General features: G+C 40.1%; 2 protein-coding genes across 2 annotated transcripts; both read right to left on the minus strand.

Annotated features, from left to right (window-relative positions):
- Window positions 1-9600: 9600 nt before the first annotated feature.
- LOC121862891 (ubiquinone biosynthesis O-methyltransferase, mitochondrial-like) lies at window positions 9601-30774 on the minus strand. Its single transcript, XM_042361286.1, has 9 exons — window positions 30756-30774; window positions 28102-28201; window positions 26951-27064; window positions 26115-26441; window positions 25327-25453; window positions 21238-21347; window positions 17411-17543; window positions 15563-15722; window positions 9601-9787 (listed from the first exon to the last, which is right to left on the minus strand). Exons 3-9 carry the CDS (start codon window positions 27043-27045, stop codon window positions 9660-9662), a joined length of 1080 nt encoding a protein of 359 aa, XP_042217220.1. The 5' UTR covers window positions 27046-27064; window positions 28102-28201; window positions 30756-30774; the 3' UTR covers window positions 9601-9659.
- Window positions 30775-37173: 6399 nt separating this feature from the next.
- On the minus strand, window positions 37174-59464 carry LOC121862892. The gene is made up of 8 exons (XM_042361287.1): window positions 59239-59464; window positions 54178-54295; window positions 50045-50265; window positions 48811-48958; window positions 47288-47548; window positions 46614-46709; window positions 43479-43579; window positions 37174-39115 (listed from the first exon to the last, which is right to left on the minus strand). Exons 1-8 carry the CDS (start codon window positions 59319-59321, stop codon window positions 38044-38046), a joined length of 2100 nt encoding a protein of 699 aa, XP_042217221.1. The 5' UTR covers window positions 59322-59464; the 3' UTR covers window positions 37174-38043.
- Window positions 59465-72089: the final 12625 nt, after the last annotated feature.

Here is a 72089-nt window from a genome sequence, read left to right on the forward strand (position 1 = left end):
ATTGGATGTACAATGCAGCTTGGTGCTGGGAAGGCAGCATGGTTACAAGCGTGATGTAGAGAGAGCTGGTTGGTGAGGGTGCTCAGAGGAGGACCAGCTTGTGGGTCGCCATGCTCGCCGGCGGGAGCGAGGGCCGCCAGGCAGGCGGGGGAGGAGGTGTTGCTGGCTGGTTGGTGAAGGTAGAAAGAGACAGGTCACCACGAGGTCAGGTCTTAAATAGCGGGGGGTAGGCGTGGCTCAGTTGACCCCCGCTCCGTGATGTATGGCGGCGCTGGTTGACCTAGACCACGAGGCACACTGTGGAATTCGTGGGGTCGGCTACGCAGCGACAAACAGCATTTGTAGGGGAGAAATCCACTACAATACTCCCCCTTCCCTCCAGGCGGTGTAGGAGACTTGTCTGCAGGGTTGCATAGCACATGTGAGGCAGAACGGCGGTGCATGCCTCATGTGAGACAACGGCGATGGCGTGGATGAGCCGATCGCTGGAGACAACTGTCTAGATACACAATATCTGTGGGAGTAAAGTGGGAGAAAAAGGGTGTGTGGTGGCGATGAATGTTGTGCTTCCCTCACGGCAGGTACAGAGACGTCAGATGCGCCTGCTGGGGTGTGTGGGCCTAGGTCAGGAGCAGGGGCTGCATCAGCAGAAGCGGATGAGGGCTCGTGACAGCAGCTGGGTCCACGACAGCAGCAGGGTGCAGGACATTAGCAGGGAGCACCTGAGGGAGAAAAGAGGGGTGTGTGGGTCTGTACTCAGGAACAGGGGCCGCGACAGGGGGTACTGCTGGGCCGGGGTCGGCGTCTGAGGCAGGACGGGTGTGTTGGTCCTCGTCAGGAACAGGGGCCGCATCAGGGGCGGCAGGGGTTACTGCTGGGCTGGGGACGGCGTCTGAGGCAGGACGGGTGTGTTGGGCTCGGTAGGACATGGTGCTTGGGGCAGGAAGAGGAGCTGGTGTCTGCTTTGAGAAGCAGTGCTGCTCTAGGGTGTCTAACCTGCGGTGTAGAGACAGTAGCTGTAGAGCCGATGAGAGCTGCTTCTGTGTGGATAAGCAGGTCTTCCATGTTGCTTGAAGACTGGGAGCGTGATCAGTTTCTCCTCCATCCTGTGTGAGTGCGAATCTCCGGGGGTCACCATTTGTGGGGATGAGTTGTTTGTTCACTCACACTCAGGATAGGATGGAGGAAGGAAACTCACAATGTGCTCTCTATATACATGTTGTATTGGATGTACAATGCAGCTTGGTGCTGGGAAGGCAGCATGGTTACAAGCGTGATGTAGAGACAGCTGGTTGGTGAGGGTGCTCAGAGGAGGACCAGCTTGTGGGTCGCCATGCTCTCCGGCGGGAGCGAGGACCGTCAGGCAGGTGGAGGTGTTGCTGGCTGGTTGGTGTAGGTAGAAAAGAGACAGGTCACCACGAGGTCAGGTCTTAAATAACGGGGGGTAGGCGTGGCTTAGTAGTTGACCCCCGCTCTGTGATGTATGGCGGCGCTGGTTGATCTAGACCACGAGGCATCTACTCGAGAATTCGTGGGGTCGGCTACTCAGCGACAAACAGCGTTTGTAGGGGAGAAATCCACTACAACCTCCAGGTCAACCAGCGCCGCCTTACATGACGGAGGTCAACTAATAAGCCACGCCTACCTCCGCTATAAAAGACATGACCTCGTGGTGACCACTCTCTTTTCTACCTACACCAACCAACAAACAACACCTCCTCCGCCTGCCTGGCGGTCCTCGCTCCCGCCGGCGAGCATGGCGACCCACAAGCTGTCCTCCTCTGAGCACCCTCACCAACCAGCTCTCTCTACATCATGCTTGTCACCACGCTGCCACTTCCCAGCACCAAGCTGCATTGTACATCCAATACAACATGTATACAGAGAGCACATTGTGAGTTTCCTTTCTCCATCCCATCCTGTGTGAACCCAAACATAACGTACTCCACACTATATTTTTCTTATTTACCAATGTTGAATCTTTTTCTTATTAAACAATTAATATTCATGTATAGTAATGAGACAATAATTCATTTGTCCTGTATTTTGTTTATTTACCAATGTTTTAATCGTTTTCTTTATTAAATAATTAATATCCATGTATAATTGTAGCGTACTGTATGTGGCCAGTTGTCAATTCTCTTTGGTTGTCTATTATCTCTTTGTATGGGCTCACAAACGTACGTACATGTAAGATATCTCACACTCAGGATTGAGGTAGAATAGAAACTCACAATGCATTTTATGTATATATATATACAGTATATATATATTGTTGTACAGTGCAGTGCTAAGGAGTTACTAGGTGATGAGTAGTTTGCTCAGAGGTTCTGTTGGGCGAGGAGCTTTCTGGGGGAGCTGATTGGTGAGGTGCTGTGGAGAGGTCTTGCTGGTCCAGTAGGTCAGAGTAGAATGGTCTCCCTGGCCAGCCACGCCCGTATTTATACGATTCTGCCAGATCAGGAATCGAGGCAAGCGTAGTGCGGGTGTGGGGTTATAAGATATTGGTTCACACTCAGGATGGTATGGAGAAAAGAAACTCACAATGTGCTCACTGTATACATATTGTATTGGATGTACAATGCAGCTTGTTGCTGGGTAGGTAGCATGGTAATAAGCGTTGAGTAGAGAGAGTTGGGTGGTGAGGGTGCCCAGAGGAGGGACGCCAAGGTCGCTGGCGGGAGCAGGAGCCGCCAGGCTGGCGCGGAGGTGGTGGTGTTGCTTGCTGGTGGCACTGGGTAGAAAGAGAGCGGTCACAGCGGTGTCAGGCTTTATAAGGAGGGGGTAGGCATGGGTAGATAGTTGACCCCTGCTCCATGGGCGGCGCTGGAGGCATAGGCTGGGGAATTCGAAAAGGTTCGGTGCTTGTAGGGGAGGAATCCACTACACGGGAGCCAATCACGGAGGAGAACGCGAAAGGTGCCAGACTCCATGATCCTGGCATGTAATGGGAAGCTATGGCCTCTCCTGGAGTTGCTGCGTGTGCGTCCGCACTTGGGAGTAGGTCTATCGGCATCGCTGATTGGCTGGTAAGCGGGCGGCAGCTCAGTCGGCAGTTGTAGGGGAGAGGATCCACTACATAATAATAACACACTACTTCTTGAGTCGTCTGTATACATGTGTAATTTCTATTCGTGTAAAATATTAACTTAAAATTTGTCACTAATACCAGCAACTGTTATTGGTGACGAAACGTATTTGATATTGGTGACGAACCTGGTTGGCGACGTAACGGATTAGTGAAATGGGGTGTACCCATTTAATGTATTAGTCATTACACCTGGGGAGGCAAATGAGGTGAATAATTAGTAGTTGCCACCACCTAATTGATTTTTGAAAATGGGTTTTTATAGCGTAAATCATCGTGGACTCAGCCATCCACATGCACGGGCCTCTCACCGCCTCCTCACACAACGTGTCGTCTCGTCCGGCATCAAAGCTGACACTTGGAAATGGGCTGCCCAGTGCCTGGCCTACCAGTAATCTAAGATACATCGACACATACGGGCCCTCTTAGAAACCTTTCCTGTGCCCAAAGGACGCTTCCAGGTAGGGTACCTCGACATCTTGGGACCTCTTCCATCATCCTATGGGAACACCTACATCTTCACCTGCATTGACAGTTACACCAGGTGGATGGAAGTCATTTCCATGCCTGATGCTGCAGCAGTCAGCTGTCGTGCTTTCCTGTCTGGTTGGGTCTCCCATTTTGGTTCCCCCACGACTGTCATCACTGACCAAGGAGCCCAGTTTGAGTCACAACTCTGGCATAGCCTCCTACAATTCCTCGGCACTTCCAGGCACCGCACTACTGCTTAACCCCCTCAATCCAACGGCATGGTAGAGCGGATTCATTGGCAACTGAAGGACGCCATCAAGGCACAGCACGACCCTTACAGCTGGACGGATGCTCTACCCTTAGTACTCCTCGGCATCCGTGCATCACACAAGCACATGGACTGCAGCCCAGCAGATCTCACCCTAGGCGAGCCCCTTCGCCTACCCGGGGACTTCTCACTTACTCCTGACCTTGACCACTTCACTCCTGCTGCCCGTCACAACCTACTGAAAGCACTACGACCAGCAGTTTCTGCATTCAAAGCTACTGCCCCACGCCACCCTTCGCTTCGCCCTGAACACATCCCTCCTGCACTACTCAACGCCAAGTATGTCTTTGTCAGGCGCGATGCTCACCGCAACCCACTTCAACGCCCCTACAACAGACACTTCCAGGTTTTTCCACGGTCAACGAAGTTCCTCACGATCATCCGCAATGGCAGACACGACACCGTCAGCATAGATCGAGTGAAGCCGGCCACCTTACCCGTTGGGCCCCCAGCCCAGCATTTCCCCCAACAAACCAAACCCTACACCAGTCTGCCCACAGTTACCACTTGGAGCAACACCTTGTCCACAACATTTCTGGGCACCCTCTTTTCATCCTCAGGTACCTACTGCTCCTGACGTGGACCCTGCTCCTGACATGTCCCCTGCTCCTGACGTGGACCCTGCTCCTGACGTGGACCCTGCTCCTGGCGTGGACCCTGCTCCTGGCGTGGATCCTGCTCCTGGCGTGGATCCTGCTCCTGGTGTGGATCCCACATCCGGCCATATGGATCCAGACACCCCACCCAGCAACCCTAAGGACTTTGCACCTGCCGCAAGAGAAGCACCACATCCCCCGCCTGTTCAACCTTCTCTCATCTACAACCCTCCTTTTCCCACAGGTTTTGTGTCACTAGACGGTGTCGTCACCCGTAGCGGCCGAGTGGTCCACACCCCCGCCCGTTATGTCTCACATGTGGGATGCAACCCTGCCGACAAGTTTCCTGCAGCGCTCGGAGGGGAGGGGGAGTATTGTAGTGGATACTCTCCCCTACAACTGCTGACTGATCACTTGCCGTTCGCTTTCCAGCCAATCAGCGGCGAGTTCCACAGACCAGGCCTCACTCGCGGATGGACGTGTACAACTGCTGACCGATCACTTGCTGTCCGATACCAGCCAATCAGCAGCGAGTTCCACAGACCAGGCCTCACTCGCAAACTGCTCTGTGATTGGCGCCGCTCATTTCGCACCTTGTTTTCTGATCCTGGAGAATAGTATAAATACACCTCTGCCTGGCCGTGGACATTATTCTACTCTACTCTCCAGAACCAACATGACCTCTCAACAAGCTCTTCAACCAACAAGACCTCTCAGCAAGCTCCTCACCACACAGCAACTCCCTAGCACTGCACTGTACTTACAATATATTTCTATAGAGAATGCTATTGTGAGTTTCACTTCTTACCTCCATCCTGAGTGCGAGACCTCTTACATGTACGTATGTATGTGAGCCTATCAAAGATAATAGACAAACATAGAGAAATTTGACAACTGGCCACATACAGTACGCTACAATAGACTGTTTTTTTCTTTTATCCTCTTCACCACTGATCGGCTCATTAGCCGCTTGGGCAATTGGTCACGTCTCTGTTACGTACTGTTGGAAGTTCGGTGGTGGCAATTGCTAAATATTAACCGCAAATAATAGTATTACCTGTAAACCATACGGTCAAGTACAACTGGATGCAAGACAATTTTGTTTAGCTATCACTAAGGTGTAGTTGACTGTTGATGTATTGTACAGTACCCAAATTACAGCTACATGGGTAGGTCTGTAGCAGGGGGTATAAGGACAAAACCCCAGCCCATTATATGAAAAGTGGACAAAACCCGTCTCGTATATAAAATATAAAATATAGCACTTTTATGTTTGCAAACACACATTATATATACATTTTATTTTTCACACTCCACAATCCACAAAACCCTTTTACATTTGTAGGGAATTGACACTCACAATAAACAATATATGCTCCACTTATGAAAATGGTGAACGGAATAAAGTCACATGACTTGTACACATTGACAACACATTATATATATGATGGCATTGCACGTAGGTTAAGTTAGGTTAGGTTAGGTTTTTCCGTGCCTTTTTTTCTGTGTTGACAAATCTGAAATAATAAAAAATTAAATATTATAATGTATTATTTTATACGTGACTGGGGGTTTGTCCACTTTTCATATAATGGGTTGGGGTTTTGTCCGTTGGGGTTTTGTCATTGATTCGGAGCAGGGATGTGATTTGGTCTTGAAAAAAAAAAATTGAAATTTTTTTTGAGCTGGGAGTCCGGAGAAACATACATCCAGGAAGTTTTTACCATATTTAACTTAATTTCTCACATTGTTACTCATTTCGTGAGTGCCTAATAGTTAAAATACATATACAGTATTACCCCGCCTAACGCGGTTTCACTTAACGCGTTTTATCATATACGCGGTGCCTCGCCAGAGCTGAACTTTCACTTAACACGGATTTTTTCCACATATACACGGTGAGTGTCCGGCTCGAGACGCTATTTTTAGATTTGCCCACCCTGCCTGACTGCCTGTTTTAGCTCATAAAATTCATACAAATTACCCGGCCAGAATATAATTTACATTGCTGGAATTCTTATAATTTGGTGATCATTTTGAATATAAACATCATATTTTTGCATTAGACATACAAATTTTAGATAAAAAAATTTCTCAAATTAACTATGTTATCTTTTGTGCAAAATATATGACATTTATATTCAAAATATTCCTGGTCTTACAAGGAATCCAGCAATGTCAATTATATTATCCTAACTTTAGTTTGAGGTATTATGTATTAAAATTTAGTGGTTATCCCACACATCTCCTTGGGACGGTTGGTGGGGGGTGGGGGGAGGGAGGGACCGACCGACCATCTGTTACCCTGTGAAGAATTATTTTTTTTTTTATTAACTGAAGATATTTGTTTTAGCTCATAAAATTCATACAAATTATCCGGTCTGAATATAATTTACATTGCTGGAATTCTTATAATTTGATGATCATTTTGAATATAAACATCATATTTTTGCATTAGACATACAAATTTTAGATAAAAAAATTTCTCAAATTAACTATGTTATCTTTTGTGCAAAATATATGACATTTATATTCAAAATATTCCTGGTCTTACAAGGAATCCAGCAATGTCAATTATATTATCCTAACTTTAGTTTGAGGTATTATGTATTAAAATTTAGTGGTTATCCCACACATCTCCTTGGGACGGTTGGTGGGGGGTGGGGGGGAGGTAGGGACCGACCGACCATCTGTTACCCTGTGAAGAATTATTTTTTTTTTTATTAACTGAAGATATTTGTTTTAGCTCATAAAATTCATACAAATTATCCGGTCTGAATATAATTTACATTGCTGGAATTCTTATAATTTGATGATCATTTTGAATATAAACATCATATTTTTGCATTAGACATACAAATTTTAGATAAAAATTTTTCTCAAATTAACTATGTTATCTTTTGTGCAAAATATATGACATTTATATTCAAAATATTCCTGGTCTTACAAGGAATCCAGCAATGTCAATTATATTATCCTAACTTTAATCTGAGGTATTATTTAATACTAAATGTTAAAAACCCTGGAAGGGAGGATTGGTGGGGGGTGGGGGGGAGGGTTGGGACTGACCGCGCGGTTGGAAGAGGGGGGGAGGCAAGGTGGGGTACTTTGATTGACAGATAGTGTTGTGAAGATTATTTTTTTTTTTATTAACTGAAGATATTTGTTTTAGCTCATAAAATTCATACAAATTACCCGGTCAGAATATAATTTACATTGCTGGAATTCTTATAATTTGGTGATCATTTTGAATATAAACATCATATATTTTTCATTAAACATACAAATTTTAGATAAAAATTTTTCTCTAGGTAACTATGTTATCTTTTGTGCAAAATATATGACATTTATATTCAAAATATTCCTGGTCTTACAAGGAATCCAGCAATGTCAATTGTATTATCCTAACTTTAGTTTGAGGTATTATTTATTAAAATTTAGTGGTTTTCCCCCAAAAATTTCTCTGAGAGGGAAGAGCCAGGGAGTGTAGTGTGAGAGAGGGAGGGAGTTGAGTCCATTATTTGAATGGACATTAACTTGGCGACTGTATTTCTCTTAAGTATTAATTGAGTGCATGTACCATCATAAAATTAAGATGTTATTTTTACTACAACATAGGTATGTGCCTTCAAAAAGTGGAGTTTGGGGGTCAGGCCGGTTTCTATTGGAATTAATCCCATATGTTCTGTTGTTCACTTAACGCGGATTTCACTTAACGCGGGACCCTCTGGGTTCAATTGACCGCGTTAAGTGGGGTACAACTGTAGTACCAAAAATCAAACATATATGTTTATTGGAACAATATTTTTTATGCATATAGCCATAATAATTAGTTTACAAATTTTAGCTGTTACTAAACTTGAATTTGTTTAATATTTTTAATTGTGCACCATTATTGAGAGAATATAAACTAACAGGTAAGCTTTTTTTGCTCTGTACTGTGTGAGAATTCAAAATTTAATACTTACCAAAGGGATTTATCTCTAATGCACCAGCAACCATGTTTTCAATAGCATATGTAGCACAAAAATAAGAAAAGTCAACATGTTTCATGATATACTGTATACTGTAGACAAACAAAATATTTAGTTTTCTTACCCATGCCAGGAATACGACATACACACCTCAAAGTAAGTTAAAATACAGTATTCTATTGTTTTTTATTTATTATTGTACAGTATAATAATATATAATGGTTGCCCCTCGTGAACAAGGATGGCCGGTCCAAGGGCCATCTAGGCGTGAATTTATTTAAGGTGTAGGAGCTGTCGCCAACACAACAACCACACCCTGAGTTAACAAAGTGCATGACCCAGTGCCAAGGAAGAGTCCGAGAAGACCGGACAACTCGCCAACTGCATTGGCTAACCATTACCCCGAATATGATCCGCAAATCATTAACATCCAGGTTCCCAATTACTGCTGGGTAGACAGAGGCAAATGGTGTAAAGAAACTTGCCCTTAGTTTCACCCTGCCCGGGGATCGAACCCGGGTCCGCTCGCTAGCGAGGCGAGAATGCTGACCATTGCACCACAGGTCGCCAGAGTACAGTATACTGTACAGTACAGTACTGTATTTAGTTTATATTTAATGTTTTGTTAATTCTATTACCGGTATACAGTACTTTGTATGTATACTTTTTCTGAGTTGGAACCAATTACCCAATATCCCATTGAAATAATAGATTCGGTTAATGAACGACTCTGTGGAGCCAATTGTGTTCGTTACTCGAGGGATATATATATACAGACAGACCCCGACTTACGACTGTTACGACTTATGACCGTCGGGACTTGCAACCGCCGCAGATTTAAAAAAAAAAAAAATTATTTTTTTATTTTTTATTTTCTTCAAATGACGCATGCATTTTCTATACCGAAACGTTTCCAGTTAATGTAGTCTCCATGAATAATTAGAAAATTATGGGGGCCCCATGTGCATTCAGCTGACTACATTAAAGGTAAGTGCTCAGTCACACTGTAACCATTCCTCATTATTCATTACTTTTACTGTACTGTATTTCATTGTAGATTATCTATTAAAAAAAAAAATCTGTCGGACTTATTTACCTGGATTTGGGTCCTAACCCCGTCTGAAGTCGGAGTCTATATATATATATATATATATATATATATATATATATATATATATACACAACCTTAATGACTTATTGCATTATAAACCTCTGTCACTTTCTTTTACTGCATGTACAGCATAATTGATTAATGTATTTGACAGCCAAGACCACTTGTTGACCAATGGATTGTATGCCATTCCATGCACCATTCGTGTCACAAACCCACCTGTGGAAGAGAGGAAATGTTTTCATATTCAGTGCCATAAATAAAGTGCTGTACTGTACTGTCAAGACTAAAGAATGGATTCTGAATCCTCAACAAGCCATAATATTACCAGATACAGTATACTGTATGTTCTACTAAAGTGGTCCCTCGGTTAACGAATGGTTCGATTAACGAATTACCTCCCATAAGGATCTTCAATTCGGTTAACGAACAAAACTTCAATTAACAAAATCCTTACGAACAACACGTTTTGTTGTGAGCATCAGCTGATCAGCTGATGGACTAGACTGCCAATTCAGTAATCTGTTCTATGTTTACATTCATTTCCAGTGGGGTAAATATCAAGAAAGATGAGCTCTTTAATATTTTTGCATTTTTTATATTAAAATTATTAGTCATTTAAAGATTTAGTTAACATATTGATAATAATATATGCAGTACAGGGAACTAGTTTTTTATGCGCCCATCAGCCGCTTGACTCAACCACCAGGCGTCCGTTTGGCTTTGTTGACAGTGGAGTGAACATCAATTTTGTTGGTGTCTTGAATATTTTTGCATTTTTACATTAAAATTATTGGTCATTCTGAAATTTAGTTAACATATTGATAATATATAGAGCAGTGCAGTGTTGATTTAAATAAAATAATCTTGAATTACACCTAGTGAACTTAAAATTTTATTGGTGAAATTACTGCTTCAAGCATGGGTCCCCTGAAAGGTGATTTTTCCTCCATCCCCACTTCCTTCTCCTCTCCCTTCTCCTCCACCCCCACTTCTAATTCCCATCATCATCATCAACCAGGAACCTTCTACATACACACCTCAAAGTAACTGTACTTTTGCATTTTTTTTTTTTTTTTACTTTGTATGTACTTTTCTGTGAGCTGGAACCAATTACCCAATATCCCATTGAAACAATGGATTCAGGTAACGAAATTTTCGGATAACGAACAACTCTGTGGAACGAGTTGTGTTCGTTAACCGAGGGACCATTGTATTTCATATCCTGTACTACACAAACAAGTGTTGTAACTTACAGGTAAATTGAATACTTGTACCATTAAATATCATTTCCAAGAGCCTTGGCTCATATTATTATGGAGCATTTTATTAATGAAGCAGCTGAAGTTTAGGAAACAATAATTAGCAAATGGTGAAACAATGGTCAAAATCTAAGGGTTTGGTAAAAAGCTGATAAGATTTTTTTTTTTTTTTTTATGGGGAATAGCCCACCCGGGCACAGGTTATCGACCCACAACGGGGTCTGGGGGCAAAAAAATAAGAGTAAAAAGAAATTAAAAATAGAAAAGAAAAAGATTATATTAATCTACACCACGAAGATGCCAGAAAACCATCTGTTTGAGGTGAGACAGATTGTATGAGTATGGAAACACAGAAGAAGGCAGAGCATTCCACAGTTTGGCTGTGAGAAAAAAGAATGATGTACAGTAGACTCTCAACTTACGCGGGGGTCACGTTCCTGGGACCCAGTGTAAAGCCAAAAAATGTGTAAAGTCAGAAACACTCCTAAAAATCCCTTAAATCGCCCTTAATATACATACATTTACACTAGAACTCATAAATCACTACTGTAGTGTAATATCAACATCTGTGCATAACAGCATTAATAGAACACAGACATTACCTGTATGTAGACAGACATGTGTTGTTGTTTTGAGATTATTCATCCCCTTCCCACATCACTGTGGGGGGATCGTCAAGCTCAGATAACCATACAGTGGAGGGTGTGGGCAGCTCAAGGTCACTGCAAGAAGTTGAGGGCATTGACTGATCTGCTGACAATTTTGATGCTGAGGTTTTCTTAAAGAACATGGTAATGGGAAGCTGTCGTTATTGTTTCTTAAGCTGCTGGAACATATTCTTATACGGAGCCATAAGGCTTGTAAGACCTTGTGAGAAGTTGATGCTGCATTCCATAGAGGGTTCATACTCAGACAATAAGTTTTTTAAGTGCTTGGCCACCTGAAACACTTCACTAAACTTGTGTATTTCCCAACATGTTGGCTCTTCTTGTTCTTCATCATTGTCGCCATAGCCGTATTCTTCGTCCGCTATCACTATTTCCTCCAACTCACCATCAGTCAGTTTCCCTGTGCTCTTCAATTAACTCCTCGATTTCCTGCTCGACCATATCTTCAAACCCATCACGCCTACAGCCCTGACCACCTTCACGATGTGCTTTACTTGAGAGTCGATCGTAGGGAATCTTTTGAAGTCACGCAAACAGTCACTCCACAGTGCCCCCCAACATGAATTAACCGACACTGGTTTCAGTGCATCCATGGCCTCCTTCACAAAACTGAAGCAATTGGCAATGTTGAAATCCTTCCAGCATGCCATAACACTCTTGTTAATGCTGTCCTCCATGGTGCTGCGAATGTGGATGAAGGTGAGGCGTGTGTACGCTGCCTTAAAGCACCGAATCACGCCCTGGCCAAGGGGCTGGAGGATGGAGGTGGTGTTGGGTGGAAAGAATATTACCTCGACGTCGTGTGCGAATTTTATGGCATCCAGGTGGTCTGGTGCGTTGTCAACGACCAGCAACACCATGAAAGGCAGTCCCAGCTTCTCTAGGTACCTCTTTACCTCGGGGATAAATCATTTGTGGAGCCACTCAAGGAAAAGCATTGCTGTCACCGAGGCTTTCTTGTTTGACTGCCAGTAGACGGGGAAGAGATTCTTATTTTTTCCTTTCAGAGCACAAGGGTTGGCAGACCTATAAATCAAGCCTGGCTTGATCATATGCCCTGCTGTGTTACCACATAGCAGGACGGTGACGTGGTCCTTCGCGGCCTTGAACCCGGGGGCCTGCTTCTCAGATTTAGAAATGTAGGTTCTGGTTGGCATTTTCTTCCAAAACAAACCTGTTTTGTCAGCGTTGAAGACCTGCTCTGAAAGATATCCATTTTCCTCAATCAATTTCCTGAATTCTTCTGGGAACACCCGTGCAGCTGCCTCGTCCGCCGATGCCGATTCACCAGTGAGTCTTAATATTTTTCAGATTGAAATGCTTCCAGAAACTGTTGAGCCAACCTGCACTGGTTTTAAAATTCTTCTCAGAGCTGGTGGATGCTTCGCCCTCAGGAACCTCAGATTTAAACTGGTCATAAAGACACGGTGCCTTCTCCCTGAGCACATTGCCGTCGATGGGGACACGTTTCTGGTTCATATCCTCTACCCAGATGTTTAATGTCTTCTCCACCTTCACCAGTTACATCTCTAACCTGGCTAACTACCTTAGCAGTAAATGAGGCACTTGTAGACACGGTTTCACGAATTTCCCTCTCCCGAATCTTGATGGAACTCACGCTTGATTAGTTCCGCCCGTACCTCCGTGCCATAGCAGCGATCGACAAGCTGCCTTTTATTAAGTTTTACACGGCCACTTTTCCTTCCAGGGTCATTACAGAGCATTGTTTCTTTGCTGGAGGACCAGAGGCAGAGGTTGGCTTGTGTTTGGGCATTATGAACGAGAATGAGAGAGGTTTAAGAGCACTAAATTGACACACATGAGAGGCAGCTGTTACTCCGACGATACAAGCGTGGCAACTGAGACAGACAGAGGTGACCAAGTGGGATGGCGGGGGTGGTGCATTTGGCAGGCTTGCAACCCATTTTGAAAGTTTAGAGTTTGAAAATGGAAATTGTAACCTAATTTTAATCAGCATATAGTTGAAACAGCTTAAGAAAAATATGCGTAAGTTGCGAGTCTACTGTACAATAACGGGTTAGTCTAGTGTGACCGACATCCACAGAGAAACGGTGGCCACCGCGGGCAAGATGAGTGTTACGAGCCCACGGCCTTGCGTGCAGTACACAGGATACCAAATCCACCAAACATTGCCCGTTAAATTACCTGTAAAAGAGAAAGTGAAGCAATATTGCAGATTTGCAATATTTTTCTGTGGGTCCAATGATGAGTTTAAACATCTTTCAATACATAGGAATCTACAAGACAATATTTAGATGCAATTTAAAGACTGAGAATTTAGATATTTGTAGTTCAAGTGTTGGAAAAAGTATGATGTAGAGTACAGTACATGCATATTTGACCTCCCCTCTGAATCAAAGGAAGAAATGAAGAACCAAAAGTTCCTTCAGATTAATGTGGAGGCTCTGAAGAGAAGCAAACCACTTGCCTTTTCTAACGGGTCCTTTAGATTAATTTAATATACAAATAAGGTCTGACTCATCCATCCACATGTTGAATCATGGTCCAAAAGCTACCATGGAATTGCAGTTCACAACATTTCCAACTTCCTCCACCATTTCAAGGCTGATTAGAGTCTAGGAAGGAAAGGAACAAATGTGTCTTTATACAGTACAGTATTACCCCGCTTTACACGGTTTCACTTTCCGCGATTTCTCATTTACACGGTACCTTGCCAGAACCGGACTTTCACTTTCCGCGGTGCATCTACTCATATACGCGGTGAAGTATAATTTTTTTTTTATTTAGCTCATAAAATTCATACAAATTACCCGGCCAGAATATAATTTACATTGCTGGAATTCTTACAATATGATGATCATTTTGAAGATAAACATCATGGATTTTGCATTAGACATACAAATTTTAGATCTAATGTAATAATTTGGTTTACACAAAGCAAATATTTTATCTTTTGTGCAGAATATATGAAGTTTACATTCAAAATATTCCCTGACCTGCAAGGAATCCAGAAATGTCAATTATATTATCCTAACTTTAGTCTGAGGTATTATTTATTACTAAACGTTAAAATCTAGTGTTTTCACCCAAAAATTAATCAGAGAGGTAGGGGCCAGTGAGCTGGGAAGAGGGGGGGGGGATTTGAGTCCATTATTTGAATGGACATTAACCTGGCGACTGTATTTCTCTTAAATATTAATTGTGTGAGCATACCATCATAAAATTTAGATGTTATTTTTACTACAACATAGGTATTGTGTCGGAAAAAGTGGAGTTTGGGGGTCGGGCCAGTCTCTATTGGAATTAATCCCATATGTTCTGTTGTTCACTTTACGCGGTTTTCACTTTCCGCGGTACCCTGTGGGTTCAATTGACCGCGTAAATCGGGGCACTACTGTACTAAGCTTTCAGAGACAGATTGAGTCTTAACAACACCAACTTCAAGGAGAGATGGCCCAGTTCCATCACCTAACTTGTTAAAATTGGCCTGTAAATAACTACAGTCTTCTCACACAACCTAACTGTAACAACCCTCCCACTGAAAACTGAAAGGTCAGATTTCTTTCTATTCACCAAGAAACCTGCCCATGTAATAAAATTCACTGCTATTTGAGTAACCTGGCAAGTTGATTCTTCAGCAGAACCTAAAATTAGGCTCTCATCAAGACTAACTCTTATTGATGGCAGTTTCATGAAGCCCTTGATATTACTGGAAATCTCTTCTGCTCCACAACTAAAATCATCCCAATTCTCCTAGGAATAGTAATGTGCCAATAAGATACCTTTGAATTAATGGATGTGAACCACATTCCTGCTAGAAGGCTCAGCCTATTTTGATGCTTTGTAGTTATCTGAAAATTCTCATCAGGGGCAGACTTTATGATCCATTTCAGATCAAGAATCTCTGTTGAAACCCCAAAGCTTTTAGGAACAGGAAAAGCCTGGAAATCCAGTACAGTACTTGTATGTAAATATATGAGTAGATTACTTATGCAGTAGAGTATCTCTGAAGAAGATTTAACCTAATTAAAGTAGTGAAGACTGTTTCATTAAAATATTATAAACAGCAATACTGTGCTAACTTTTTTCTAGCAGAAAGAGAAGGTCTTGTCGAGTAACAAATTTGTTCCAGTCATGGGTGCCAGTAGGGAGGAGATGAAGCATATACTCAGCAATGACAATGGCTCCTACCCACGAAAATGTTGTCTTGTTAATGGTAGTCAGAAAGATAGAACCGCCTGGCTGTGGGAAATATAAATGCTGTTATGGTTACATGACCATGCTAACTGTACATTTAAATTAAGCCAAGAAAATCTGTCAGGTCAAAATACTTGAATAATTATCCACAATGTGAAGTTATTTCTTCATTCTTTCTTCATCTTTTGCCACAAAATAATTCATACACTTTAATATAGTACTGTACTTTTTTAATTCCTTCCTTTAGCTTTTCAAACGCTTTCAATTATGCTCAAAATATCGCAATAAGAAATAAAAAAACTTTTTATGTGAAAATACTGTACAGTATAGCTAAGAAACTTTATTCATAAGATTTGAAGAGGCTTTTATAAACATTTCTCTTCAAAATGTCCGAAATAAGAAAATTCTCTGCGAAATCACACACATAAAAAATGTGGTTCTGGCAACTTGTGTACTGGTGTTGACAAACATATGGGTTGACCCTCAGGGTTCCTAGGAAACCTTCACTTGTACAAATATGCTGTACTGTATTGTACAATGCTGTAGAATTCCAGTAATACTAGAAAACATGAGATATGATCACTCCCAGCTCAACTATAACTCCTGTAACAGTATAGGAGGTAGCCAGATATAACCAGTTGCCAAAGCTGAGAGCTATTACTATATGTGTACATGTGCCCTACAAACCTAAGCAAGTTATAAATTAAGATTGAGAGACAATCCACTAATCCTCATCCAAGCATCTCAAAATAGACATATTAAGCATTTAATTGCGGAAAACAAGTGATTTACCTGAGAACTATCCAAACAGCAGGTGATGTGATGGGAAACTGAGAAATTAAGCCAGAGAGGTTTTTTTTTTTTTTTTTTAGGGGATTAGCCCACCCGGGCACAGGTCACTTACCCACATCGGGGCCTGGGGGGCGAAAATATTATTATTATTATTATTATTATTATTATTATTATTATTATTATTATTATTATTATTATTATTATTATAATAATAATAATGATAATAATGAATAAACATTTTAATAAAAAATACTATAATAATAATAACCATAAAAAATACATAATAAAAAAAAATATATCAATACTGTAGTGAGAAATGATTTATGTGTGTTGTGTTGTCAAAGTAAGAGAAACAATTGAGATCCTGAAATTGTGTGTGAATGAGGCAGAAAGTCAAATCAGCAACCTGGGACTTGGTCACAATTTTTGTGATGCCATATGGCAGCAGGGTCTACCATTAGACAACACATTATACTTCCAATATCTTCCCAGGTGGTAGTACCTCCTTGTTTGATAGCTGCCTCTTACCTACTACCTACCTACAGTAGTGTAACAGAAGACTCTTAGCTATCGACCTCCATTTTTAGGGGTTGTGACTGAGACACAATTGCTAATTCTCTTATTGCCCTAACTAGCTTTCTTAGATTCAGTAAAAGTAGTGTAAGGTAGGGTCGTTCACAGATGTTGCACATGTGGGGGCAAAGAATCACTGGACGCTCTAACATGATAGTGGGCTACCGTTCACCTCTCACTCGCCTTCACCATCACCGCTTAAATAAAAGGAGGTGCGTGACGACCCGCTACAAACATAAGCTCGATGACACAGTACATGAGTCACCTGATCCACTGTATCAGTTATAAAAAGTAATATGATGCAAACTAATAAAAAAAATTGACACATTTTATGGTGAAAATATCAATATTACTGTTCTTATACTAACCTTGATAGTGTCTGCACATGTGTTAATGAAAAGATCAATGGCATCAACATGTTCCAGGACTTCTGATGCAACCACTGCATCATACTTGTCATCAATGTTCTCTGCATGCTCTTCAATTGTACCATATATATACCTAAAACCAATATATAACATAGAGAATTAAAAACTGCTTACTAGCTATGGTTCCAAAGTTATACAACAGTGTAATATTACCCCATATTCTAATAAACACCACCATTCAAAATATATGCCACATTTCAGAAATTTTCATAAGAAAGTGAAAGGTGATTTCAGAAAAATAGGTAACCAATTCTAACCTCTTGGATTTTAACAAATTATGAACCTGAAGGCTGAGTTACGTAGAGAGAAAGTCCAGGAGTTTGCCCTGTTCATGAGCGTACAAGCAGGGTTATTGCCATGAATGATAGCCAGCTAAACAATGCAACTATGATCATCAACACAAGTGAAATATCTCTTGAAACCTCATGCAACAAGGGCATTTAAAGTTAAACAAATTTTATTTATTTTGTACTTCAAGAAAAACGATCCAATTTTCATTTGGCTTGGCAAGCGGAATAAGGAAATGAAAGAACAGCATGCCCTTAAAATTCGAGGGGGTTTGGTTTTGAAAATGGCTGCGAATAGCCAAATCCGCGAATATCATTTGCTGATTGAGGGGGGGAGGGTATATTTTTACTTGTAAGCAAAGAAATGTATATTCTCTTTATGTGTTTGCCCTTAGGACAATTATTTCTTTTACCTGTATTGTATATATGTGTTTGTGTGTGTGTAGAAACTACTACTAGTACTTTGCTGTCAATCGGAATCGAGTATGACGATCATCCAGCTATGATACAATGATATGAGTTATTAAGGATGTCACCTAGGTTAGTGAGTTTTAAGGTGACTAAAGAGGCCGATACGGGACTGGTAGGTTGCCCATGTTGACAACCCTTTATCCGAAATTCTGAAAACCTCTGAAAACCGAAAGGTTTTTTTGGTGGAGCAAAACTTTTTTTTTCCTTTTTTCTTTTAAACAGGGATTAGCCCACCCGGGTACAGGTCATTGACCCACATTGGGGGCTGGGGGGCAAAAATGTAATAGTAATAATAATAGTACTAATAATAATAATTATTATTATTATTATTCAAAGTAAATAAAAAAAAATACACAAAAATAAAATAATAATAATAATAATTATAACAATAACACTAAAAATAAAATAATAATAATAATAATAATAATAATAATACTGTAATAATAAAATAATAATAATAAATACAAGAATGAAAAAAAGACCAAAAGTGAGAAACACGACCTAGACCTATGAATTATTATTATTATTATTATTGGGGCCCATCAGGCCCCAATGTGGGTCAGTGACCTGTGCCCGGGTGGTTTGATCCCTGTATATATAAAAAAAAAACCTAACCTAACCATTCTGAAATCCGAAAATTTCCGAAATCCGAAATGCATCTGGCGCCAAGGATTTCGGATAAGGGAATGTCAACCTGTACTGGCATTTGTACTCTTGTCTTCCCGGCGAACTCGGATGATGGAACGTAGACTACGTTGGTGAAAGTTTTCAAGTGTCTTGAAGTGCCTCCTGTGTGTGATCCATGTCTCGCTGCCATACAGCAGGGTGGGGAGGACCACTGCTCGATATACGTGCAACTTTGTGGCTAATTTCAGCTCCCTACAGCTGAAGACACGGTTTCGGAGTCCTCCAAAAGCTTGAGATGCACATCTGATCCAATGCTGAATCTCTTCATCGATGTCCATGGTGGTGGACAGGTGGGAGCTGATATACCGAAAGTGGGGAACATTAGAGATGGTAGTAATTTTAACCTGGATGGGTGGTGGAGGTGTGGCTGAACCAGGGGCAGGCTGAGAGAGAATCTGAGTCTTACGTACATTCACCTCAAGGCCAAAGTGTGCATACACATCTGCGTAGGTGTTAGGATCTCCTGTAGGTCACGTTCAGTCTGAGTGACAAGGGTGAGGTTGTCTGCATACTGAAGCTCAGTAATGGAAGCTGCTGACACCTTTGTTCCTGCCTGGAGTCGTCTGTTGATAAGACCCTTCATCCGGTACTCAATGTTCACCCCACCGGCTAAATTGGCACTAGCATGAGTAAGTCAAAAAAGCCAAGAAAAAGGAAAAGAGAGTTGGTGCCAGTACACACCCTTGTTTAACCCCAGTTTGGATGGAGAAGAACTCAAACTGGGTGCCGTCGTGCAGGACACTGCTGTTCATGCCATCGTGGAGTTGCCTCACAATGGCGATGAATTTTGGTGGGCAGCCAAAACGGCTGAGAGTGCACCAGAGGGCTTCCCTGTTGACAGAGTTGAAGGCCTTGGTTAGGTCGATGAAAGCCAGGTCACGAAACTGTTCTCTGCACTTTTCCTGTATCTGGTGGGCAGCAAAGATCATGTCAGTGGTGGCACGTGATGGTCTAAAGCCACATTGGGATTCTGGGACAGCAGCAAGATCCCACGCTAGTTGCCACAGTTTGACCGATCTCCCTTGTTCTTATAAATATTGATGATGGAAGCGTCTTTAAGAGCTTGTGGGATTTTCTCCTTTTCCCATATATTCTCCAGGAGAGAGTGAAGACGGCTGGTAAGCAGAAGTCCTCCTGCTTTTTACACTTCAGCTGGGATTCCAACAGGCCCTGAGGCTTTGTTATTTTTCATCTGTTTGATGGCAGTAACTACCTCATCTAGGGATGGAGGATAGCTGAGGTTGGTGAGCTCTGGATGCTGAGAGACCTGCTGTGTAGTCAGGACATCCACATTGGTGTTTTGGTTGATCAGTGAATGGTAGTGCTCTTTCCAACACTGAAGGAGGCTTTCCTCGTCTTTAATTATGTAGTTACCATTGGATGAGCGGAGGGGGCTGTGCCACAAGTGATTGGCCCATCTTGTGCTGATCTGCAAATTTTTGTGTTTCACATGCTTTATTTTTAAACCAGTCGTTCTTTACATTGCAAAGTTTCCGCTGGGCCGCCGTTTTCTTCTTGCAGAAGGTATCAGCTTTGGTCCGAGACACACACACATACAATGCAGGTAAAAGAAATAACTGTCTTTAGAACGAATGGCTCCCTGTCCCGGCCGCGAAAATGGCGGCAACTTTAAAACTACCCACAGACATTCTTGAGTACATCCAGGGTGCCATCCGCAAATAACCAAGGACTGCGAATTGTCAGGGCATGCTGTAGTGTTAATTATTGGGTGTAAGCACAATGTACAACAGTTCATAAAGTGGCGCTGTCCAAAAATAATCTACTTCAAACTGTAAGATGACTGGAGTGAGGCCTTGTGGAAATTTACTCTAGTCAATGTGAAACAAGAAAAGGTGTGTGCACAAACTAGTGCAGCACCAAGACTTGATTAGCTCTCAAGCTTTAACTGGGAATCTTCCACTTGGCAGACCCATATCAATAGTGGGCGATGTGAGCAGAAAGCTGAACTAAATAAATTAAAGTCAGTTATTTATATTATTGTTTGCCCTGGATTGTAGCCAACTGACTTAATGGATAAACTCAAAAGTCTCCTCGTACTCTACCAGTGCTGTAGTCAAAACCGAGAACGAAATCATTCACAAATTTATCCTTTACGAATCACCTGGAGATTAGCTCCTCAAGTGCTCACCTATTTAAGCAGACTTAAGTTTAACCACCCAAAAACTATCTGGGGAGGTAATCTTTAGGTGGACCATAAAGGCAAAAATTTTGAATGGTCCCTGTCTCGAGTATATCACTCCCTTGTACACAATAAATCTATAGATACTGAAACAACAAAAGAAAGGTTATACTCAGGCTCACTCAATATTTTGGCTAACTCTTGGGTCTTTGTCAGCATGCAGTCTGGCAACAGAAATATTCTCCTTTGCAGCATCCAGACCAACAACTCTTGCTCCCAACCTTGCTAGGGGCTATAAAATAGTAAGATACAGTATTACACCAAACTTCTTAATTCTATACTGTATATGAAGAAGTAGTACAGGGGGTCCCCGACTTAAGAACGTCTGACTTACGAACGCCAGGCGTTACAAACGGGGTTAAACTTGAAATTTACAGTACAGTCATCCCTTGGTTATCAAGCCTAATTGGGACCGCGCCGAGTGCGTGATAACGAAAAACGCGATAACGAAAGTACAGAACCTATGGGATTTATTCCAATTGGTTCTAGGCACCCAAGACCCAACCCCAATTTTATGACCATTTGACCCACTAAAGATATAGATAATGTTATGGTAAGTATCAGAAACACACATAGGCATGGCGAGGTTTATTACAAAGTGATGAAAAGGGTATGCTCAATACTGTAGTCCACAAAACATGTAGCTATGCTTTCTTTATTTGAGTCCCCCGTCTGAGGAGTCCATTTTCTCATTGCTTCAGGAAGCCTGAGTCCTTCGTTTTCTCTCAATCTTAGAGTGCACCCATGACTTCGTTATTCCTTAGTAATGACACAGAATTTGAAATTGCAACTGGGGTTGCAATTGTTGAGGCAACTTAGATATGTCTGATTACAGCAAATGTGTTATTGTCAAATTGTAGGTGAAAGATTTTATCCTCAATAGATGTAGGTGAAGCAAATGGATGAAAACACCTGGAGGCAAATGCGTGATAAAAAAATTCTCGGCTTGAAAAATGCGCTATAACAGCAGGTGTGCAGATTTTGATGGAGGCGTGATAACGAAAATCGCGATAACCAAGTGCGCTATAACCAAGGGATGACTACATATTTTATTTCCCTGATGACTTATTTTTTACTCTCATTTACTGTATTTCTCCTTTTCTCTTAAATTAAGTGATTTTAGATGTACAGTATATACAGTAAGGACTTAGGCTATGATATAGTGGGATTTTAAACATTGTTCTGTAAGTACGGTATGCACATGTGTTCCAACTTAAAAATGTCCTCAGGAACGGAGCCCATTCGTAACCCGGGATCCCCTGTAAATCTAATTATCCAATAATTCTAATACAGGTTGTACCTCTCTAATCCGGCAACCTCGGGACCTGACCGGTGCCGGACCATGGAAATTGCCGGACCATGGAAATTCACCCTTTTCCTGGATAGATAGTGACTTGTGCTTATGCTTGAAAGCACTAGCACCACTTTCTCTGCATCATGGTCTCTTTGAAGACATATTGAAGGGTTAAATGTTGTATAGTAGCTTCTCAAATTTCGCGAGTTTTTAATTCTTAACGTATTTTATTGGAACACACAAAAAAATAAATAAAAAAAAATTTTGACGGCGGAAACTTGAATTTCGACGGGTTTGAACGGCCCGCCAACGTGCAGACGACGTGCATAATCGTGTAAACAGCGTCATTTCTCTTATGTACAAAAGATTCATTATTGTTTATTACTGAATGTCTTTTTTATTGAATTAATGTTTACGTGTGCAAAATGAGCAATACAATTCATTAATAATACGTAGAATATTGAAACACACGAGGAAATGACACAGCAGTGTTTTCGTTGATTACAAAGCCAGTGACTGACTGGTTCTACATATAAAACTGAAGAAAATAAGACCTTGGTTGTAGCTGTAGTAAAATTAATATGGTTGTTTTAAGTAATATTATTCAATGTTAATAAATGGAACAATAGAAGTAGCTAACGATAATGGTAAAGAAAAAAGAGAGATCGCGTATGTAAGTGCGCATGCGCACACATGAAAACATATCGTCATTACTTTACATAAGAATATGAAAGCAACACTTATTTACTGTTCATATATATTTTAATTAATGTTTCTGAATTTGTTTATATTGAATTAATGTGTGTGTGTGCAAAATTAACAATACAATTTATTAATAATACGTGGAATATTAGAGGAGACGAGACGGCTGCCGGCATTGTTTATGTTAAAGCTTACGAAACCAGTGACTGATTGGTTCTACATATAAAACAAGAAAATAAGACCTTGATTTTAGCTGTAGTAAAATTAATGTAAAAAAATTAATATGGTTGTTTGAAGTACCTGTAATGTTATTTAATGTTAATAAATGGAACAATATAAGTAGCTAACCATTAATGGTAAAAAAAAGTGAGACTGCGCGTATGTAAGTGCGCTCATGTGAAAACATATCGTCATTACTCTACATAAGAATATGAAAGCAACACTTATTTACTGCTCATATATATTGAAGGGTTAAATGTTGTACTCTGTATAGACAAACAGAGAGAGTGAGGGAGAGAGCAGCCGAACTGCCGGATGTAAACAAACCTTAATTTCCCGCGGCTGTGTTTTTTTTTTTTTTAAGGGGATTAGCCCACCTGGGCATAGGTCACTGACCCACATTGGGGCCTGAGGGGCAAAAATTTAATACTCCTGTAATAATAATTCAGATAAGAAAAAAAAGAAAAAAAAGCTGCCTATCTACCTATTGGACAAACTAAAATCGTTCCGGACCACGGGAGTTTCTGGACCACAGAATGCCAGACTAGAGAGGTACAACCTGTAGTTATTAACAGCTTATATAAAAAAAATCATATTAACAAAAAAACATGAGAAATTACATGAAACTGTATAATTAAATACCAGGTAAATTTACTCTAAATAGTCTATAAGATTAGTATGGTAGTATTATCAGTAGCTCACCAACCCTCATGCAATTAGATATCATCATCCTCAATACACTGTACAGTGACCCCTCGTTTAACGAACACCTCGGTTAACGTAATTTCGATTAACGAACTGCCTTCCATAAGGATCTTCAATTCGGTTAACGAAAACAAATTCGGTTAACGAAGTTCTTACGAACCAACCTCAACATGTTTTCGCTTGCACTGACCGGGCAACCAGCTTTAGTATCAGTCCGCCAATACATTAATCGGTTCTAGGGCTTAAATTTACTATTTTAGTAAATATCAAGAAGTTTATACTATTCAATAATTTTAAAAGTTTAATATTCAATTTTTTAGTCATTTTAACAATTATTGAACATAATTGAAGGTAAAGTGACTAGTTTAATGCGCGGCATCCAACCTCTTAACACAGCAAACAGGAGTTAGTCTCTCTCTGTTTTCACTGGAGGTAACATCTTGCTTGAGACTCTCCAACTAAATGCTTTTTTCTGTGTTTCCAAGCAAATTATTGCAGTGTTGATTTAAAGAAAATAATCTTGAATTACACCAGAGAGCTAAAATTTTATGGGTGAAATGGCGCCATGGGGTGACTTCTCTTCCACCCCAATGCCTTCTCTTCTTCCTTCTCCTCCACCCCCATTCTAAATCCCATCATCATCATCATCATCCAGGAGCCTTCTACATACACACCTCAAAGTAAGTGAACTTTTCTACCATTTTTGTGGAATTTAGGAAATTTTCGGTGAGCTGGAACCAATTACCCAAAAACCCATTGAAACAATGGTTTCGGTTAACGAACTTTTCGGTTAACGAACTTTTCGGTTAACGAACTTTTCGGTTAACGAACGACTTTCTGGAACGGATTGAGTTCGTTAACGGAGGGGTCACTGTACTGGTATTATGTTTTCTGTACAGTATCCTTAATCAGCAAATGGTGTCCATATTTATATATCATTACCTTGTGTTATTTTTCCTATGTTGTACAGTAACTTTCCAATAAATAGGACACCATTCACCATATTACTGCATAATGTCAGTGTTTTACCAAACATTCTTCATCCACAATCGGCTTACTATGCTGTCATTTTTCTTTCTTTGGCAATACTTCATCTTGTCCAATCATATGTTCATCTTTTCCAATCATACATCCATCTTATCCAATAATACATCCCTCTTGTCAATCATACCTCCATTCTGTCCAATCATATGTCCATTTTATCTATTTATACCTCCACCTTGTCCAATCACATCTCCATCATATTCTACATTTTATAACAACTGAATGACCAATGAATATGCTTTCTTACCTCACACAAAATGCCTCCTCCACATCCTACATCAAGAATCTTCAGTCCTGTTAATGGTCTAGGGCCATCGATGTATTCCTGCTTAGTAATTCGTGACTGCACCAAGCCCTCTCGAATCAAGGAAACCCTTAAATGCAAAAATGTACATTGTGCTATGGTACTGAAAGAAACACAAGGGATTGATCCTGGATTGGGCGACTCATGTAAGCACAGACAAGTCTAAAGTAGTAGTTTATATCTTCCTGTCATCTCCAGAGACTTGCTGAATACAAAAACTACCATGAGAAAAAGGCTAGAATTATTGGAGGGGTAACACACCTTCCATCAGGAACAGAGGTAAGTAGGGAGCTTATACCCAGTTTGGGGTAGACCCAGAAATGGTGTTCTATACTGTAATTAAATAAATGAGGACTGATGAGTACAAATGTTATAATGGTAACAAAGACTCACAGCCTTCACTGCTGACTTGTCTGTCCATCAGGTCTCATTTAGAGATTACTGTACTGTACGTACTTCCAGTCACTAATCAGGGTCCTCAGAACTTGGATTTTCAACCAGAACTTGTTTGACCATGAGTGAATCACCAAAGTCAGACATGAAACTATGAATAATTCTCTGATACAAATACTGTAATGTAATTTTGACAAGTGATTCAGTAAAAAAAACCGAATACTGCACAATACTGGAAATACCAAAAAAATATAAAATTCTATTTCATTATGAATTGCCAATTGTGTTAATATAAATTACATAGCATCAGATAACTCATAAAAAGCTTAATTATCTACCTTAATCTATTGAGAGAATGTAAAGGTTTACAATCCCCTTGTAGGTCCCACCAAGAGTCTGCCATTGCTCTAAACTTTGCTACCTCTTCTTCAATATATGTAGATTTTGATCTACTATTCTCATTCTTGCTGTTTTCATCTGAACTTGAATTGCCATTGCTGTATTCATCTGAACTTGAACTGCTGCTACTGCTGTATCCTTGTGAACTTAAAGTACTTGATATACCAGCAGTATCCGTATCACGCACACTGTTGGTAGCAGGATGCCCAGCCGATGACTTTTGAGTGCTAATAGTGCTGGGTTGCTGACTGTCAGTAGTAGTGCTGCTGATAATGAAAAACAATATACTTAAGCAATTGTAATCATCTATTTCTTTTCTCATAACAAACTAACCTTTCTGATATCCTTCTTATTTCTTAAGACAAGTTTCTGCTATTGTTGCAGTATTTTTAAATGCTTATTACTGATGTACAGGTTGGGGACCATTGGATGCCAGTGTTGATCAAGTCTGGTCTAAAATGAACTCACTCTCACTGTCTTCACAGCATTCATTGGCAAATTACTTCAAAATTTCACAACACTGTAGACCAAGGCTATTTTAGTACAAAAGGTGGCAACGTGGCTCACACTTGACTCAACTGCCTTCTCTTCTCCAAATATAAAGTTAAGTGTCCATTCACAGCTTGGTGAACTGTGGATGTCCCATGCATGAACCATCGACCATAAGGACAGGAGACAAATGCTGTATCCATTCAACTGTCAAACCTACAAAAATGTTAAGTACAGTAACATTGCTTTAGAAGCATTTCAAATATCTACAGACACTAAAATTTACCTAAAAGAGTTGATAGTTTTAGAGGAGGCAACAGGAGTCAGCAACCATTGTAAACTCCTCGTGGTGGTCACTCCAAACACTTGTTTTAACATCATCCTCACTTGCTGGAGACTTCTACAGTAAGAATAAAAAGTAAGGAAGTTGCAATTACTTCACCATTTATTTCTATTCCTGAGATATGAAGCAAGTTTTCTTCTACAGAGACTTTTTGTTAGGCATGGTACCTCATTACCATGAATCCTATGTTTTAATTATTCAAATAATTTCTATGTAACATACTTTTTCCTTGACTACCTTAAGAAATCCCAAAAGATGAAGAGGATTTGCAATTAACGTAATTTTATTTTTCGACATTTCTTGTTATAAATAATTCTGCCCTGTCCACCATGACATCATTTGTGAAACTTGAACTGTTGACAAATACTTTCCAACACGGGAACCAAAGTGACCAAACACTTCCCAACATCCTTTCCAAACCTAACCTAACCTAAAACAATGCAATGGACCACCCTAGGATAGGTAAGTTAGGTTGGTTCATCTTATCCACAACAAATAATATAGTAATCTTAACAGTCATTGGAAGTGTTCATACGTAGGGAATGGTCACTGGAAGCGTTTGAGTGGTATATGAAACACTTGGTAATCCTGGAGCAGATGGCTTACACCAAAAACCCTTTTTCAATTTTATGATATGACAATGCACAGAACCTAATAGAACCTGACCTAACCAACCAAAGAAACCTACCATACCTTATGGGTAAAATTATTGTTTTGGTCATCCCTATGTTTTTCTGATGGTTTTTGATGTGTTTTGAATGATTTTGATCTAACCTAACCTAACATAGTCACAGAACCCAGAAACTCTATCTAACCTAACCTAACCTAACCTAAATTCCTAAGATTCCCCAGATGACCGAAACGATTATTAAGACACCTTATGATCATAGATAGATAAAAACTAAAAAACTAAAGGTCAATATTTAGAAAATGACACTAGGCAACTGAATATTGAAAATGGGTTTTTCTAATGTAAATCATCATGTTAAATACAAATATGACATTCATTGCCATCGAAAAAGGAAGGTAAAACAATGAAAAACAAATAATAAAAAACCTAACCTAACCTAAACCCTAGTGCATAAGAAATTTACCTTAAGTAAGAGATACAGGAGGATAGAGTGATGTGACTTGAATGAGGAAGTGGTGTCTTCGTCAGTATCCGCCCCTTATTACAGTACCATGCATTGCAATCTACACGGTATTGACACTGAATTACATCTCAGACACTTTACAGATGAAACAAAAACACTGTGAACCCTAAAAATGACAGCGGCTGCTTCTTCCTTGTCCAAAATGCGCTGAATAATGCAGCAGCCAGCCAATGTACAGTCAGCAAAATATTATTATGCACCTTTACAGGTTCCTACAGTATGACACACTGAACCCAGAATTCTGAAAACAATTATTAGTCAAAGTGGATGTTGGTAGCCCTGGCTTCCTGAGTTACTAGTTACTCTGTAGATAGTATTTACCATTAGGTGTTTCAGTGTGTTTGTGTGTACAATGTGTTACAAGATGCAAATAGAGCAGACACAAAATAATCGAATTAATATTAAAAGCAATTGTCATTGCCAATTGGTATTGGCAATATAAAGGCCTATGAGTGAATGCTTATCATTATACTATTAGTGTAACAGACGTAAACACACAGTCACGTCTTTGACAAGCTGATAAGGTTCTAGCATAGGTTAATGATATGCAGTAAAATGGTCATTATTTTAAGGTAAACACATTTTTGGTGTGCAAGACGAGGTTGATATTCATGGCAGATGGAAGATGGGGTATATAATTATTACAACCATAGTACAGTATATAAACACAGGAATTGCATTCATTGATTCTCACATAAAATATGTTCAAATAACCTAACCTAATCTAACCTTACCTATGATAGGTAAACACGTGTAATCTGTGATTGTCATATTATTTCTATCAATATTTAGTGCAGGCACCCCCTATGTCAATGAAGCAATTTAGCCTGTTAGGCATGGACGCACACAAGTTCTGGATCAAGGCCTGGCCGGCCGTGCTTCTCATATCCTCCCATATCTTCCGTAGTCTACGGACCCGACCTGACCTGACTACCTGAACACCAGGACCCTAACCAACCTTATAAAAGGGGGTGGGGTTAGGTTTATCATTTACAAAGAATATGATAACAAGTTTATGTCATTAACATTATGCTATTCAACATCTTTATATGTTTTCTTTATATGATGATCATTAAAAAATTATTTATCACTATTTTGGGTTTTTTATCATAAAACTCTACTATATAATAAATAATACTATATGATAATACTAAATTGCAGCCTGCAGTGTAGATATCCCAGGTAGACCGCACGCTGTAGTGTAAATGTCACAGTAGACCGCACGCTTTAGTGTAAATGTCCCAGTAGACAGCACGCTATAGTGGCACCAGCCTGTGCCTAAAAAAAAAAAAAAATCCTATTTAACCTGCAATACCATTCCATAGTATGTTTCCAGGGATGTAATTACTACAATCAATCAATTACCATTCCATAGTACAGAAACATAATAAAATAGGTAAATTTTTACTTTATGACACGAGTCCCTAGGGGTTGACCAATATGTTTTTCCAGTGTATCTTGATGTGTTCCAAACGAATCTGACCTTCATTTTTGGGGGAAATTGCTCGTTTTTGCCCCCACTCCAACAATAATGGGGGAGAGCCTGGGAAATTGGGTTTTTTGGGTGGGAGAGAAACAAAAACGAGTCATCTAACCTAACAAAACCTAACGTCACCTCTAGCCGGGGGATTCACCCCCGGACCCCCGGTAGGCCTACCTTAAACTAACACAAATGTTTCAGGAGTTAAAAACTTTGGGGTGCGCCATGTCCGAAAGTATAATACCTTAGTTAGAAATGGAAGGACCAGGGATACTTAAGAATTGCATAGAATGATCGTCTTTCTCGTAAAACTCGGCAATAAACTTAAAAATAATCGTAGGAGCACAAATAACAACCAACCTCCACCATGGCCATTGTGAGACTGGTAAATGAAATTACCCAGGCTGCTTCCTTTGAAAATAATCAAATGTGATTTGTCGAAAAAACTCGCGTGACGATATCGATACATCACTGGTTACGGCTGGATGACGTCAGTCAATATTGCTCATGCGGGATGCGGCAATAACATCTCCTCACAAAGACAAAGACTGAAACCTACGTAAAATCAATTAAATAAAATTTGGTCGCTAATATCCATTTCCGCCATGTATACGTACAATATATGAGGTTCAAAATGCTCAGAGTAGTGAGATCTAAATGTGTCGGTAGTTTATAACTTTCGGGCGCGCTATGTCCTAAGGAAAATAATACAAAAAATTGGTTATAATCAACTACGATAATTGCTAAATAAATACCATAAATTGATTTCACGTGTTGGGATAACAAAAATTGGCTTTTAGCATTTTTGTTTTTTTAGGTTACCCCTAGTTGCATCTACCTACTGTTTGTTTGTGCTTGTATAATACCTGCACTGACTATCCACATTCCGTACTAACGTGAATATGTATGACGATTCTACTTCTGCACTGTTATAAAAGTGATAAACAAAGTCACACTACAGCCAAAGGAACATTCATTGGATCAGTACATTTCTGAAAACTGGAAAATAAATACTGAATATGTTAATTACTTTGCTGATATATTCTCCACGTCTAATTCTACAGTTTGAGAATGTCAAGCAAACAATACAGTTTTCCAGAAGAAACTAACTTACACCTACTGTACTTCTGACCGCACAGGGCAAACTAACACTAACTAATGTTAAATGTGTACCGCGACCACAAGCCGTACTGATTTATTTAAAATTTGTTTTATTTAAGGTAGACTAAATCAAATGTCATAAAATAAAATTACAAAAAGAAAAGCTCCACCTAGGATTGTTAAGAAAGATTAGTTAAGTTGGTTATGTCGTGTTTAAAAAAAATTTGTTTTTGGTATTCTTTTAACATCGTACAATAATACAGGTACAGGTACTTCCAATACAAAAAAAATCCTTAGCTATATTTTAAATAGTGTTTTTAGCGTTGCATCAATTTGGTAGACCTCATTCTTTTACTTTTTATCCTGTTTATTCTCATATATCAAATTGATTGAATATATAGTATTAATTAACAATATCTGATGTACTACACTTTCGAGGTTATTATTAAAAAATAATGGTTGATATTTAGAAGTTGCCAACTTATATAAAATTTTCAACACCCAGTGCTGGATTTATCCTGAGGCAAACGAAACAGTTGCCTCAGAGATCCAATTTTTTTTAATCTTTAATATTTTTATTGATTTTATGAAGAAAAAATATATGTATACACACACGCATACACTGTGTATCAATGTTGCCGGTGTATACCATTCTCGTCTGCTAAGTGAACTAAAAAAGCGCGCGAAGTTCGAAGGGGAAACTGCGAATTCATAGTTAAAGAGAGTGCAAACAATAAGTTCACACATGTTTTAAGGAGGAAAATATAAAATAAATGAAGAATAGAAGATGTATTTATTAAAGTTAAATAAAATAGTAACTAATTTGTTCCGGAAATTACATACAAGTCTCTTCAATGATATATAGTTTTTAGCATACATTCACGTAATTTTTCCTTATCACATGGCAGTTGCGAGACTGATAGAGCTATGGGAACCTTTGAAACTATATTTTACCAGCATAAGTATGGAGGAAAAATTTCACACAATTTCATCTATTCTAGAAAGCTTATACTTCCACAATCTCAACTATATTTTGCCAAAGTTTAATTACTTAAAGCTTCTTTTCCAACGTCAAAAACCTTCAATACAAGTATTGCATAAAAGATGCAGTGATCTTTACCGTGGTGTATTGTGGAGTTACATGAAGAGAGATGGAGTGAACAGGATTTCAAGTATAGCAAATATAGATCCTGAAGACAACACAGAATTCCACCCCCCTTAATCACGTATACCTTGGGATAGAAGTTCATGGTCTCCTCCAGTCTGAAGAGTATATGGACAGAAAAACATGATAGAACATGTGATGAATAGGTGCAGGTAATTTATGATTATATCTTGCAAATAAATTAAAAAAAAAAGTTGGAGCGCCTGCACTTGCCTAGCTTTTACTACAGACGGGCAAGGGGTGACCTAATTGAGGTGTAGAAGCATCTCAAGGGGCACTACTCAGTTGAGTGACCTTACTTGGAGCTGGCGGACGCTCGCCCCACAAGGGGTCACAGCTCAAGATTGAAGAAGCCGCAAGTCCAGAAAACTGTGAGGGCAAACTTTTTCGGAGTGAGAGTTGTGAACTCTTGGAACAATCTACCAGAAAGTGTTGTGACGGCACCGAGTGTGAGTCCTTTCAAGACCAGACTTGACCAACACTGCCTTTCAAGACCAGACTTGACCAACACTGCCTTTCAAGACCAGACTTGACCAACACTGCCTTTCAAGACCAGACTTGACCAACACTGGAGCGGGTTCAGGTGCATTCAGGAGCCGGTGCATGCCCAGTACTTGCCAACAGTGCGTAACAGAGACGTGACCGATCGCCCGGGCGGCTAGCGAGCCGATCTTTTGGTGAAGAGGATAAAAAAAAAAGTAATCAGAGAGGTGACCGATCGCCCAAACGGCTAACGAGCCGATCAGTGGTGAAGAGGATAAAAGTAAAAGTATACAGATGTGTTCTGTATTTTCAGTAGAAAATTTTTTAAATGAGCAGTCGAGGGTGATAATGCCTTCAATGAACGCTTTCCCTAGACTATCTCCCACGAACAAACAGCAGTTGGATAATGAGTGGAGAACCATTGACAACATAAGATTTCCATACTAGATGAAAAATCAAAGAAATACACAGCTATTCTACAAGGAAATGTCAAGTACGAAATATGATTTTGGAGAACCATATTTCCGTGAGCTGCCATACTTTGCTCTGAAGATATTGTCGTTGCCCACATCAAATGTTGATGTAGAAAGAATGTTTTCCAAGGTGAATCTGACCAAAACTAAGGAAAGAAATATTCTTTCTACACTGACTTTAACATCTTTAATCATTTCATCTGAAATGGTTCACAAATGTGGAGGATGTGTTTCATTCGAGCCAAGTGAAAATTTGATTTTTGTTTGCAAGAAATCATAATGATTAATTGTAAATACCATGTATATCTACAGTAGTCTATTACATTTGTATTCTTTACAAAATGGGGAAATAAATGCACATTTTGCGACAAATTTATGTTTTTCTAAACCTTTTTACGACTTTTTTATTCCATACCAAAATAAAACGTATTTCAATATCAATAAATATCGTCTTTGAATATTGTCTACTTATTTCTTGTTTAATTCAGTTACTCAATAATTTTACATGTTTTCTCTTAAGTGACGTACGACAACTGGCCAACGTGAACTAAGCGGCAACACTGCTGTGTATGTTACTGACTAAGTGTTCTCTCTGTATGTGCAGGTAACCATGTGTCCACAGCAAGGCTAAAGAAACTCAACATTGGGAATATGTATCAAGGAGTCCTATTACAGTACCTGGTGACTTGATCGGTGTTGGTGGAGGTGCTAAAGCCTGATCAGTTGCACGAGTCAGAAGTGACAGGAGGAAATTTGCTAGGGAGCTGCTGCCGTTATTTATACATACCTTCCATTCAAGTGAAAGGAAGAATGTACATTATGTTGGAGTGATGTTGTATGACAATGAAGCATGGGCAGTTAAAGAGGATTACATAAGCAAGAGTGAGAAATTTGAAATGAGAATGGTGTGGTGGAGGTATAATGACACAAAGACAGAAGGCCTTGCTCAGAGAGAATCGGTAAAGCCCTGCATGGAGGCCAACTGAGATGGTTTGAGCATGTGGAGAGAAGAAAAGCCATTTGGGTCAAGAGGTGCACGAGCCTAAATGTGGAGGGTAGAAGAATGATATGGGGGGAGTGGGGGGATTTAAAGAAATGACCTTAGAGTTAAAAACCTACAAGTGACTGTGCAACATGGGGAGCTCCAATCAGGTAACTGCAGCTAACCCATATAAGCATGGAAAATTATGAGGGAAACAAAAAATGTGGAAACCATAGCAGTTGCCTACCTTCACCTTCCCAACTGTAAGCAGTCATAGCTAGATTGATTGAGGATGTCCCAGACATGAAACAGTGACCATTTAACAGGTGAGCACTGTAACCATTCAACTGCTGAGCCCATTAGACATTGACACATCAGATTTAGGCAGTTTAAAGGTTTGCACATTGGTGCAGGATCATTTCTTTCTCTTGTGAAAATCAAGGTAAACAAAATTACACAGTAATCATAAAATGTCTTGCAGTTAAATTTTTATTATATAATACACAATTCTGCATTAAAACAAAGCCTTCTTTAAAATAAAAGTAAAAAGAAAGAGGAGACCATTTACGTGATTACTATAAAAAGGGTTTTACATAAAACATCAGTTTGCTGGCAATGAGAGGCAATATACATTTCAAGTTAACTTTAGTTCAAAATATTATTTTACACAAAATGAAAGGTACAACACCAACTGTTTTTAAGTCATTCTTATAATAACTGCTGATAACCAATCATTATGAAATGAACATGGGAGTGAAAAAAAAAAGTTTGGAAAAAGCTTTAGACGGGCATTATGACAAACATAATAAATTATTATGCGAGGTTAAAGAAAATAAACAACCAAGTTACAGTAATGTACTAAAAAAAGCTTCCAAGAGTCCTTGTTACAAAGCATGTTATTTCCCATTTCTCTTACCTAATGCATCATCAACTGCATTTTCAGCTACTTACATGCAAGCTTAAATGGGTTTGTTTCAGTGTATAACATATGCTGACACCAACTGTAAAATGTCATAGCTAAAGAATTGACACAAAATTATAAAAATGTATGAAAATCAAACATCTTGAAACAGTTAATCAGGCAAACCAAGATGCTCAAAATAAATAAAAAAATAATTTAATTGAACTATTCCATGTAATTTTGCATTATAATAAATTTGGGTGGAAAGGTGAGGACATAATGAATTAAAATACCCTATTGAATACAAAGGGAGTGTAAGGATAGCACTTCTTAGATCACATCAAAACCTACATAATTAATTGGCATTTGGATTATAAGCCAATCATCCAGGTATTACTTTGTTTGTTCATTCTAGTGATATGGATATAATCTGAAAAAATAAAATAAAACTGGTAAGTCATTCTACAAAACAGCTTGGTACAACAGTAAAAATACAGGACACATCTTGAAGAATTTTTTAAGTGTCAGACAAATTTTGCCGCTTCTGCCAATAATGTCAGCCTTTTGGTTGACATTTTTTAAGCATTAAGAAAAAGTATGAAATACTGTAGTTACACACACCCCTAAAACTTTGTGATCTTTTGGGATTTCTTCAATTTGCATTTCTTTCAATTTGGGTTCTACCAAGGATTATCTGAGTAGGGTTCTGGGATCTATAATGGGAGGTACTGAAAAATATGAACAGTATGTTCATCCACTGTTAAGTTAATGAGGCAAACTAAGATATCCGACAAACTCTGACTACCGGTATCTTAGCCTCAAGTTTTGCATAAGTTACAATATTTTGAGAAATCAAAATGAAGGACAGGAATTAAGCCAGATCCACGTGGGCAGAACCTTGTTTTAACCTTATGTCCACTGAAACTGAATGGTTCACTTTCCATCAACCACGAGATAATATACCAGCTTCTGACGTTCAACCAATTTTAAAACATTACACTGTAGTGGACCCTCAATAATCTGACATGGTTGGGAACATACAGTTGCTGGTTTTTTAACTTTTTATAATTGTAATATGTACAGTACCGGGGCCTAGGATGGTAGCATAACAATGCTTAAATATACAGATGTTGTTTTACGTACCCTTTATAAAATTAAGTATTTAAAATCACCCTATCCTTAATCTGGAAGCAATGCATCTATTCCTAGGCTGTGCTCTTATAAGAAGCCATTGTGTGAGCAAGAATTCACAATGCAATGATGTCTTCACTATACACACCATTCTAAACTCAAAGACTGGGAAACCATGGTCATCTGAGGTACTGGACAACAGGAACTACTAGACTGTAATGTACATCAAGAGTTGCAGACTTTTTAGGTGCTTAACTAAATATTAAATTTGGGGTGGGGGGAATACTTAAATATTGTGCTAGGATTTTAAGTAAGTATTGTAATACATTAGAAATTTCGGAAATTTTGCCTGATTATTGAGGTTTATTTGTATTAGGACAAAATAGTACTGTCTTCCTTCCTTGTAAACTTTATACAATGTAATTCTTATAAAAACTTAAATACAGTAATAAGATAAGTCACAATTACCTTTAAATTGTCTTACCTATTAAACTATCCATCATTAACAGCATAAGTTGCAACACAGGAAAATGAATACTAAAATTACAAACAATTAAAATCAGCTACCAAGCAACTCTGGCTCCCATAAACTTTTAACACTTTTCCCAGTCCTATCAAGAACCAATAATTATCTTGAATCCTTGTTTCCCTATCCAGAAGCTCACGTAATTGTCAAAACAATATCCACTTAATTCTATTTCAACTCGTATAAAAGTGATATCTCCATCAGCCGGAACAATTTGTGCAGAGCACTTCCCAGGAATGAGAGATTTCCGGGTAACGAGACGACTCTCTCAAAGCTGGAGAAAAAAAAATAGATTTCCTCATCCCCGGAATCATCTAGGTAACAAAAATTTTCTCGGAAGTTCCAGAATGATACATTACAGATACTCCGCGACTTAGGACCTACTCGACTTACGACTGCCTCAGTCGTACAATTTTTTTTTCAAATTACGTATTTTTGAGTCCCGACGTTAGTGATCGCACTGTACTGAAAAAATTTTTGTTTGTAATTCCCTTTAAAATGGCTGGCAAGCGAGTTCTCGTGGTGCTGAGAACAAAAAGAGACACCCATTTTAGATTTTCTATGTATTATTTTCGCATTTTCGACTTACGACCTGGTCGTCAGTCCCCAACCCCGTCGTAAGTCGGGGACTGACTATATTTCATCTCTCAAAACCGGAAAAAAATCCCCCATCCCCCAAATTTTCTGGGTAATGGAAAAGTTTTCTCGGAAGTTCCAGAAATTGTGCATTGTATCATCTCTCAAACCCGGAAAAATATCCCCCAGGCCCGGAATTTTCCGGGTACTGGAAAAATGTTCTCAGAATTTTGCAGAGAATGTGCCCCTCGGAAAATTTTTCCCAAAGCAGGAATTTTCCGGAAAATTCTGGCTTTGGAAATGATTTTCCGAGAAAAATTTAATTCCGGCTATCGCAGAGTTCTGGGTTTGAAGGATTCTGGCTAACAGAGATATTACTGTATCCTGCACTAACAAAAAACCAGACTTTCAAGCAATACAGTAAATCATTTTTCCAAAACATAATACAGTATTTCATCTTCTAACTACAGCATAAATCTACTACAATGAATTTAAATATCGCAATTCTTAGAATATGGATATTTTACAAAATAAATGTCAAAGATATTATAATAGAGACCACAGCATTTTACAGGGGGTGAGTTTTTCATGATTGATTGACAAGATAAACTTCCTTTGTAATTGGCAGCTCTACTCAGAAATTCCCTGCAACAACTGGTCCCATCCATTATGTAACTACCTTTAAACACTATCACAGTTGTACAGAACACAAATGAGGAAAATGGAATGGCTGTAAATGCAAGAAATACTCTTGAACAATGATCCTGAGTTATGCTTGCATTTCACCTGAAAAGGTTTCATAAACACACACGACTGATTCTATACACTAAGGCTGTAGTTTTGTTTTACCTTTGTACTCTTCAAACAGGGCATTAGTCTTTTAAAAAACAATTATAAAATCTCACAATGAAACAAAAATCTTTACAATTTAGTATTTGTGACTGGGTTTCAGCCTTCAAAAAATTTCTGAATTAGGACCACAATCATTTGCAAAAATTAATTAACTTTTACCACAGACAGAGGTCAACAAATGTGGTTGTATGCCTAAAATAAAATTATATTTATTAACTTGTGAGGAAACTTTTTATATCTGCATGTAAGTAAATTATGGCAACAAGAAACCCATTTGCAGCAATACTCATGCCAAGGAAAAATGCAATCCATGGATTACGATAAAGAGCCATATACTGTTTTGGATTGTTATTCTTAAATTCCATAACTGTTGTGTCTGCTGTCTGCACTTTAGTAGTGTTTCTACTGCTGTTGGTATTGCTTGAGTTTTCACTAAGATTTCCATGAGGTGTTTGGTAAAGATATGAACTACTGGCTGTAGGGGATGGAGGTGTCCTTTGTAAAGAGCAATCTGATAAGACTGAAGCACAGCTGTACAAAGATTGAGCATCGCTCTTTGCTCGTCCTTGGCATCGGCTATAATTATACTGGGATGCTGAATCAGAAGGATAGAGAGATGGTGAATAACCCCAGGCTTTGTAAGCAGGCTCTGACAGAACTGAACCTCGGTCCAGTTCCCCATAGTGGGAACCATGGCATGAAGTAGGTAAACTGCAGGGTCCATGCGCCGCCGTGTATGGTGGTAGCCCACTACTCTGAGAGACAAATCCCGAACTCTGACTAGAGGAACGAGACAGAGGGTACATGGACGGTTGGCCTGGCTGTGCTGGTCCTAAATGAGGGACCACATGCTGTGAAAATTCTCGGGAAGGACTTACAGGGTGACCCCAATAACCCCCAGCAACCCATGAAGACTGTGTGATGTTTTTGGTCGAGATTCTTGGTGGACTCCCAATACTTCTCTGACTGCAATATGTATCATTATGTTTAGGGTTATATCCAGGTTTTCCAGAAAACAGCAGTTTTGGTGAAAAGGGTGTATTAGGGCGGTTCATGGAATTGCTTTTTAATGGAGTGCTTATTTTCAAGCCACTCAAAGTGGTGTCCAACGTGTCTGCCACAGTATGATTTTCATTAGCTGAGAGTCGAACAGGGCTTATTGTACTTTCATTTCGATGAGGGGAAAATGGTGGGGTTAAGCTGTTTATGTCATCACAAACACTGCCATTAAGGGTACACCTAGAGTCATCAATGTTACCACTGGAGGTTTCACTCACCATACTCCTGGGGAAGAAATAGACCCGAGTTTAGTGAGTTAGATTTTGCTAGGATAGGAGTACACCTTCATAATAACTTATGTAACCTCAAGCTAAAGATATAAGAAATAAAACAAATTACAGCAACATTTATCTCACTAGCAAAATTAATATTTCTGTGATATTAAATATTCCTACATTGTTTTTTCGAAAAGCCACCACCCAAGCCTTTGTACAGTCCCGGACAAAAGTTCTCGTTACAGTCAAGGTGGATGGTGCAAAGTCCACCCAACCTTATTGGAAAATGGGTCCGTTGTCAAGCCATCGCCTCCCTCCATACCTGCACACACACACACAAACAAGCACCCTCGCAGATCAACAATCGAGTTCTGATACTTCCATTTCTCAATAAGGACTAGGGGAGGATGTCATTATTTTGTCAATAAATTCACAAACCCATTTACTTAATCAAGTTTTACATTCCCTGACATAATAGGTTACATCATTATTAGATAATCATGACATAATGCAGTGTGTGTTTTGGTGGCTGGGGTTCACAACGATATCAGAATCCTCCAAGATATATTGTCCCTCTGTTGGGTGGGCTCGTTATGATAACAATCATTTCTGCTACAACGCGATACTTGCGTTCTTGTGAAACCTCGAGTTATAGAAATCCGCTCATGGAGCAAATAGGGTTAGGTGCAGATTACTTTGGCCGTGACCTCACAGATTTGCTCGGACTCAAGCCTGTTCCAGCAATACAGCTTGCTTTAATCTTTTCTGTATTGTCTCTAATGGTGAATAACGTAAACTCCTTTGTTCCCGTTGCACGAACAATATCACATGTTCTTTCATTGCGTTCAAAATGCTTAATAATAACGAGCTTCTCTTCAAGTGTTATAGCCTTTCTTTTACGTTCACCACCGGCAATTCGATCACCAGAACGCTTCGTTGAAACATTCTTATTGTCTTGTCTTTCAATATTCATGGCTAACACAACAAAATTGGAGAAAACAGCGAAAATCACGGAGGACACTTCACAAAGCAATGGACAGAAACCGCGCGATTCAACTGATCACATGATGTAAACAGAGAGTGCTGGTGTAAACCGTTGTAAATCTGCACTGTGAAACATTCTTTTTACGTATTCTTTTCATACAGTATTTATGGGTAACAGATAAATTTGCAAAAAGAGAACAAATTTTCCAGAGTACCCCCCTCTCTCTCTCTAAAAAAAAAAAAAAAATTCACAAACAAAACACACGAATCAATTGAACATGTGATGTCAAGCGTGAACTGTAAACATTGCATAGCCCCACGCTCCACTTAAAACGTTGAGGATGGAATCGTGTCATAGCCAACATTCGTATGCAAAAGTTTGCGTTTTACAAACAGCGCTCCCCTATTCATCAATTCTCATTGAAGCAGAAATGACTGTACCATGTTCCCCACCCACAACTTCTTGGACCCCCCACCCTTTGATATTCCGCCCAAGAGCACGTGTGGGCATACATGGTCAACATGTGGGAAATGGAAGAACGGACTACGGTACACATTAATAGACTAAACCAGAGCTGGTGCGTGACCTAGTGGCATCCATGCCAAACAGGCTACAGGGCTACTGATTGAATAATTTTGCTGATAATATGCGTTATGCATAATTTATGTAATCTAAAGAAGATTGATTGAATCATTGATTATTTTTTAACTGTAAATTTATCTACAAAGATATTGAGTGAACTGTATACAGCATGCCCTTCATATTCGTGGGAGTTAGGTTTTCAAAATGACCGCGAAAAACAACTGCTTTATTAATCAAAGTACAGAGTAGACTTGAGGGTAGACTCAACATTTTTAATGCATTTGCTTCTGATTGTATATACAGTCAACCCTCGCTTTACGCGGTCCCACGTTTACGCAGTGCCCTGCCGAACACGGAATGTTCACTTTCCGCGGTGTGTGTACCCTTTTACGTGGAGAGCGGCGCGAGCAGGGTGCGCACAAGGTCGCCCAGTCATCAAAACATTACCGAGTTCTTCACCCGCCACCCACCACAGCCGGCCCAAGTCAGTGATAGTGATAATGATAGTGAGGATATGGACTTTGAGGGGTTTGACAAAGAGGCCCTGCAAGCCTCTGTGGTGGATAGTGATACAATTGCTACAGGTGAGGGCCAATAATCTGCCCTCTGCCTCGGAACCAACCCCCCATCCCCGTGCGCCCAGCCATCTTTTCTACTAATGTAAGTGTTAAAAAACCTAATATTATTGATGTTTCTCTTAATTATTAATTGTGTGTGCATACCACCATAAAATTAAGAAGTTATTTTTACTACAACATAGGTATTGTGTCTGAAAAAGTGGAGTTTGGGGGTCGGCCCGGTCTCTATTTCAATTAATCCCATATGTTATGTTGTTCACTTTACGCGTTTCTCTCTTTACACGGGCCGCCGTGGGTTCAATTGACCGCGTAAAGTGAGGGTTCACTGTATGCAATACAGGTAAAGGAAATGACTGTTTCTAGGCTGAATGGCCCCCTGTCCCTGCCACAAAAATGCCAGCAACTTCAAATCTACCCTTAGACATTCTTGGGTACATCCAGGGTGTCATCCACAAATTAAAAATCCGCAAATTTGAAGGACATGCTGTATAATATTAAGCAGTCAACATTTATAATTTGGTGATATGAGTATAACTAATAAAATGGTCATGCTCCCTTTATTTTATTTTCCATCAAATGCTAATCAATCGGTGTTGTGACCTACTTCTTACTGTGACACTTTTATATTAATTGTGTCGCTCATAAGTAAGTCATACTCCCATCATGTCATCCATTGTAGGAATCAAGCCAAAGTTACATGCAGTAGACCAGTGATTCCCAACCTGTAGTTTGCGGAAACAATGGCGCCTTCAGTACCATATTATAGAGCCCACAAGGGCTTATTAAAAAAAATTGAATTATTTGGGACTCTTTCTAAGAGTGACATTAAGGAAAACATGTAATACTTTGATACAACTGTCGCATACATGACATGTGTATTTATCATAGACCAGGCCCAGAGAGAGCGCTAGCCGTATCACTGGGGTAAATATACGTGTCCTATCCAGGAGTAAATGTAAAAAGTATGTAACTGGTAACAGTCAGACATGTAAAACTACAAATAACTGTACAGTATTTGAGATTTTTTTTCTTGAATGTAGATGCAAAGTTTTAGCACCCTCCATTATATTTACAATGATAAATATGGCCCGGAGGATGATAAAGCATTCTCTTAGGAACCATACTATTCTTCATATTCATGCTTAGTTTTCTAGCTACCATTCTGAGGGACAATACAGCTTGGAGAATTCTGATATTTTTGCAAACCCCAGACACCAAAACACACACTGCACTATGTCATGATTATCTAATAATGATGTAATCTATTATGTCAAATAATGTATTCTTGATTCAGTAAATTGTTTTGTGAATTTATTCACAAAACAATGACATCCCTCCCTCGTCCTTATTGAGAACTGGAAGTATCAGAGCTCGATTGTTGAACTGCGAGGGTGCTTGTTTGTGTGTGTAGGTAGGTAGGTAGGTAGGGAGGGAGGGAGGCGATGGCTGGACAGCGGACCCGTCATCCAGTAAGGGTCAGCGGACTTTGCATCACCCACCTGGCTGTAGCAAGAACTTTCGCCTGGGACTGTACATGCATTTATGGTGATTATATAGTTTATTACCAATATTCAAAACAAATGTCATATTGGCAGCCATGTTGGAACCTAAAGATACTAGGGATATTTCAGAGAGGTTCTACATCCAAAATTGTTCAGTGCAGTCTAAAAAAAATGTCATTACAAATTTGGTACTTGTACCACAATGTGCACAATTCATGTCACTAATATGACCCACAAATATGTACATATATAAGTTTGGAAATACGTACATCCAAGAATACTTACAAGCTTGCAATATTATTGGTACTATACTTCAGGAACTCCAATCTAGCAGTCTAGAATACTGTGTAGTCATGGCAAGATCTTTTCAGTCAGGGTTACATTTCAATGAGAACATCAAGTTGATTCACCAACTGCCTACAGAGAACTTACAACTATATTTGTAGCTTGACTAAGAGATGAGGTAAGAGAAGCAGAAATAAATTAAACGGAACTCAGGTCTATCTTGTTAATGTAAAACAACATGTCATTTCAAACTGGTCTATGATACTAAAACTAAAAAGGGATTTGATCAGTAACTGAAAAGTCTGGGGAGGATTCTATAGGTGGACAACCTCCTTTAGAAAAAAGTCTGAAGGGTTTTTGATAAAAGAATCATGAAAAATTGCCAATAAGTATACAGAAATGGCACAGTACTGAAATTTAAGTAGTCTACGAACCACATACTTATTCAAGCGTGCTTTCATATTCATCCTTGTATTCTTGAAATTTCGAGGAACAAGAGATGTCCATAGGGTGAAAAACACACAAGCTCCAGAAATGAGAACCTGGGGAAAAAATTAATTATAAAATTGAAGGCATCTAGTGTTGAAATATGTATCTAGCCGTGTCTATTGATGATTCTAACAGAAAAAGTGAGAATGAATTGAAAACCAAGGTGCAAAGGGCCTTAATGCTATATGATGCTGCAAACTTTTATGATCTCACAAGTATATTTTTATGTTCTCTGCATGTAATGATGTAATATACTACAGCAAAATCAATCGGCTTTACAAAGGATGTCAAACTGTGCCCCACAAAAACACAAATTTGCAGGTAAAAATAATTTAGCTTCTGTAAAAAAATCAAATACAGTGGTCCCTCGGTTAACAAACGGTTCGTTTAACGAACAAAACTTCGATTAACGAAATCCTTACGAAAAACACGTTATGTTGTGAGCATCAACTGATCGGCTAGTCCGCCAATACAGTAATCTGTTCTATGTTTACATTCGTTTCCAGTGGGGTGAAGATCAAGAAGGTTGTGTTCTCGAATTTTTTTTTTTTTAGTATATTGGGCGCCCATCTGGGAAGCATGCTAAGTTCATGCTTGCCTTTATGTCTCATGAGTTAAGGGCATAGAAGCCTGAAGGGTCATAGGTTTTTTGTCAAGGGCGTAGAAGCCTGAAGAGTTATAGGTTTTTGTCAGCAAGTTATTGGAAGCTCCAACAACTTTCCCTGAATACGAATTTGCAACTTTTTGATTTACAACAGGTACCTACTTTACTGCTAGGTGAACAGGGACCAAAAGGTGCTAGGAAGTGTGCCCAAACAACTTTCCACGGGCCCAGGAATCGAACCCGTGACATCTCGCTTGCGAGGCAAAAGTGGTACCGCTCTACCACCAGCGCCCCTGTGTTCTTGAATATTTTTGCATTTATTATATTAAAATTATTGGTCATTCTAAAATTTAGCCATCCAAGCAAGCTCTGTCTACATATAGTTTTTCAACTAATATTTTTGGCTCGATATATGTAACTTTAATCATTTATTGAAACTCATTTACACGCACACACTGTCCTAAGGACAAAGCTGTACTGTACATATAATTAAAATAATGTACAAAATGATTACTAAAATTTTTGTCTTGTGCAAACTATAGCATGTTTACATTCAAATTAATCACTATCTTATAAGAATTGCAGCAATGTAAATTATATTCTCCCCAGTCACTTCTAGACATTATATAAGCAAAAAACAAAAACTCAATCTAAAGGACATAAACAAATAAATATTTACAGGGGTACCTAGTGACAGTACTAGGCTCTCACTTCCTCTATCAAGGAATAAAATATTGAAATTAAAAAAATTGAAATAAATTCTTCACTAGACCTTCGGTGCCAACTGTCAAACGTGTCAATTTTTTCTCCCCTTCCTTCCCCCCTACCAGCCAGGGTATGGTGGTTATACAGTAGGCTTAAAGTTTTTATCTTTTATAATATCACAGACTAAAGTTAGGAGAATATAATTTGCATTGCTGGAATCCTTGCAAGACAGTGAATAATTTGAGTATAAACGTCATATTTTGCACAAGAGATAAATTTTTTAGTATATTAGTGTGCTGTAATACCTTTTAATAATGTAAAGTTTTCAACTGTATTTTTGGGTAGATTTACATAAATTTCTTTATTTATTTTTATTCATTTACATGCACACACCATACTAAAGAAATGTAAAAGAAATAAATGACCTAAGTGCAAACTTGTACTGTACATGTGCTAAATGATTACGGTACTATAATTTTTTTGTCTAATGCAAATTATAGCTTGTTTATATTCAAATTAATCACTATCTTACAAGAATCCTAGCAATGTAAATTAAATTCTCCCAGGTCGTTTCACTGGCATCTTATAAGAGAAAAGCTTAGTCACTCTTAAGGACTGATAAATAAACACACATTAGACCTTCGGCTCCTACTGTCAAACGTATCACCTCACCTCCCCCCCCACCCTCCCTCCTTCCCTCTCCCACCATCTGCCCAGCCAGGGTTTTAGGCTTACAGTTTTTATCTTATATAATATCACAGACTAAAGTTAGGAGAATATAATTTGCATTGCTGGAATCCTTGCAAGACAGCAAATAATTTATAATATAAACATCATATATTTTGCACAAGAGATAAAAATTAATTTCCTGTATCACATTACAGTAGTGATTTAAGAGTTCTAGTGTATAGTGTATATGTATATAAAGTAATTTAAGGGCGATTTAGGGGAATTTTAGGAGTGTTTCTGACTTTATGCATCTTTTGGCTTTACTTTGTATCTACTTTTCTGTGAGTTGGAACCAATTACCCAATATCCGATTGGAATACACTGTAATGGATTCGGTTAACGAACGACTCTGTGGAACGAATTGTGTTCGTTAACCAAGGGACCACTGTCCTGTATTAAAAAAAAGATGAGAAGATTACCTGAGGCCCAATGAAGGAATTTTATGGTAACGGCCACCCACTATAGATGGTCATGCAAATGGATAGGAGGGCCAGTGGCATGAGTAGGATCCATCCATTTAAAGGGCATGGCCATTATGATTTGGAGTTGGTATAATTCCAAGATTTGTGAAGATCAGTATGTTATCATGTGAGTGGGTATTACCATGATGCCAAGCTCTTACATGATGCTAGGTATGAAATTATATTTGAGTGTGACAGGTTGGTTGTGAATTAGATGGATATCCTTTCTCAATGTTCTACACTCAATCATTATTTCTTATATCTTGTCTTAGTTTTAATTCCATACATAAGTCAGTCACTCGCCTTTGTACATTCATATGTACTTTTTAACCATAAACTGTAATCGAGAAATTCTACAATCAGCAAGTCTAAGGGGAGGGGGTGAATCCCCAAGCCACAAACTGGTGACAGGAATCTAAAAATAAAATACAAGTACCGAGTCAAATAGGTTCCAAGAAATATACTCAGGTAACCTAACACTGCACAGCTTGCCCCCAACTATATCAACATGGACCAAGAAATATTATCAAGGGAAGCAGAATAGTTATTGCTTTCCTTTAAAGAAGTCAACTTACAAAGAGAACTCACCTGAAGGGAATTATAATCTTTGGCTGGTAGGAGCTGTTTTGAGGAACACAATGCTAGCAACCCAACCCAGATAAAACTTGCAACAGCATCAGATACCTGTAAGCAATGTATTGAGAAAATCATCTAATAAATGACTGGAAATGAAAGGTACATTTGGCTTGCATAACACTACTGCAGGGGTGGGCAAAGTACGGCCCGCGGGCCACATTTGGCCCGCCAAATTATTTCTGTGGCCCGCCACTGCATTTGTATTTACAAATACAAGGCTTTACTTTGTGTTAATATAATACATTTGCATCTACATTAAGTGTGTGGCCCGCGAAGTGTGCCACCATTCATGAAGTGGCCCTCCATCAAAAATAATTGCCCACTCCTGCACTACTGCAATTTATAATATTTTTCTAATGTGTGATGAAATACAGGTAGAGATGTCTGTCCTCTTAAGGGTTAAATAACAGAAAGGCAACATCCTCAAACTAAGCCTGCCTAGTACACCTAGTACAATTTAACAGTGCAACTAATGAGGAGTTTATATCCTACCAATAAGGCATTATATTCAGCAAATGTTCAAAGCATTCTCCCTTACCCGGTGTTTTGTCTTTTCCCCTAACACATACCCTCTTTTATTCTGGTTTATAATCATCAAAGTAAAACAGAACAAAAACTTTTCTTACTAGTAAAGTCTCCTTTCCAGAAGAGAAAATGTTCATGAGGAGCATGGACAATCCTGTGACAATCATTGGAGAGGAGAATTTATAAATGGTGGCGAGGTACAATTCCAATTCCACACCAAAGTTGAGAGAAACCAGATGTATGCCCGAGTCTTGTTGCAGGTGGTGCATGTTGCAGAGGAAGAGTGCTACAGAGACCAGGAGTCCAGTCATATGAAGTAGGTGAAGATAAAAGGGAATTCTCTGATATTCACTTACGGCATTCTAGAATAGATCAAACATTGAGGTATTCATTTGTAGCAGAATGTAGAGATGACACTACATAAATTTAAGGCATGGAAAGACCATACCAAGGCATATCACTGCATTCCTGAAGCCCTAGACTAAATTAACCCCCATTGCCCTATTAAGTGGTTAGAGCTTCTCTAAGTTCCGATGATTTAAGCCTTTGGAGGGCATACAGTAATTTTAAGTTGGGAAGTACAACTCAATACTGTTGTGGATTCTGTTCATAATATACGAGTGTAGTTACTCTGAATAAAAACTAAATTTCAAAGAACATATTAATTCAGTTGTTAAGAGTTGCAACTTTCATATTCAAAATATATATGCTGTTAAACAGTTTTGGGATAGACAGTGTCTTGTGACACTTACATTTACTATTTTGTCTCGGGTTAACTATTTTAACTCATTATGAGTCTGTTTACCTAATTATCTATTGAAGAAAATTCAAATATATTTGCTCTCCCACCGAGGACTCCCACTACCTCATTCTTGATGGAATTACATTGGCTTCCAACTAAAGCTAAGATAGAATTCAAACTCTGTCTAACAACTTTTAAGACACTAATACTGTATCTGGTGAGCCTAAGTATTTGGACAACCTGCTAATTCTTCTGACTACACATTCTGAAATGATTTTGACTTTGTAGTGCTTTGAGTACTAATGAATTATGGGTATTTAGAAGAACTGGCAGTTTTGAGAACCAAAAGACCAGCTATTATTATTACAGAGTAATTTAAAACAGGTATAAGATATAAAAAATAATTTCAATAGCAATGGAATGTCAAAGTGGCACACTCAGTGAATGAAATGGAGGACTTTGTTTATACAGTACTTACTGTATGTGATCATGCTTTTCAGATATTTTCAATTTACCTAAAATAATATACTTATATATATTCCCTCATTTCTTTTGTGTACAGTATTTACAAATCTTAATTCCAGAACATGCATTTACTATTGTGTGCTGTAACAACAAATTCTTAACTCTGGCACTGGAGTGGACAAATCCTTCTTTACATGTGAAACAATACTAACTGCTTCCCACCTTCCATTTGGCTCCTAAATGTACACCTGGACATCCAGTCTATCATTTTCCATTTATTTTATTCAAATCCCCCTGCAACTGGTAGGATAATTTGAATTAAGGCTTGGTAAATGTACTGAATAAACCCAACTTTCACTGGTAACCCATTTACAAATTGGATGAGCAAACAGGTTAGAAGAAAAGATATTTACTTACAGTAAAAAATTTTGCCTTGTTCTCAGAGGTCAGATGTAGTCTCCAAGATATAAGCTTTGGCTTGAGCCAGGAATCCTGTTTGCCAAGGGTCTGATGTAACGTTGCCTCACACTGCCGGCAGAGGGCATATGTCCTCTCTAATCTTTTCCTAGGGTTGAACAGGATTATCAGCAACATATCTTGTAAACAAAAAATCTATCTTATTTTACCCTACCAATACAGTACAAGAAATTCTGCAAGTAAGCAAGGGATGTGTAATCATTTTTTTTATTACACTTAATAAACCAAAAACCTTAATACAGTATCTACATATGAATTAGTAAGATTTTTCTTTTCTTACATCAAGTACATAGCAATTAAATTACCTAGACCCTAATTTTTTTAAGACCCCAGGACCCAACTCGTGAAGGGGATCTAAAAACCTAATAAATTTAATAGTTAGATTACCTTCACCTTCATACCGTAGTCCTGAAGGATTTCCACTTGCCAAGTACCCCAAAGGAAGAAAAGGATTGAGCTTTATTGGGAGCACAAATTGGGATGATCTTATCCATTCATTTTTTTTACATTAAATAGAGGTCCCCCTCAACACTCTAAAGCAAGGAGAGGGCATGGGGGTATATAAATTGACTGATCCCAACTCCCTTTTAGGATAGAATTTCAGGATCAAGATCAAGTAATTCTGTATACAGAAGGCAGGTAGAAAGGAGGGGGTAGCTAAAGGCACCTAGTGTTATTGTATACTCATGTACTGTATACTCTCAAAGGGAACAATCCTACCAAATTGATCTTAGTTCCCTACGTCATAGTATCCTGCACTGAAGGAACACCCCCCCCCCCCCAAGCTAGTGAAATAATATGACAACCCTTTCCTGATGACCAATCAACATTATAATGTTAGCAGTTACTTACTACAGGATTGTAACTAGATAAATAGTACTGTAATGGACTTAACATACATTGGACTGAAAAGGTTAATTATATTATTTTAATCAATGTTATCTCAAATGAAGGGTGAAGCTACTGTAAAACTTATTGACATGTCTACATAAAGCAATTATATGAGAAGGCCAAGACATACTCTAGAGCAAAATACAAATCAGCAGTTTAGACAAATCCCAGGAGGGGAGGAACTTTTGTTCAATCCCCAAACTGACCCTCCAATGGGTATATCTAATAACGAATTCAAATTATATTAAAGAAACAATATAATTTATAGATTAATAACACTCACCTATATTCTTCAATTTCCTTATCATAGTTATCAGGGTGAATTGGTGTATAATCAGCTAATGCTCGTACTTTGAGAGTCTGGTTGAGATTGCAAGTTTGGCACAGTCCATTGCCAAGGGCGAGGGTTGGAAGATTCTTCTGTTTCTTCTCCTTGTGTTTTGTCAATGGCAAGTTTAAACTTTCACAGTACTGGGCAGGAATATCACGATTGTAGTCCCCATCCTGTTACATGCACGAAAATATATAAATACAGTACAGTACAAGAATGCCTCTATACTTATTTTTGAAGGGGTGATACTTGAACATGTGGACTCCTGAAAACAACTGCTGCATGTAAACGGGATCTGTTTTGCATCTTCATAAATGGATAAATATCTCAAATGGTATCTTTCTATTTTCTTTACATTCTACAGCACTAATAGACCTATTCCTAACAAAGATTATACAAAAAACTTGTTCAGATTCATCAGTATTGGCAGTGCAGCCATTCTTTGTTTCTTTAACAGAAAAATACCTAAAATGATATCACTTTTAATTGAAACCCTTTAATCATGTCAACACACCTCTGTATGTCTATGATCCTACAAGTTCATTATACTGTACTGTATTATTTACACTAAAAAGTTGATAATTCAAACAAATTGAGGAAAGGATTTCTGAAAATACAGAAGTCCGTGCTTTATTACTTTATTAATAAAGCACGGATTTGGGGGTAGACTGTCACATTTTTATTAAATTTGTTTCTGATTATTTGTGAGAAGATTTTCCAATTATTATTTATTTGTATGTGTGTCTACACACACAACATATATACAATACAGGTAAAAGAAATAAATGACCTCAGGGCAAACACAAAGGGAATATACATTTCTTTGTACACAAGTAAAAATGTACCCTACGCCTCGGTCCGCAAATGTTATTCGCGGATTTGGCGATTCGCGGCCATTTTGGGAACCAAACCCCAGCAAATCTGGGGGGCCCCCTGCACAGTATCTCCCCACTACTGTACATATAAAATCCATCCACCATATACATTTTCTAAATTATAGTTACATCACTATGATGAACATTAAAGCCTTCTTAGTTAAATATATATGGAATAATAAATATTTGGCAGGTAAAATGACAAAGAGAGGAAAATATAAATGTAAATTAACCTTTGATGTTTCCCCTCAGAGGCCTGAGTTAACTCTGGACAATGGTGGCTACTGTACTCAAGTCAGTCTAAAAGATGTCTTGCAGGAGCTCAGGGTCACTCTCAGCATTTCTAAATGCTTTTCCTTCCTCGTATCTTTCTCACAGAAGTAGAGCTACTCTCCTATTCACTAACAAACTTCCCTCCCTCCCCTATTCTCAACATCATAAAATGGGGTTTAATACACAGTACAATACAGTAGTACCCCGATTTACGCGGTCAATTGAACCCACAGGGTACCGCAGAAAGTGAAAACCACGTAAAGTGAACAACAGAACATATGGGATTAATTCCAATAGAGACTGGCCCGACCCCCAAACTCCACTTTTTCCGACACAATACCTATGTTGTAGTAAAAATAACATCTAAATTTTATGATGGTATGCTCACACAATTAATATTTAAGAGAAATACAGTCGCCAGGTTAATGTCCATTCAAATAATGGACTCAAATCCCCCCTCCCCCCTCTTCCCAGCTCACTAGCTCCTACCTCTCTGATTAATGTTTGGGTGAAAACTCTAGATTTTAACGTTTAGTAATAAATAATACCTCAGACTAAAGTTAGGATAATATAATTGACATTTCTGGATTCCTTGCAGGTCAGGGAATATTTTGAATGTAAACTTCATATATTTTGCACAAAAGATAAAATATTTGCTTTGTGTAAACCAAATTATTACTTTAGATCTAAAATTTGTATGTCTAATGCAAAATCCATGATGTTTATATTCAAAATGATCATCATATTGTAAGAATTCCAGCAATGTAAATTATATTCTGGCCGGGTAATTTGTATGAATTTTATGAGCTAAAAAAAAAAAAAAATTATACTTCACCGCATATATGAGTAGATGCAACGCGGAAAGTGAAAGTCTGGTTCTGGCAAGGTACCGCGTAAATGAGAAATCGAGGAAAGTAAAACCGTGTAAAGCGGGGTAATACTGTACTGTACAATACTCTCTCAACAATTGAGGATTTCCCATTTGTGGTTTCCTTGTATCCACGGTTTTCACTCGGTATATACAGCCTCTCCTTGACTTACGACAACCCGGACATACGACGGCCCTGTCTCCTCTGCTTCATCCAATTAATGTAGTCTCCATGCTTAATTAAAAAATTATTGGGGCCCCGTGTGCATTCAGCTGACTACATTAAAGTGCACAGTAACACTTTACTCATTTTTCATTATTGATTACAGGTACTCCTCGACTTACGACCTACTCGACATACGACCACCCGGACATACGACCGCCTCAGTCGTACCAAAAAATTTTCAAATTGGGTACGTATTTTCCAGTACCGAAACGTTTCCCTCCCGTACGAGAGTGTGGCGTGGGCTGGGCCGGCTCGTGGTGTACAGTGTCCACGCCATAGCGCGCTCAGTTGGTGTTTGGCCATCGTTGTTGTTGGTAGTGATCGCGCTGTGTACTGACAATACTTTCGCTTCTAATTCCCTTTAAAATGACTGGCAAGCGTAAAAGTGAGAGTTCTGGTGGTGCTCAGAAGAAACAAATGGTAGAAGCATTTGCTACTATTAATAAAGGGATGCAAATGTTTGACAAAATGGATCAAAATGTTGAACGTTTTGCAAAAGTTTACAGAATGATCCAAGATGCACTTGCTTGCAACAGGGATATTTACAATGAAAAGAAAAGGCAAACTGTGCAGTCTAAATAGGACATATGTTTTAAGGAGTCCCCCACAGCTGTCTCCTCACGCCCCACCAGTGCTGCCTCTTCACTACCTAAAGATGATCCAATACCTTCAACAAGCATGTTTGAAGAAAGCGACATTGATGACCCACCCAGCCCTGTATCCTCCTCTGCTTCATCCAATTAATGTAGTCTCCATGTTTAATTAAAAAATTATTGGGGCCCCGTGTGCATTCAGCTGACTACATTAAAGGTAAGTGTACAGTAACACTGTATTCATTCTTCATTATTTATTACTTTTACTGTACTGTATTTCATTTTAGATTTTTTATGTATTATTTTTTGCATTTTCGACTTACGACCTGGATTTGGTTCCCTAACCCCGTCGTAAGTCGGGAACTGCCTGTACTCTTTCTGTACTATATTTCATTTTAGAATTTCTATGTATTATTTTCGCCTTTTCGACCAAATTGACTTACGACCTGGTCGTCGGGGCGGAACCCCGTCGTAAGTCGAGGAGAGACTGTATACCATTTTACCAACTGTAGCATTTACTTTTATGTATCTGCAGATTAGCATGGCGTCTATCCCCCGCGGTCTAATGTATTCCTCCGTAAAGGTGAGAAATTAATAAAAAATAATACAGTACCAATAAATCAAATAAAAGAAAAAATACTGCATTACCATTTCGCATTCGTTTCACCAAGAACATGGGAGAGAGGAGCATGTTCCCCCCTCCCATGATCGTGGGCTAACTCCCGCGTACCTAAAAAAAATTTATTCTCATATTTTTTACCGTATGGTAATCTTTTTTTTCCACATTCTCTATGATTGCAAAAAAATAAAAAAAATTAAATTACGTATATCTACCCAAAGATACTAGTTAAAAAATAACTAACACAGCTTGACCCGGTAAGAGAAGAGCTAGGGGGTTAGTTGCTACAAGGACAGTCTAATTTAGCGACATGCCAAGTCCACACATACGTTCCCTTCACACACATACACACACATGGTCTTCATTTTTCTAATTTTATTGCAACATGCCATCTCCTTAGTGAAACAAATGCCAAATGGCAATGCAGTAGTTTTTCTTTTCTTTTATTTATTTACATTACTTTTATTCATTCCTCACCTTTATGGAGGAATACATTAGACCGGGTAGGGATAAGGACGCCACACTATTCTGCGGATACTTGAAATTCAATGCCATAGTTGGTGAAGTGGTAGAGAGTAAAAGCTGTGGATACCCTAAATCCGCAGTTAGCGAGGGTGGAGGGGGCACTAACCTCTGTAAACCCATTGTACTGCTGGCAAGATGGACATTCCCAGCTTTCTTGGTGTCTGAATTCTACTTTAGTGTCCTTATTACAGAACCAACAATTGGCCTTTACTGGGAATCGTTGTCTGAAAAAAAAAAAAAAAATCATTAGCACTTCCTTATAAGTAATACCTATAAATACTGTACATGGTAAGCATAAATTTTAAATCATCTAACAAGTTAAAACATTTCATGATGCAAAAGCATTTCAAATTCATGCAATAACTTTGAAATTACAAAACCCAACACTTTCAAGTGTGTTAGCCTGACATCTGGACAATAGCATTTCCAATAAATCTCAAATTTCCAAAAAAGTTCACTACCATTTTGAGTTTTCACAGTTTGTTGTCTACTTTTGAATTATCAAAATGTGGAAACAATTAAATGAGACACAAAATGTATTTCATTTAGTACAGTGTGGTACAGTATTATGTATTTATATACCGTATAATGGAAAAAGAAGAATGTCTATGAAAATAAAGTGGATCTGAATTAAAGAATAAAGTAGCAGTAAACAGAAAGTAACAGATGTACTTTACTAAAATAAGCGTACAGTACAGTACTATACAGTGAGTTCTGCTATAACGCGTGTTTTGATAATGCGAATTGGCTCTAACGCAATTTATGAATAGAAGAACGATATTTGTATAACGCGAACGCTTGTTTGCTGTAACGTGATTTTTGCTTACTATTTCTCCAATTTTGTGGTATTAACTGTGAATATGGTAAAGAAGAATATCTCCAAGAAGAATTCTGGTGATCGCATTCCGGTGATGATCGTAAAAGAAAGGATATAACACTTGAAGAGAAGCTCGATGTTATCAACCTCAAAATCACCCTTCTCCCCCATCAAGTTATATTCATATTTTTTCAAGGTAAAGTGTTACATTTACTGTATGATTTCATTATTAGTTATGAATGTAACATTTATTTAGACTGTACTATCCTTTGTGTTAGGCTAACTACTAATTTTTTTTCAATTTCGAGTAGTAATCTGCACCTAACCCTATTTTCTCCATAAGCCCTGTTATTTCTATTACGCGCTTTTCTATAACACGATATTTTACAAGAACACAACTATCGCGTTATAGCAGAACTGACTGTAAATACATTAATTCAAGTAAACATTTGAGGAAACAAACTGAAAGAAAGAATTAGCCACAACAGATAATGCAAAAGCTCAGATGCTGTCTGATTTCTTCTCTATGCAAAACCCAGGGGTAGAAATTCACATACGCCCAGTCGCCTGAGGCGACCAAAATATCATAAGGGCGACAAGATTTTACTAATTTGCTAATCTGGGATTGCCCGATGGGCGAGTGGGCCGATGACAGTGGTAAGACACACTCAGTGTGTATAAGAGCTTCATATACTGTAGAGAATATACACTAGTAATGCTAGGTAAACTTTGTTGCTGTAAAAAATATTGAGAGAGGTGATGCTGCATCTATCAAGAAATGTGTTTGCTCTACAATATTTCCAATTTTACGTGAGTCAATCAGGCGCATCATATGGAAATACACACTATTTTAAATTTCTCGCCTTATGTTTCCCACCAGACACGTCTCTGGGCACGCTACACGGCTGCCCGCCACCCTCCCACATCCTCAGTTCTTGCGCTGACGCTCCAGTGAACGGACATATTGTGTGACACTATCGTAGGTAGTAGGCAGCTATCAAGCAGGGAGGTACTACCGCCTGGGAAGATAATGGAAGCATAATATATTATCTAATGGTAGACCCTGCTGCTATATGGCATCACAAAAATTGTGATCAAATCCCAGGTTGCTCATCTGACTGTCTGCCTCATTTACACACAATTGCAGGGTTTCAATTGTTTCTCTTACTTTGACAACACAACATACATATATCGTTTTTCACTATTGATTTTTTTTTCATTTTTGTATTTCTTTGTTTTTTTTATTATCATTATTACAGTGTTGTTATTACAGGTTGACAACCCTTTATCCGAAATTCCAAAAACAGAAAAGCTCTGAAAACCTTAAGTTTTTTTTATTATTATTAATTTTTTTTAAACGGATTAGCCCACCCATGCATAGATCACTGACCCACATCGGGGCCTGGGGGGCGAAAATGTAATGGTAATAATAATAATAATAATAATAATAATAATTACAAGAATGAAAAAAAAAGATAAATAGTGAGAAACATGACCTAGTCCTATGAATTATTATTTTTATTACATGTATTATTATTATTATTATTATAATTATTATTATAATTATTATTATATTCCCCCCACCCCCCTCCAGGCCCCAATGTGGGTCAGTAACTTATGCCCGGGTGGGCTAATCCCTGTTAGGGAAAAAAAAAAAAAAAAAAACTAACCATTCTGAAAATCGAAAAATTCCGAAATCCAAAATGCCTCTGGCCCCAAGGATTTCGGATAAGGGATTGTCAACCTGTATTATTGTTGTTGTCATTATTATTTTATTTTTATTTTTGAATTTGTATTTATTATAAATTTTATTTACTATGAATTATTATTATGATTATTAATTTACATTTGCGCCTGCAATCCCTGATGTGGGTCAATGACCTGTGCCCGGGTGGGCTAATCCCTTAAAAAAAAAATTTCCTTCTCTACCACGTGCATCAACCATCACCACTATGTCCAAGAGGCCAGCTACTACATCATTAACTACCCCAAAGACCAAGAAATCATGGCAAGCAATTACACTAGAGCAGAAAATCAAAGTGCTGGAAGCACTGCAGCGAGGAAATGATGCTTCAAGTGTGGGGCGCCAATTTGGACAGTGATGTGGATGATGAGCTGGTAAAGTTGGGCTCTGCAACTTCAGAGGATGAATTGCCTAACTAAAGTTGAGTGGAAATCTATTTTTGACAGCATTAAGTTTTGAAAAACTAAGTTGAAAGGTAAGTGAAAGTGCTTGGTGAGTCAGACTAGAGTAGGGTGGTGCGCAGCGCCAGCGTGACCACCCTCTCACATCAGCTGATCGCCAGTAAACAGACTACTTCACATCCCAAAATTTTAGCTGTGTTGATTTACGAGTGTTTGTTTTAACATAATACTACAAAAAACAATGTTTTGTTTATTCTAGGAGATGGGCTGAGATGCATCTGGGTACTCTCAGCCTTTTTAGTATTTTGTGTTTCTCTCAAGTACCAAACTAAATTATTCCATTGAAACAACATTTCGATTTTGTGCGAATTCGGTTTAAAGCGACCTCTCTTGGAACATATCTCGTGTTATATCGACATTCTACAGGAAGATTCGGAAAAGTCAACCACAGCACTTGGTATTTTTAAAGGGAGATAAGAGGAAAAATTTAAATAAAATAATGAATCCTGTACTCTATTACAATTTCGTAGCAAATTACTATTTAGAAAAAATAATAATTTTCAATTATTACTTGAGAAGCTACAATTTGGCAGAAGACACTATTTATGTCTTACTAATGTGACCATCTTCCACCAATCTGCAGACGTCTCAATATCGTGTAATACTCTCGTGCATGCCGATACTTTTGAATTTTACTTGGCTAGTTACAAGATAGCTTCTCTGTGCAATGGGTGTTATTCGATAGCTTGGCAAACCATTCATTGTCTTTGAAAATGAAGTCACTTCCAATAACATTTTTAAAATGCTCATGGTATTTTGCCAACTTCTGTGAAGTGTTTAAAGTGCGGTGCAGAACATTACTAACATCAAAACCTTTGGTTTTGTACTAAAAGAGGCTTCTGCATTTCTGTGTTTAAGGACACTTGGATGGACAAGGGTAAATTTTGGTTAGGCTTGGTCAGTTTTTTTTAACCACACAATTTCCCTCCACTTCAAAGCCCTGCCCATTTTGTGCGATAAAAATTGTTGGTAATGGGCGGGGGGGGGGGGAAGGGGTCGAATTTCAATAACAAGTCATTTCTGGCAGAAATGAAAGTCAGATTCGACAAAAAAAAAGCAAAAATATCATGCAAATTGAAAGGGCAGTGGATATTTTGCAGTGATCGGCTAAGTTCCTACTAATGCTATTTTACCGTGAGTGCGCTCTGATTGCCAAACTGTCCATAAACGGCAAACAACGCGAGAACTATATCTGACTGACACTGGTGGCATTTGGCATTTATTTTGCCATGAGTTGATCGTTGTGTAGCTATAAACATACCTAACCATATTTGTCATACATGGAAACTACTAACAAAAATAGAGGTAAAGATTCGTTTTATGTCGAACATGGAATTTTATTAAAAAGGAGAAAGCAAAAACACAAATATTTTATTACGTTCCCAGCACAAATTTATATTTTGGGGGATATTTTAACCAATAAGACCTCAATTATCAACAATATTGGTTGTTCAAAATGGGCATTTGAGAGAAAATGTGGGGTAAGGTATTGAAAAGAACATCAAACAAGCCTTTGAAATCCTTACCTAACTTGTAAAAAGGTTAAAAATACGGTAATGTCTGAGAACACCACTAACACTAGGAGTTGTTCGATTTTGTTAATTTTTTCCACAGATGTTCTTATGATTATAAAAGAGGTGACCTAACCTAACCAATCAAGGAAAACTACTTAACCCTCTAGCCGGGGGGCTGACCCCCGTCATATTAAACAAAGTGCTTAGCCGATCAGAGTGCACTCACGGTAAAATAACGTTAATAGGAACTTAGCCGGTCACGGCAAAATATCCAATACGAATTGAAAATCCTCGTTGTGTTGTTTTCTTACGAGTTGGAAAGCATTTACCTTCAAAATAAATATTTCCCGAAGTTCCTGGTTAACCTTTGCTAATTGTTTACACTTTTAAATCATTCACTGTGTCACCAGGGGCCTCGCAAGTCACCTAAGTTTTATTGTTAGTCAAGAGTCGGTCTCCACACAGCCACATTATGTGCCGTAATCGATTACTAATGAAAATTGAAGTCTTTAGGCATACCCACGTAACACAGGAGGTATGCTTCTTCATAACGGTTAAGTAATCAGTAAGTTTACTATCCCACTATAAGCATATTGCTCATGATGCAACCACCTGAAGTTGTCATATTTACCTTAGCTTGCTATACAGAACAGCAGACCCGGCAAACACTCCCGAGGCTCCCGCTATCGCCGGCAGTACCATGTCAAACTCCATATTGCCCACTCGCTGCAGTGAATACCAGCTCGCGTCCCCTGCACGTGCTATCAGTGGCGACAAAATTTAAAACTGAAGCTGCCTCCCGCGTCGCTACACCTCCCCGCCACAACACATGGCCGCCACCCTCAGATCCTCACCAACTTGTTCCCCCACTGATGCCACAACTATCACCTCCTTGTACCTTACCTATTATCTTCCCTCTCACAATTTATATCATCTGTATTCGAGAGATAGACTTATTAAAATCATTCAATATTTTATATTAGGAGTAAAATCATATTTTCCCTTGAATAAATAAATAAAATTAAAGGTAAGGTAGGCCATTTATGTTGATAACACTTTCATAGTAACCTGTCTCCATTTGATTTCAAATTTCGCCATTAAGCTCGTGCCGTTTGACTATTCTAGCAAGCAAATAATAAAATTGGTTATTAGCCTGATTCTTTAATCTTTATAAAGTAATTATGTAATCATAAAATATCAAGGGTGGAAAACATCGCGAGCACAGCGAGACCACCCAGCTGAGGGGTTTGGGGGGGTGGGGTTGTATGCCCCCCCTCCCCCTGATTTTTTTTTAATCTGACCAATATCATGGGCATTTTGAGGCCCATGATATTCGACGATAATCTGATGTCAATAGTTATTACTTTATACTATACGAAAACGCCTGAGTACAATACTGCATTAAAGCAAAAATATTGGAATTTTCTGAAAAGAGGGGTTCGGACCCCCAGGAACCTGGATCCGCCCCTGACACTTTTCACTAAAACACCTAGCTATGAACTTTCTTAACTTATCCACTAAGGCCTACGTGTTTTCTCTTGTAAGGATGCACCGTTCATGTTCTGTTACCTGAATGCCATTATATGTAAATTTGAATTTACGATGTAACGTGTATGTGTAAATGTACTTTTACATTTACTTTTATCCTCTTCACCACTGATCGGCTCGTTGGCCGCTTGGGCGATCGGTCACGTCTCTGTTATGCACTGTTGGCAAGTACAGGGCCTGCACCGGCTCCTGAATGCACCTGCACCCGCTCCAGTGTTAGTCAAGTCTTGTCTTGAAAGAGCTCACACTCGGTGCCGCCACAATACTTTCTGGTAGATTGTTCCAAGAGTTTACAATCCTCAGGCAAGAGCGACAGCACCCTGAAGAGAGAAGAAAAAAATCCCGATACCTCCCAAAATAAGCGGAATTCCACCTCCTGCTCCTCCCTTAGAGCAGGTGCCCAAGAAACAGCCTCCATTCCTAACGGACGAGGAGGAGAGCGACTCGACCATGAACGCCGAGAGCAACTACAGCACCAGCGACGAGGAGATAATGATAGAATAGCCCCACCTCCTTTTCATCTCAAGATAACACAGTGGAATGTACAAGGCCTGTCCAACAAACGGCATACTGTACAAGTAGCAGCCATAGCTAAAAATATTGATGTCTTCATTCTGCACGAAACCCTGATGTCCAAAGATAAACAATTCCGCTTGCCTGGATACCAACAGTACTCTGTACCAAAGGGCCCAACTCCCATGGCAGTATGATTCTCGTCAGGGCAACCATCCCTAGTTCAGAAGTAGAACCAGTTCACTGTGGAGAAGGAGTAGAGGCACAAGCTGTTCGGATACACCTGGCAAACGACAGTCTTGTAGTATACAATATCTATAAGCCGCCACCCAAACGACTAGAAGCCGGTGAACTACTGACACAAGCAACACAGGAACTTGTGCTCATTGCTGGGGACTTCAATGCCCACCATCCAACGATCAATTCGATCACAAGAATGAACCAGGATGGTCATCACCTAGTGGAACTGCTGACAGAAGTTCCAGAAATACTGGGGAACCAACACACATACTGGGAGGAACATTGGACCTCACATTCATCTCCACTGAGCTTGTTCCAGTAGCTCAGTGGGAGGTAGATGATGAACTGACCAATGACCACTTTGCAACAACAACTACTTTGAGGGTGGAGCTACTACCTCCTCCCCCACCCAGATGGAATACCATGAAAGCAAATTGGAAATTTAATCAAGATAAACTCCAAAAATGGTATTCGAACTATGAACCAGCAGAAGATATTGACCAACTAAACCAGGACCTTACTGATGCCATACAACACGCAGCAGAGAAAGCAATACCAAAAACAAACCCTACTAATAGACACCACAAAGACTACTGGTTCTACAATGACGAAGTGAGAGAACAGAATCACAGAATCAACACATTCAGAAGACATCTCCGACGTACCCTTCCCCTGAGGGAGTGAAACTCTTGAGAGCTGCTATCCAACATGCTCGTCAAATTACTCAGAAAATTAGGGAAGACAAATGGCTCGAGTGGTGTGCAACCTTTAATGCACACACCAGCCTGAGTGAACTCTGGAGAAAACTCAGGATAGCTACAAGAAAACTGCCCAGAGCTCCAGCCCACCCCCAGCCACTACAGGAAGCAAATCGCTTTGCAGAGCACTTTGCAGAACGCTCGTCATCAGCTCAACTACCTCCTGAAATAAGACTTCATCTACAGCAAGTACAACTGGAGAGAGAAGTAGTAGTCAGACATGCAATTGAACAAACTGACACTACAGACTGTCCGTTTACTATAGAAGAAATCAGCAGTGCCAGGAAAACAAGCAAAGACACCGCTCCTGGCAGTGATGGTATAACCTATTCATTGCTCACCAATGCAGACTTGCTGGTGATCTTGCTCTCCTAACAGTTATCAACGCATCATGGTCAGCAGGCAAACTCCCGTCAGCTTGGAAAAGAGCAAACATTGTTCCGATTCCCAAACCCAATGATCCCCAGATTTTCAGACCAATGTCACCAACAGCATGCATCGACAAAACCGCCGAAATGATGGTCCTTACACGACTCCTCTGGAAAACTGGGCCACTTCACCACAATTGGATTCACCAAAGGTCTCAGCACTACACACAGTTTGGCCACTCTCCTGGGATCGATTGGTCAAAATAAAGCAATCGTAGTATTCTTTGATCTAGCGAAAGCATTTGAGCTGGCAAATGCACAGACCATTGTAACCACTCTGGCTCGGAAAGGCGTCAAGGGATGCCTACTGGCTTGGATTGCTGACTATCTCCAAAACAGAACAGCAAGAGTTACCTGTCAAGGACAAGTCTCAGATCACCAAAGACTGGAAAATGGCACACCACAAGGAGTTCTTAGTCCAACTCTCTTCAACATCCTCATGGAAAACTTGTGTCGGCTCCCCTTTCAAGAGGGTACCAAACTGCTATGCTATGCTGACGACTTAGCACTGATAGTAAAAGGCAGAAACCAAATCAGCAAAGTCCAAAGATCATTAGACCTCATCAGTGAAGAATGTATGGGCCTCGGGTTCAAGATATCAATCCCAAAATCGAAAGCCGTGAGGATTGGACACAATGAGCCGGTGACACAACTGCAAATACAAGGTATTGCCCTACAATGGGTCAATGTATACAAATACCTGGGCATCTGGATTGACAAAGGCCTCAAATTTGACACTGCTATAAATTATCTAAGAGACCGAATAGGCAAGAGAGTCAACATGATGAGAGCCATGACAGGACCCAAGGTGGGTACGGGACATGTAGTCCTAAGAACGCTATATATACACGCCATTCGATCATTAACAGACTATGCGACACCGGCTCTTAACACACTGTTTGAGTGGCAGTGGGAGAAATTGGAGGTTACCCAGAATAACGCTACGAGTCATTGTCAAGGCACCTATGTGGACAAAAATTTAAAACTTACACATGGAGACAGGTCTCACATCTTTCCAAACCAGGGCGGAACTATTAACAGCGTGCTTTGCAACAAAACTGATTACCAGGGCTCAGGAAAGTGACATCAAGAATGGACTCTTACGAGCAATGAACCTCAACAGAGATGTCTTTAACAAGAAAACATGGCTATTGTCCGCAGCTGATGCTGTAAATCTACTGAAATTGAAAGACACAATGCTCAGCAAAGAACCTGATACAATGCGTCCAGCCTACAGCACCCCAGCACCGTGGGAGTCTCCGCCAGCAGTCTTCAACATTCTACAAACTGGGACAAGAAAGGCTGACTGTAACCCACATGAGCTCCGACAGGTAGCAGAGAGAAATATGAAGGCTCTAACACCACACAATACTACAGTGTATTACACAGACGGTTCAGTAGAGCCCACCAGTACGAAGGCAGGAGCAGCCTTCACCATAGAAGGAGGTAAAACGTCCCTTTGGAGAACCTCAGATGAATGCTCTGCTTTGCAAGTTGAGCTGCCATACTTGTAGCCCTAAGACACGCTTCCATAAACAGTCAACAAGGCGTTGTAATATACACTGACTCATGATGTGCTATTGAAGCACTACAATGCAGAGAGCCTAGATACAACATTCATCTCATAACATCCGTTGTTGGCCTACTGCAAGGGTTAAAACTACAAGATCGGCAACTTATCATTAACTGGGTGCCCAGTCATATCTGAATTCCAGGGAATGAACGAGCTGATGCTGCTGCCAAGGCTGCGATAGGACAGCGAAACATTGAGATGAACACCCTGCCCAGTCAGTGTAGTATCTTACGTTATTTAATGGGAGAATGACAAGCACATGGTGGGTCTGGCTGGGCGTTTATTCTCTGTGCTTGGTTACAACGGGCCTAACACATTTCGTGTTTACACAAGCCTAAACACTTTCTGACTTTGGTAAGAAGTAACATAATATATAATATATATATTCAATAAAGGCAGCATATAAACATACATATATGTAACAGTCAGGAGCAGATAAAGAAGATCACAATAACACGAACTGCCCAGTGGAAAATAGACAAACATAGAAGATAGAAGATTAACACCAGTATCACGATCGGCCAGGTGGTACTATCTGGTCACGAATTATGAGAGACCACCACTCGTGAAGGATATAACAAGAAGGGAAGAAGTCAACCTCCACCGACTAAGTCTGGGAGACCCATGCATTCGGGAAATCATTGTACATGTACCAGCAGAGCAGCGCATGTGCAAGACCTGCGACAGCGGAGCCGAAAACTCACTGCAGCACTACTTCATAGAGTGCCCTGGAACACAATTAGCTTGGAAAAACATGCAACCCCCTATCACAGCAGAGAAGGTTTCCAAAATGCTAACCACCAACCACTCTCAAGAAACCTTACAGTTTCTTACCGAGCATCCACCCCCACGCTAGTGGTGGAGATGTACAGTTAACTAAAAAGATGCTGGTGTTTTATCCCAGCAGTGGGTGGACCAGCATTTTAGTTTAAGGTCCGCGTAGGTAATATTCCCACAAAAAAAAAGTCTTACACTGGATTAGACTCCCCACCATTGGCTAGGACACAAGACCCGAAAATGTAAGGCATAAAATTGCAACACTTGCTGAACATACAAACACCTAACATAAATGTAAAACTTAACACGAAACCTAGCTGAAACACAAACATGAGAAAACAGAAGCACTTGGGTTGAGCCCCAAGACCTACCACCCTACTACTACTTTCCAATTTCCTCGCCTTTCTTCTTGTACTATCCACCAACCCCAAGTACCTCCAAATTCCACCATCAATCTTCAAGTCCAGTTCCCGCACCACCAATCTATGCATCAACATCAAGATCTCTTCACACTTTACTTCACCCATCGATTCGATCGATACACTGGATTCCCAGTCATGTAGGAATCGGGGGAAATGACATGGCAGACGAACCAGCCACACGTTTTAGAAGTGTACACATTAAAGTTCCAGCAAGCGTGCAACAGATCAAGAACCACCTCAGAAAGACTGTAGTGGACTTCTCCCCTACAAACGCTGTTTGTCGCTGAGTAGCCGACCCCACCAATTCCCCAGTGTATGCCTCGTGGTCTAGGTCAACCAGTGCCGCCATACATCACGGAGCGGGGGTCAACTACTAAGCCACGCCTACCCCCGCTATTTAAGACCTGACCTCGTGGTGACCTGTCTCTTTCTACCTACACCAACCAGCCAGCAACACCTCCTCCTCCCCCGCCTGCCTGGCGGTCCTCGCTCCCGCCGGCGAGCATGGCGACCCACAAGCTGTCCTCCTCTGAGCATCCTCACCAATCAGCTCTCTCTACATCACGCTTGTAACCATGCTGCCTTCCCAGCACCAAGCTGCATTGTACATCCAATACAACATGTATACATGAGAGCACATTGTGAGTTTCCTTTCTCCATCCCATCCTGAGTGTGAACCAAGCATCCCATACCCCACAAATGGTGACTCCCGGAGATTCGCACTCACACAGGATGGAGGAGAAACTGATCACGCTCCCAGTCTTCAAGCAACATGGAAGACTGGCTTACCCACACAGAAGCAGCTCTCATCGGCTCTACAACTACTGTCTCTACACCGCAGGTTAGACACCCTAGAGCAGCACTGCTTCTCTAAGCAGTCACCAGCTCCTCTTCCTGCCCCAAGCACCACGGCCTACCGACCCCAGCACACCCGTCCTGCCTCAGACGCCGCCCCCGGCCCAGCAGTAACCCCTGCCGCCCCTGACGCGGTCCCTGCTCCTGACGCGGACCAACACACCCGTCCTGCCTCAGACGCCGACCCCGGCCCAGCAGTACCCCCTGCCGCAGCCCCTATTCCTGAGTGCGGACCCACACACCCCTCTTTTCTCCCTCAGGTACTCCCTGCTATGTCCTGCACCCTGCTGCTGTCGTGGACTCAGCTTTTCTCCCCTACACTGCCACGAGCCCTCATCCGCTTCTGCTGACGCAGCCCCTGCTCCTGACCCAGGCCCACACACCCTAGCAGGCGCATCTGACGACTCTGTACCTGCCGTGAGGGAAGCACAACATTCATCGCCTCCACACACCCTTTTTCTCCCTCTTTACTCCCACAGATATTGTGTATCTAGACAGTTGTATCCAGCGATCGGCTCATCCACGCCATCGCCGTTGTCTCACATGAGGCATGCACCGCCCGTTCTGCCTCACATGTGCTATGCAACCCTGCAGACAACAAGTCTCCTACACCGTCTGGAGGGAAGGGGGAGTATTGTAGTGGATTTCTCCCCTACAAACGCTGTTTGTCGCTGCGTAGCCGACCCCACCAATTCCCCAGTGTATGCCTCGTGGTCTAGGTCAACCAGTGCCGCTGTAACGACCACGGTCGTACACTTCAGTTAACGCCAAAATCAAATGATTCATATTACGCTCAATAGCCCACAAAACAGGTACCTCTGCTTTTATTTTGAGTCCTCCATCTGAGGAGTCCGTTTTCTCATCACTTCAAGACGCCTCAGTCCTCCGTTATCCCATTTTCTCTGACTTACTGAAACCTACCTCTCTATAAAATGAATTTGAATGTGAGAGAGAACACCCTGGTTTAGAGTCAGCTTAGATATGTCTGTTTACAGTTGAAACATTCAAGATCCATTGTGAGTGGTGTTGAATGCTTCAACTGTCCTTATTATTAATAAGACGTGTCAAGTAAGTGAGTGTTGAGTCTGCCAGGACAAACGATACCCATCGGTTTCGTTCCCTGAGAATATCCATGAGCTTCTGATCGCGCCTGAAGTTAGATCATTTTGTCGCCCCGACATCAGAGAATCTGATGTTTATAGTTTAATTAGTGTCAGTTATCTATTTAAGAAAGTCATTAATTTCCTGAACTATTCTGTCAACTGGTATAATCTCCAAGATCTAACGTCTCCCTGTGAATAGCTCTTTGTCCGCCTCAGGCCTGAGCTTGCAGAATTGTTGTTATCAACGTGTATATTCCACCTTTTCCTGGCAAGCTCAACCTCTGATTAGATTATATGAATAGACATAGGAAATTACCCTGATCCGGAACACCGGAGTTCACAATTAAGTATACGGTGATCCAAAATGGTAGAGAAGGTATGTTGTTGGTAAGATCGACCTTTCTAGCATGAATATGGAGGCCCAAGCTGCCCAGCGGGTGCACGTATATACCTTTACACGAGGGAGAATCACGCATTCGTGACTCTTCTTCCACGTCTACAGGTATGTTCACGTGTGTTCCACGCCGCCATATTAACTCAGTTTAACTTAGTCATTTTTGCGAATATCAGTGTTCATGTTTCAACATAGTACCTTCAGTGCCAATTAAGTCAAGTAAAGTAGAGCTCTAGCTATCGCCTGAACCGGTGCCAGACGTATGTTTTGTATAGTGAAGTTAAATATTCGGCATTCGTGACTCTTCTTCCACGGCTACAGACGCGGATGTGTTAGCCACTCTCCTGAAGGTCGATAGCTACCTATGGGCACCATGGTTCTTGAAGACTGTCTCTAAGGGCGCATTTAGAATCCCAGGACACGATTCCCCGGGAAGCGCCCCCACCACTCTGCCAGTGTGTAACGAGTCAACCTCCCTGAGTGCACCTAGCGAGCGAGCCTTCAGCTTGGCGGTCGCTGTAAACAACTCTGGCCCACTGACTCGGTCATATGATCATGGTCTACCTACTGTTCTTGGTTATATGTATGGAGCCGTATTAATATCCATGCTTAGGGATGACTAGCAGAAATATAGTCATCCCAGGTTAAGTATTGAACCACTGAATGAGAGTTCAAGGTACCAGGTTGTTCCTTGCAAACTAACAGGAGGTATTGTATGTTACTATAATTGTGGAGTTAGTCCAATGTGTTATGTATTCATCTGTAGTAATCATGAACGAATAACCTGAGAGTATGATGTTCTAACCACGAATTGAGAAGGTAATTTGTTCCTTGTTAAAGTAAGACCTGCGGGTCCAGGGTTATTGACAGTGTGTAAGCATTTCTAAATCTTACTTGTCACAGAAATACTACAACAGTATCCACTAAAGTAATGAATATTTGGAGGTGTTTAATGAGGTAATAAGTTCTTGAAATGTTTGATGACTTAATAAGTTAATTTCGGTTCTGTTTAGCCTGAGTGAATCTAAGATGCATCTTCTCCACTCACTGTATTAATAAATATTGAGTTAGTAATCTGAGTATCACCACTCTACTCCTTCTAAACATTGGTTCCCAGAAAATAATACTTACTCACGTGCCTATACATCTACCACACTACCCAAAACCCTTCCATGAGTTCTGTTATATAATGAAAAGTCTGGGTGGTGGCAGCTACCCCTTGTAAGTATAAAAAGTGTTATACAAAGAATAACATGGTTCCCCAGACTAACCCATGTATAAGAAAGACATAAAACAAAGTATACTTCAGAAAGGTAAGAACATTGAAACTGAGAATACAATCTATATGAAAGGAAATGAAAAGAAAGAACCTTGACTTGGAAAACATAAGTAGAGAAGCATAAGAGTTACTTATATAAGAATATATGAGAATATAAGGTATATAGAGGTAAAGAACATATAAGAATATAAGTAAGAACATATAAGAATAAATATATATGTAAAGAATGGAAGGAGAATAAGTATATTAAACAGGGTACTCATTGGAGGAATGCTACACAGAACAAATAAGTATATGAGTAAATAGAATACTACAGAAAACAGTAGCTGGATGGTAAATTATTGAAAAGAGAAAACCCGGCCCGTTACACCGCCATACATCACGGAGCGGGGGTCACCTACTAAGCCACGCCTACTCCCCGCTATTTAAGACCTGACCTCGTGGTGACCTGTCTTTTTCTACCTACACCAACTAGCCAGCAACACCTCCTCCTCCGCCTGCCTGGCGGTCCTTGCTCCCGCTGGCGAGCATGGCGACCCACAGGCTGGTCCTCCTCTGAGCATCCTCACCAACCAGCTCTCTCTACATCACGCTTGTAACCAAGCTGCATTGTACATCCAATACAACATGTATACATTGGAGCACATTGTGAGTTTCCTTTCTCCATCCCATCCTGAGTGTGAACCAAACATCCTGAACCCCACAAGACTACCAAGCTTCCTTGACGTATTCAACGCTGGTTCCAAATCAGCCAAATGGTACCTGGTGGCTACAAAATGGGAACCACCTTTCACGGACAAGAAAACACCAAGGCAAACCCAAGTTAGCCTTCATCGACTACGACTAGGGTGCAAGTGCACCTGGCAGACTATCGGAAATGTCGTCAGGGATTGCACCTACTGTTAGGAGCCAGTGGCCAACCCACTGGAACACTATATCCTCGACTGAGAAGTCACACAATGTCTCCGAAATAGAATTCGAAACTTCCAAGAACACACAACACCAGCGGCCACTCTAACCCGAAAGGCCCAAACAAACCACATTCACCACCTTCTCCGGGTCATCACACGATACCCACCACCCAGATAACTTAGGAAGTATTCACCCCCAGCAAGTGCGGACCCCAGTTCGGGGGGCGCGCCACTCCAAAACTGACCACGTCCAAGAGTAGGGGTTGGTGGTAAGCATTCACTTGACTTGACTTGACGTCTGTAGATAAGATAGAAGGCTATTGCTTGTAATGCTGGGTGGGAGGGCCGGGATTAGGATTGGAAGTTCTTTGGTGGCGATTTGGGGGAGAGGTGGATTGGTTTAGGATCAAGGAAAAGAGGGAAGAAATTTGAAGGAAAGTAAGAGATTGACAGTAGCCGGACTCAACCAGATATGCCGAGGTTATAATAATTATATTTGAACTTACATCTTGCGTGATTAGGTTCTAGTGCAGAGGTCTTATTGCAACTATATCTTGCGCTAGTCAGGCCGCACCTCGATTATGCGGTTCAGTTCTGGTGCCCCTATTATAGAATGGATATAAATTCACTAGAGTCGGTGCAGCGAAGAATGACAAAAATGATTCCGGGACTTAGAAACCCTCCATATCAGGATAGGTTAAAGAAACTTAACTTGCATTCCCTAGAAAGACGAAGAGTGCGGGGAGATATGATAGAAGTATTTAAGTGGGTGAAAGGAATCAATAAAGGGGATATAAATAAAGTTCTTATAATATCCGAGCAGGATAGGACTCGGAGCAACGGATTCAAGTTGGATAAGTTTAGGTTTAGGAGGGAGATAGGAAGAAACTGGTTCACAAATAGGGTGGTGGACGAGTGGAACAAGCTTAGCAACTTTGTAGTAAGTGCGGGAACTCTGGAAAGTTTCAAAAGGAGGCTAGATAGATTCATGGATGATAGTGTGTGGTAGTAACTCTCGACAGGAGCTGCCATGCATAGGCCAACCGGCCTATTGCAGACTCCTTATTTTCTTATGTTCATCGGACACCATACAACCTTACCCAAGGAGGCTTAACTGGCGTGGGTAATTGTGCCAGTCAAGCCCTACTGCAGACCGAAACGCTGTTACAAATGCCAGCACTACGGACACACTGTCAACAAGTGTGAGGCGCAGGACACCTGCTCCCTGTGCGGCAGCCCCGGACACCGCTACACGGTCTGCCCCAACACAGTAAAAAAATGCGCTGCCTGTGGCGGCCCACACTCCTCCGCCGATCGGACCTGCCCGAAATGGAAGAGGAATGCAGGATAGCCAAGGCGCGACTCGACAAGAAACTGAGCTACAAAGAGGCCCTCCTTGCTGTACGCTCCCAAGACAAGAAAAAACCAGCAGAAAAGAAAACCCAAGAAAAGAAAACAAGAAAAGACACCTGCCACACAGAATCAAGAACACCACGAGGCCCGTGGAGCTGAAGCCCACGTGGTCAACCTCACCGTCTCCGACTTCTTCCACACCTATGAGGACTTAAGACACGAGGAAGACGAACAACAAGACCCAAACACGAATGAATGGACACTTCAAGAGAGCAAGAAGAGGAGGAGAGTTAGAAGAAAATCTACATCAAGCTAAGAAGAATACCAAGACATTTCCTCCACACAAGAAAACAACACACACAATCAAGCCGACCAAGCACTGAGAATCCAAGGCCCAACCCAACACGCACCTGACGCTTGACCTGACGCTCCTGACTCTGTCCTGTCGCCTCCCGGCCGCGTCCGGGCGAGTTGCTGCTGCCTCCAACTTATACTCCCTCACGCAAGCGGTGTTTAGCCACTGCACCTATTCTCTCCTCCTAAAATTCACTTCAATCCTCCCTTTATTCTCCCCCCGTCACTAGCATTTCATGTCATGTGACCTGCCTTTTTCTACCCACACCAACCAGCCAGCAACACCTCATCCTCTTCCTCCGCCTGCCTGGTGGTCCTCGCTCCCGCCGGAGAGCATGGCGACCCACAAGCTGGTCCTCCTCTGAGCATCCTCACCAACCAGCTCTCTCTACATCACGCTGCATTGTACATCCAATACAACATGTATATAGAGAGCACATTGTGAGTTTCCTTTCTCCAACCCATGCTGTGTGAACCAAATATCCTGAACCCCACAATACTTTATATATGCACCCATTGAGACCATATAAAAAAAATTGGACAGCCAGGAATAAAAACCGGTGACCCCAACTTCGTACTGATGAAATAATAACGAATTGTGAAGATCGTTTTAGATACATTGCTTTAATAAGCAGGTTGCACCTACCTGAACCGCAGGCCACATTAAAAAAAACAATTTCTCCGTCACATTACGGGTCGTTTATGCCTGCATGAACAGGAAACACTACAAACTTTTATCTCCGTATTTCATGCACTGTACTGCATTCGTAAACTGTTTTAACCTCTAGTCTTAAGTACAGTATCTAAAACCGGTCTTGCAGGTGTGGTCGATATGCTCCGAAAGTTTACTTAGGACTAGTGACAGCCCTCGTCTACCAAAATTTATCGTCCATGGTCTCATTGTTCCCCACAACGTATGCATAGCTGCTCAAGCTACTGCACTGTACAACGGGAATTCTAATTTTCAGCAATCA

This window comes from Homarus americanus, unplaced genomic scaffold (assembly GCF_018991925.1).
Source record: "Homarus americanus isolate GMGI-L3 unplaced genomic scaffold, GMGI_Hamer_2.0 scaffold24922, whole genome shotgun sequence".
NCBI classification, from domain to species: Eukaryota; Metazoa; Arthropoda; class Malacostraca; order Decapoda; family Nephropidae; genus Homarus; species Homarus americanus.

What these genes read in the sequence shown, in the direction of transcription:
- LOC121862891 (XM_042361286.1), bottom strand. Translation starts at nt 27,045, where the DNA reads ATGATGTTAAAACAAGTGTTTGGAGTGACCACCACGAGGAGTTTACAA. An exon ending in CATTCTCTCAATAGATTAAG is followed by an intron (nt 25,454 to 26,114) that starts GTAGATAATTAA and finishes TTTGCATTTAAG; the next exon opens with GGTTTCCTTGATTCGAGAGG. An exon ending in AGAGTTAGCCAAAATATTGA is followed by an intron (nt 17,544 to 21,237) that starts GTGAGCCTGAGT and finishes TATTGGTTTTAG; the next exon opens with GTATATATATGGTACAATTG.
- LOC121862892 (XM_042361287.1), bottom strand. Translation starts at nt 59,321, where the DNA reads ATGGAGTTTGACATGGTACTGCCGGCGATAGCGGGAGCCTCGGGAGTG. An exon ending in AGTACAATGGGTTTACAGAG is followed by an intron (nt 50,266 to 54,177) that starts GTTAGTGCCCCC and finishes TGCATGTAACAG; the next exon opens with GATGGGGACTACAATCGTGA. An exon ending in ACAAGGCAAAATTTTTTACT is followed by an intron (nt 47,549 to 48,810) that starts GTAAGTAAATAT and finishes GATCTATTCTAG; the next exon opens with AATGCCGTAAGTGAATATCA.